The sequence below is a fragment of the Rhineura floridana genome, chromosome 3 (genome assembly GCF_030035675.1).
Source record: "Rhineura floridana isolate rRhiFlo1 chromosome 3, rRhiFlo1.hap2, whole genome shotgun sequence".
In the NCBI taxonomy this organism is placed as follows: Eukaryota; Metazoa; Chordata; class Lepidosauria; order Squamata; family Rhineuridae; genus Rhineura; species Rhineura floridana.
The window spans coordinates 189555065-189625661 of record NC_084482.1 but is presented as its reverse complement, the minus strand read 5'-3'; the positions used below and the strand labels follow the sequence as shown (position 1 = coordinate 189625661).

Here is a 70597-nt window from a genome sequence, read left to right as displayed (position 1 = left end):
TCGCAACCCCATATACTCATTCAAGGGACCGCATGTGGTTTGGTAGTACTCCTTGCCAACAAGAATTGTGAGATGCTGTACAAAACCACATTGTCTGACAACATGAGTCAATAGCAGATACCAAGTTTCCAAAAATATGACCTCCTTTATAACTCTACAAAGTATTCTGTTGGATGCTGTGAGTTTCTCTGCTAATGCTAACATCCAAACTTTGGACCACTAACCCTAGAATGTGAAGGGTGTGTCATAGTGTCAATAATGGGCAACCTCAAGATGAGCTGCTGCTAACCAGATGATAAAATCCTTGTGAATAAGGTTCTTGGAAGTATCTGGAAAGATAGGTGGGCCACTGGTTTCTAACCACTGCATTTTAAGCCTAGATAAACTATATAGGCTTGCTAATTTTGTTGTTAACAGGGAGTAATACCACTTTGTTGTATCTTCTGAATTTCCAGGTTTGCTGCCAATGGTCTTTCATATAAAACCCCCTTACCTCATGCCTCTGGCAACTCAGTTGCAACTCCTCTGGTCCTGTTTTGATAGAACACCCCACTGTTGCTGAAGAATTCCCAATCTACATAGCTCACCTTTCAGAGAGAGGGTTTTGTTTGTTCGCTGCAGTTGATCCCCCGCTGTGCACAAAACACAATTCTGGTAGTATATGTTCTTCCATATAATATTTTGGATAATGGAGGCATTATCCTTTTTTTTTTTTGGTAGAAGGATTATTTCTGTCTCATTCCCTTCTTACCCATGGGTGGTTTAGTGTGTGATCCTTTACAATGGGAGAATGGAACAGAAGCCTGGAATATGAAGTAGTTCTGCTGTCCTTTGATGTCACAGGTGAGACATCCTGAACATTCTGTGCCAGTCCCATGCAGGTGGTAATGCCATGCCATTTGCCCTCTCTTTCAAGGTAGGCCTCAATCTTAAGGGGCTTGTTTGCTTCTGAGCCACAAACCCTCCCGTTGTGCCCCATCTGGGCTTCACATACCTGTAACCAGAAGCAGGCTTTTGCCTACACGCGAATTGTTAACAGTTAAGGGTCCTCGTGGGCTGGTGTAGCTCTGCCAATCTTCAAGCACAAGGGCAAGCCATAAGTGTGAATGTGTCATCAGAGGTAGCAGGGAGACAGCATGGGCCACAACTAAGGTAAATGAGGCTAGTGTCCCCCTTTTGGATAGTGTCCATGTATATGTGCCCTTCAGGCAGGCTGTGGATACTTGTGCCTACCATGATCTCATTTGTGATGTTCACTACTCATCATTTTTGTCCTCGAACTCTGCTCCAAAAGCCCCACTCCCCCCCCCCCCGATTCTTAGTCTTGAGTCATGTTTCCCCATCTGCAGTGTGACTTCATAAGCCTCTCTTTCATCCTGTGACTGGCTTGTTCCTACTGCTGCTCACATCACTTTAGATCTTGAACGACAGCATCATTGCATCTTATCACTATCAGCCAGACAAGGGATCACCCTAAAGGAGCCTGCTGCTTTAAGTCAGAGTTGGGGAACCTGGGGCTCACCAGATGCTGTTGAACTCAGTTCCCATCAGCTCCAGCCATCATGGACAGCAACTCCCATCCTCCCCGACTATTGACGAACAACATTAGATGGCTGCAGGATAGCCATCAGTTCCTTGCAGGGATAGCCAAAGAAATGCCCTCCAGATGTTGCTACAGGTCCTATCATTCCTGACTATAGGCCATGTTGGCTGAGACTGAGGGGAGTTGGAGTCCAACAACAGCTGGAGGGCACCATGTTGGCTGCCTTTCCCTTAAGGCATACAATGAGGAAAGCTGTACAAAAGAGAAACAGAGAGAGAGCGTCTGGCCAGTTAAATGCGTCTTCTGATGATGCTTTATTAAATTTAATATTAAATTTCTATCTCGCCTTTACTCCAAGAAGGAGCCCAGGGTGACAAAGAACAAAACACTAAAAACACCTTAAACAAAATCTTAAAAAGAAAACATCTTAAAAACATATTTAAAAAAAAACTTTGAAAACGTATTGAAAAGCAATTCCAGCAAAGTTCATACAGATGCTGCTGGCAATAAGCAGTTTTTAAAAAAGAGGTGTATCGCTTTTGGGATGTCCTCACTAATCACGACAATATCTGATCCCCCCGTTTACCCACAGCACCCCCAATTTACTTTTTTAAAAAGACTTCTGCTGCTCCGGCGTAGAATACGTTCTGCTCAAAGATTGTGCAAACAACCTTCTTTACCCTTCCGAGTCTCGGGGTGGGGGGAGAGCAAGCCTCTCCAGGAGCACATGCCGCTCTCCCTGGTTTCCATAGAGACACCAAACAGCCGCGTGGGAGTTGTGAGGAGGTGTTGGGCCCGCGCAGGCGGGAACCGGGGCGTCAGCTGTCTCCCCAATTCCCTACCCCCGCTTCCCATCCCACCTCTTCTCCGGATACGAACGGGGCTGAGGTGTGTGTGTGTGTACTCAGAACCTGGAACCTGCCTGTAGGTGCTGGTGGTCGGGTGCTGGTTGTGGAAGTGGGGAAGTAGCTTGGTGGTGGTGGTGGGGAGTAGTCACTATGGAATAGTCATTATGGAGTAGTCACTATGGAAGAGGTCTGCTTGCCGCGGTCTAATGACTCCTTGGTGAGAAAAATGCCCTTTGCACATGCACAAAGGTGCTCTTGTCCTCATTATGATTCCATGTTTCACAGTTGAGCCTTGGCTCAAAGACCTGTTTCTGTGGGATTGTGTTTACATGGGAACTTTGTACTTGCTTGGGAATGGGTTTAGTGTTACGAGGTGAAAGAAAAGGAGCTGGGGTTATAGGAATTGTGGGTTTGGAGGGGGAAAGGTGCCCTACTGGCTTGAGTGTGTGGGTATTAATGTGATTAAGCAGTGCTTAAATTTCTGCAACAATGAGCTGTTACCTTGTCCCTCCCAGGTGACTGTGCAGTGCGCCATGACTGACATAACTGTCCACTGTGAGTTGCTCTACAGGCAGTGGAGCTGGCACCAAGAATATGCAGGTGAATGATCCTGAAGCTGCTTTTTGGACAGCCACAGTCTATGTTCTTTGTGAATGTAGTATTTTGCTCAAATGTATTGTTTCAACAATCCAGATTTTAAAAGGATTTGGAATTAATGTCATTGACTTGAGGAATTAAAAGAGGGCAGGATCTCAAGTTTTGGGAGGGGCAGTTGAACTTGTAGGGAGTTATAAGTAACGCCTCAAGCAGTAAAGCCTCACTTCTCTGTGTGGGTACTAGAGTCTGGTGAGGAACTGATCCCTGCTTACTTCCTCGCTACACATTTGTAAGATTTTCTGTAGAGATGGAAGGGCTAGCCACTTATGGTGGTTGTTTTTTTTTAAGGAAACTGAGCTTGGGTATTATATGTTCTGCTGGGCATCAAATTTCATGCTTCCATAGCAGCCACACAGGTTACATGGGATATGTGCTCAGAGCTGCCAGTACAGTTTTGAAGAGACTGTGGTTGCACCTGCCAGGCCTCTGCATTTGGCCCATTTCAGCCAAGCCATGCTCACCTGTTATGGAAATGGACTGCCTTCAAGTTGATTCCGATTTATGGCGACCCTATGAATAGGGTTTTCATGTTAAGAGGTATTCAGAGGTGGTTTACCATTGCCTTCCTCTGAGGCTGAGAGGCAGTGACTGGCCCAAGGTCACCCAGGGAGCTTCATGGCTGTGTGGGGATTCGAACCCTGGTCTCCCAGGTCATAGTCCAGCACTCTTAACCACAACACCACACTGGCTCTACTGCATCATATATGACATTAGGTGTGTGGCAGGTAAGGGTGAGGCTTTGCTAAAAGGGTGTTTGCAGACACTGCTAGCCTGCAAAGACCCCTTTAAAATGCAGGGCCAGATAGTGTTTTAAGAGGGGCTTCTGAGGATGCTGTTTCCCACAGTGCTTTGAACAAGCCTTCTGAATACCCAACAATCAGCTGATTGTCCTAGAAGAATTTTGGGAGTTTTAAATTGCTTGGGGTTGTATGCAGTATAACGCTAAAGATATTGTTCTGTCAGCACAAGCATTTCTGCTTGCCCAACAAAATGATCTCCCCTCTCTTCCCCCCCCCCACTGTTTTCGGTATTCTCCCTACCCAGGTGGGGGGAGGAGGGGAGTCCCATAGCACTAGTGGGAATCATTGTGCTGGCTTCCGCTAATGCAACAAGTTAGTTGAATATAGCTCCTACTGTTTGGCCTTTATTGGGTCACTTTTGTTGCAGTCGTCTTTAGGGTAAGGTAATCCATTCCCAGTGATTCCTTTTAGCATGAAAAGAGCTTGAAAAATTTATTATTATTGTATTTATTAGTCACTTTAAAAAAAACTCAAAGCAACTTACAACATTAAAAACAGATATAAAAATAAGATTAAAAACATCCTAAAATACCACAAAATGCATAAAACAAAATCCAACTCCTCTTCATGTGACTAAAAACAAACAGAAAATTTAAATCCAAAAGCCTAGGTGAATAAAAATGTTCTTACCTGGGGACTAAAAACAGGCAATGATGGCACCAGGTGTGCCTCCTTGGGGAGAGCATTCCACAAATGGTAAGCCACCACTGAGATAGCCCATTCTCACGTTGCTTCCCTCCACAGTTCCCTTAGAGAGGGTACATGGAGAAGGGCCTCAAATGATGATTGCAGGGTCCAGATTGGCTCATATGGAGAGAAGTGGTCCTTGAGGTCTTGGGAGTCTGAGCCGCCTAAGGCTTTATAGGTCAAAACCAGCACTTTAAATTTGGCCTGGAAACTAATTGTTAGCCAGTGCAGCCGTGCCATAATTGGTGTTATATATTACAACTGTGTCAGTATTTCTTTTGGTCTCTCGCAGGTGGGCCCAAACTGTAAAGCAGGAGGGGACAGTGGCACTGGAGGGGGCAGAAGGCCTGGAAGAGGAGGTAAAGTAGCAACCACTCCAAGAGGAGCATGTTTCCCAGGTCAGGGAGTTCCCTTAAGGGCAAGAGGCCTTATAGCAGCCTTCCCCAGTCTTATGCCTCCAGATTATCGTTGGACTGCAAATCCCATCAGTCCCAGACTGTGTTTCCAATGGTCAGGAATGATGGGAGTTGGAGTCCAAAAGATCCAGAGGGTATCAGATTGAAGAAGATTGCTCTGTGGACTTCTGGGTTGATTCCATGAGCCTCCTTCATTCTGCACTGAGACACAGCCCTTGGTGAAAAACAAGATTTTGTTGTGGTTGTGGCCCTTGGTTTGCATTCCTCTATAGCTCCCCAAAGGTGGTTTCTCTACATGAGCAGATTAAGTTTATCAGCCAGAATTCAGTATCCCGCCTCCATGCCATGCACCACTAGAAACTACTTCAGCTTTACGGGGTGCTTGGGACCTTTTGGTGGATATAGGGGACTGCCACTGGAAGTGGGAGCTGAGAAGCCCCAGTTCCCAAGTGGAACACTGCAGTGCTTTGAACCATGCTCATAGTCCTTGTTGTCTTTTATAGGCTATTAATAAAATCAGAGTATAAGGCCAAGGGATCTTTTGATCTTACCCACTGAGATTGTTCTGATGGGAAAATCTTGCAGTAAGGGTTTACTAAATCTCCATTTGAGTAAAGGGGGAGTAGGTTTCAGAAATGATTATCTGATGAAGAGTTCTGGGACACTCAAAAGTGTGTAGGCATCCACGCTGATAAAATGGTATCTTCGTTTAGAACAGTTTGCATCTACTTTACATTTCCTTCAATGGGCGGCTTCTTCAGTTGAGAGGCCCAGACTCCCCACTCCACCCCTGGAGCCAAGCTGTTGCAGGTCAGAGAGCATGCCCCCAAGTACTGATTACATCACGTTCCCCCAGATGCTTAGTGCAGCCTAGTGCAGTGAAAGTTTGGGGGCAGGAAAGCATACAACATTGAGATTGGGGCAAGATAGAGCTCTAAGGCTGATCAGCCCTGCCTTACACTGCGTAAAAACATTAATAAAATTTTGCATCTGGAACAGACCTGAAGGACATTTAGTTCAATCCTCTTGTAGGAAGCCAGTGGATGCCATACTTGGACATTCTTATATTTTGAGATGCATCCATGCTAGGCAACATCGCTAGGCTGGCTGCATTGGAGCTGTGCAACTGATCACTGTGGCTGCTGTGTCACCATCTGCAAAAGGTTGGGATTGTGGTCTGTAATCCTTTGCCACAGTTTCCTGGTTTTAGAAGTACAGTGTAGTTAATGACGCTTCCTTTTGCTTCCTGTCATCATATAGGAGTGGAGGAAGCAGACTCATAGCCAGTTATGTCACTTAATACTACACAGGATCAGGCAACCCATTTCAGGCAATGGATACTTGGATCCTATTAAAGAGGCAGCAAATTGCCAGTGATTTAGTTTATTATTGTGATGGGCATGGTCCATTTGTGTGTACAGGGGGGCGTTCTCTATAGAGCTCAATAAAGCCCTTGTACTCCTACTAAATGATTGGCCTGTGGCCAGGTACCCATAAGGCTGAGTGCACAGCTGGCTGTTACCTGGAACAGGAGGTCTATGTCTGCCTCACATTGAATGGTTCAGCCTACTCATAGCTCCACGGTGATGTGGGGGGGTTTCATTTGGATTATCCATTTCACAATCACAAATAATTAGGACTATCTCTCAAGCAGAGAGCCAGGAACAATAGGGCCATCCCTACCATTAGGAGAGTGGAGCAGCCACCTCAGGCAGCAGATGCTGAGGGGTGGGGAGCAGCAACCTGGTGTTGTAGGGCAGAGGCATATGTCACATAACCTTCACTATGACTGTTTTAAGCTAATCTGCTGCCCTCCAATGTGGTGGTGGACACTAGCCAATCACCAGTCTTGAAGTAAGATTCAACTGCCAGTCCAGTCAGCTTTTGTACATGGAAGTGGTAATTGTGGTGGTGGGGACACTATCTTGTCCTTTGCCACAGAGAGCAATATGTCTTAGGCCAGCCCTGAAGAGCAAACAACGTTTACCATGCTTACAAGTACATGTTGACAAATATTCTGCGTGAGAGAGCTTGCATGTTTGTTTCTTCTTGTTCTATAGCAGAGATTAGACCTGCTCCAGGTGTGCCTTTTTGTATGTCACTATATGTCTTAGATTAGCTCTGCACTCCACTGATGTGGATTGCTGCCGCTTGAACCCTCATCCTTTTAAATATTCTGTATCAAACTGGGCTCAGGTAACAGATTGAAGCCTGATGGAGATGCACCCTCCACTGTTGAACGGACATGCCTGCATCCTACTCGCCGCCATCCATCCACTGCTCCCAATACCAACAGATATAGGCCAGAAGGTGAGTGGCTAAGATGTTGACGGGGGACTCTGTGCTGTGGGATGGTGTTAATGCAAGTTGCTATCCCTGTTAGATATTAAATTGCTCATTTAGGGAAAGGCCCAGGACATCAGCAGTTGATGCCCACTGCACCATCTTAGAAGAAAATCTCTGAGATTCCACCCCACCCTGCCCATGGTAGCAACCAACTTCTTGTCAAGAACATAAGGAGAGCCCTGTTCGATCAGACCAAATGCATATCTGGTCCAGTACCCTGTTTCCCACAGTGGCTGACCAGATTCCTCTGGGAAGTCCACAGGAAAGACATGAGGTCAATCTCTCCCACTTGTACTCCTCAGCAAGTGATCCTAGCAACGAATAGCCTTATTCTCCATGAATTTGTCTAATCCCCTTTTAAAGCAGTCTTAAGCTGGGGACCATCCCATCATGTGGTAGCCAATGCCATAGTTTAACTAAAGAAGTACTTTCTGTCTGTCCTAAATCTCTCACTATTTACCTTAATTAGATGATCCTCCTAGTATTATGAGAGAGGGAGAAAAACTTCCTTTTCTTCCCCCCGTGCATAATTTTATAAGCCTCTGTCATATGTCCCCTTACTTCTCCTTTTTCTAAACTAAAAAGCCCCAAACATTGTACCTTTTCTTTTAGGGGAGTTGCTCCAGCCCCTTGATCATTTTGTTCCATCAGACTCCTACAGATTTATTATCACTGCCTGTGTAGGCTGGCTGTTATCCCTGCCTAACTGGACTTTCTTGCTGTTGGTTAGTAAAAAAGTGGTGGTAGTGAGGAGGGCTCAATTTTGCAGGGTCTCTGTGAAAAGAAACTGTGTCCCATTGCATGAGGCAGATGCTAGAGGTCATGAAGATGGAAAGCCTAGCGGATTTTTTTCCTTTCCTTTCTAGGAGATGCAGCCTCTCTGATAGATGGACACTCACAACGTAGCATCAGCTTCAACTTTTCCTTCAACCCAGAGCGCCTTAAGCAAGCCAGACAATACGTGGAGAGAGCCATCAAGGTGAGAGATGCTGGGTCATGTTTCCTTTACCTCTTAAGACTTGCCCTGGTTGTCTTGGAAGTATTGGTGCTCAGGAAGAGGGTCCCTGCCTTGCCTCCCTCCTGCAGGGAACAGTTGTTAAATTGTTCCCTTTTCTCTTTGGCCCCCAGCAAAGGAAGATCTTCATGGTGCATGGCCCTTACCCTGTGATCCGGAGACGACTGCTTGGCAGGGGTTGGGTGGAGAGGAAGTTTCCCAAGTTGGCTAAGGTTGTTAATAAGCGAGAACGTATGCCTGATGGGGAGCATGAAGAAGATGGAGATGACAGTGATGTGCCTGATGATGGTAAGACCACCAGCCTCTGCAGCTTTTATTTTTCTTTCTATCCCTCATAGCTTTCTGCCCTTCCTGGGGCTTTGCACATTCAACCACTTTTTGATAGAAGTCCAAAAGAAGTGCAACTGCCAGGGGGCTGAAAGACAATCACCTAATGCTATTCTCTGAAAACAACCCTGGAGTGCCTCCAATACCCATCTCACCAAGCTGGCTCAGAAGGATACTATGGTCAATAGTATCAAAAGCCACTGAGAGATCAAGTAAGAATAACAGGGTTGCACTCCTGCTGTCCTTCTCCCGATAATGGTCATCCATCAGGGTGACCAGGGCCAATTCAGTCCCATAATCAGGCCTGAACCCAGGTTGGAATGGGTCAAGAGATAATGGTTATTGTTATGCATGTATGTATCTATCTGCGGCTGGAGCTTCCAGAGGAATGAACGTGGGATAAGCCTGGCCCACCAAGAGGGTCCCTCCCGTTATGGGATATGTTCTGTGAAATCCCCTGTTATATCAGGAAATCTTTCCCCTATAAATTGGGATTCTGGGATGTAATCTAGCACAGAGATTCTCATACTGTGGTCTATGGACCACTGATGTTTTGTGAGCTCCATTCAGGTGATCCATGGAAACATTGCAGAACAGTCAAAAGCAATTAGCTCTGTAGCTGATTTGATTTTTTTGACAACTGAGTGGGAGACCGTTTTTGATCAGGGCAGTTTTTATTGAGTAGGCTAACAAAGCCTTGGCTGATCTGTGATTTTCATAATATATCACTGGTGCAGTCTCTTAATATTCCTGTAAAACTTTACCAGTTTTCCTTCTCAGTGGCTTGGCCTACGGCTATAATTTTCATAAGAAGGTGCTAGTTAAGAGGTCCATCACAACCCCTAATATTTTTCAAGTAGTCCATGGGGAAAAAGTTTGAGAACTGTTTAGCTTCTAAAACAACAGTTCTCAAACTTGAATTTGAAAAAATCACACATGTTTATGCAGAGGTACATTCATTGTTCACTGTTCCAAATAATTCCATAAACATTATAAAAACATATGCATAACTGCTTCATGGGTGGGGAGAGTTGTGTTTATGATGTCATGAGCACAAGCCAATAGGTGCTCATCACCTATCCAAGGTGGTTATTTCAAGGTGCTTTACAACAATCAAACCAGCAATACCAAAATAAACAAATATATGGATAAGCACCCATCCTTCTATGGACTTAACAACAATAAACCCTTTAAATACAGTTTTAATGTGTCCGAGAAACAGAATGCTCCATACTAACTTCTATTGGTGACACTTGTCTCAGTTGTTTTCCATTTCTTTTACAGATGATGAGGAGGAGGAGGAGGAAGATGAACAAGATGATGCCATTGATAGTACCTATAGCCTCATGGTTAGTTTGACATGATGGTGACCCACCCCCTGAATGCTTAATTTTATTAAACTTCTATCTCACCATTTCTCCAAGCAGCTAAGAGCATGTGCATGGTTCCTTTTCCTCCACAATTCTATTCTTATAAAAACCCATCAAGGTATCTTAGGATGAGAGCTAGTGACTGGCCCAAGGTCACCCAGTGAGCTTCATGGCTGTGTAAAAATGTGAAGCTGGGTCTCCCCAATCCTAGTTGGACTCTTTAATCATCACAACACATTGGCTTTCTATTTGATCTTCATAGATCCTCTCCCTGCATTCTTCAGTGTCACCTAGATTTATTCAAGATTTAGATTTATTCAATACATGCATTGCTTCCCCCTAAAAAAAGTCCTGAAGTGATTTACAGCCAAAGTAATAGATGCAATAACATCATATAAACAGTATTAGAAACAGATTAAAAGTACAATATCATGCCAATGGTGCTACCTAGAAAAGCAAAAGTCCTTGGGTTCAATGCAATGCTAATCCTATTTACATTAGACCCATTGAGGTTAATAGATAAGTCTAACTTAGGTTCATTAATTTCAGTGGGTCTACTCTAAGTAGAACTTAATTGGCTACAACTCTTTGTCTGGTGCTGAAATAATGATAAGGTCGACATCTGGCGGACCTCCGGGGAGAGCATTTCGTAAAAGGAGGTTGCTACAGAGAAGACCCATTTGGTTATCACCACCCTCCAGATTTCCCTTGGAGGTCGTATGCATAGGAGGGCCTGAGATAATCATCTCAGGGTCCAAGAAGGTACATATGGGGAAAAGCAGTTCTTTAGGTATAGTGGCCCTGAGCCATTTAAAAGTCAAAATCAGCACTCTGAATTGGATCTGGACAAAAATTGGCAGCCAGTACAGTTGGGCCATTATATGTTCATGCTGCCTTGTTCCAGTTAATAATCTAGCTGTCTACCCTTATTTCACCTCCCCTTACCAGCAGTTCTATCATCTGCACCCAGTTTTTTCACTTATCTGTTCCAATTTTTACCACCTTCTCTGCTATTACACTAGGCTATAACACTTAATGTTTGCCATTCCTCTTTCACTGGCAGTCAAGGCTGGTTCGCAACCAGATCCCTTATTTTATATGGACCAACCGGCGTGATGTCATTGACTGCCGCTTCCTGCGTAAAGATCAGATGATGAATCACTATGCCAGGGCAGGCACCTTCACCACCAAGGTGGGCAGAGTTCTGTACCTTAAATATCTGGGCCATACTAGTAGAGTATGCATGGCATTATGAGTTGGGGAAATGAATCTGGATCCAGTTGGCTGCAGGATCTGAGCAGCACAACTTGTTTATTTGTGCTGTAGTGACTTAGGAAATTCAACTGCTGCAAAGGTATCCCTTCTTTCTCAGGTAGGGCTGTGTCTTAACCTACGAAACCTGCCATGGTTTGACCAGGCTGATGCTGATACATTTTTTCCACGCTGTTACCGCCTTGGAGCTGCAGATGAAAAACATGCCTTTATTGGTGAGAACTACTCACAATTCTCTCATTTGGTGAGGCGGGGTAGGGTTGGGAGAAGGAAACTCCTTGACTCCAGAGCACGATGGGATCCTTGCTCTCCCTGCCCTCAAGGTGAGAAATGACATTTCAGAGTAAAGGACCACCATGTTTTTCATGTTGTCAAGGGTCTGTTAACATCAACTCCAGGAAATGAAGTTTTAGACCCTTCGGAGGCCCACTGAATTGTTTGCAAGGCACTGAGGGTAAAGTTGCTTGCCTCCATAGGAACTTTGATGCCCCATCTACATCTACTGTAGTCCCCAGTGAGGTATCCAGTGCAATGTCTGCTACATCTTCTTGGGATCAGTTTCAATTGATGCAGCCTGATGATGTGGACAAGTGCTTGTGACAATGCGGCCAGCAACTTGTGCTCTCGACCCTTGCACTTCTTGGGTTATTAAAGATTGCTGAGTGGATCTAGGGCATGGTCAACATGTCTTTGCGAGAGGGAGTGATCCTAGCTGCCCAGAGAGAGGTAGTGATCCGAACACTTCTGAAAAAGCCCACCCTGGACCCATTGGTTTGTGACAACTACCACCAGGATGCAAATACTCCCTTTTAGGGAAAGTGATCAAGAGGGTTGTCATGCAGCAGTTGCAAGTACTCTTGGATGAAACAGATTATCTTGAGCCATTCCAGTCTGGGTTCAGGCGTGGTTATGGGACTGAATTGACCTTGGTCACCCTGATGGATGACCTTTATCAAGAGGACAGGGGGAGTGCGACCCTGTTATTCTTACTTGATATTTTGGTGGCTTTTGATACCATTGACCATGGTATCCTTCTGGGCCAACTTGATGAGATGGTTATTGGCGGCACTGTTTTACAGTGGTTCCAATCCTATCTCCAGGGTTGTTTTCAGAGAATAGCATTGGGTGATTGTCTTTTTGCCCCCTGGCAGTTGTGCTGTAGGGTGCCGCCGGGTGCTATCTTATCCCCAATACTGTTTAACATTTATATGAAGCCCTTGGGAGTGGTCATCAGGAGATTTGGGGTGAGGTGTCAGCAGTATGCTGACACCCAGCTGTGTTTCCCTGTAACTTCTGAATCGGAAGAGGCCATGCAAGCCCTGGACCAGTGCCTGGACTCAGTGGTGGGGTCGATGAGAGCCAGTAAACTGAGTCTGAATCCTAGCAAGATGGAGGCACTGTGGGTTGGTGATCCCCGAGTCCAGATAATTGGTCAATTGCCTGCTTTGGATGGGGCTGTACTCTCTCTGAAAGAGTAGGTTCATAGTCTGAGGGTGCTCCTAGATCCATCTTTTTCGCTAGAGGCCCAGATGACCTCAGTGGCTAGGAGTGCCTTTTACTAGCTTTGGCTGGTAAGACAGCTACAGCCATTTCTGGACTGGGACAGCCTGACCACTGTTGTCCATGCACTGGTAACCTCCAGGCTGGATTACTGTAATGCACTCTATATGAGGCTACCCTTGAGGTTGGTCCAGAAGCTGCAACTGATGCAAAATGTGGTGGCGGGACTGCTCCCTGGGAAAGGGTATCACCAACATGTCACCCTGCTGCTGAAAGAATTGCACTAGCGGCCCATTAGCTACAGTGCCAAGTTCAAGGTTGTGGTTTTGGTGTACAAAGCCCTATGCAGCTTGGGACCAGGATACCCGAAAGATCGTCTTACCCCTTATATACCCAGTTGATCACTGTGCTGTGCAGGTGAGGGCCTCTTGCATATACCATCTTATCAGGAGGCCCGTTCTGCACAACATAGGAAGCAGATATTTGGTGTTGTGGCACCAAAATTCCCTTCCCTTAAATATTAGACAGGCGCCATCTCTGTTATCTTTTCAGTGCCTACTGAAGACCTTCCTCAAGAAGCCTTTTAAGTAGAGACCTTATCCCAGTCTGTGTCTGTGCTGGAATTACTTTTTAAGATGTTTTTAAAGATGTATTTAAGATGTTTTGTTTTAATATGTTTTAAAGTCCTTTGTTTTTAGGATGTTTTAAAGTGCTTTTAGTGTTTTGTTTGCCACTCTGCTCCTTCTGGAAGGGCTGGATATAAATTTAATTAATAAATAAAATAAATGTCCAGCGCATTGGGTTGTATTCAACCTGGGCTAAGCCAATAGTTCTGTCAGCACAAGGATATCACAAGGAACATTTACTCCAACTTCTTCCCCCTGCACACCCCCTAAATCTGTTCCAGGGTTTCCCCTAATCCTTAGCAGATTTGGGCACTGTGCAGGGTACATAGGCAGTGGGAGGAGTGAGGGAAATCTCTGTGTGCTTTGTTGTTATGTGCCTCCAAGTCGACTGTGACTTATGGCAACCCTATGAATCAGCGACCTCCAAGAGCATCTGTCTTGAACCACCCTGTTCAGATCTTGTAAGTTCAGGTCTGTGGCTTCCTTTATGGAATCAATCCATCTCTTGTTTGGCCTTCCTGTTTTTCTACTCCCTTCTGTTTTCCCCAGCACTATTCTCTTTTCTAATGAATCATGTCTTCTCATTATGGGTCCAGAGTATGATAACCTCAGTTTCATCATTTTAGCTTCTAGTGATAGTTCTGGTTTAATTTGTTCTAACTACCAATTATTTGTTTTTTTCGCAGTCCATGGTATGCGCAAAGCTCTTCTCCAACACCACATTTCAAATGAGTTGATTTTTCTCTTACCTGCTTTTTTCACTGTCCAACTTTCACATCCATACATAGAGATCGGGAATACCATGGTCTGAATGATCCTGACTTTGGCGTTCAGTGATATATCTTTGCATTTGAGGACCTTTTCTAGTTCTCTCACAGCTGCCCTTGCCAGTCCTAGCCTTCTTCTGATTTCTTGACTATTGTCTCCGTTTTGGTTAATGACTGTGCCGAGGTATTGATAATCCTTGACAAGTTCAGTGTCCTCATTGTCAACTGTAACATTACATAAATCTTCTGTTGTCATTACTTTAGTCTTTTTGACATTCAGCTGTAGTCCTGCTTTTGTGCTTTCCTCTTTAACTTTCATCACCATTCGTTTCAAATCATTACTGATTTCTGCTAGTAGTATGGTATCGTCTGCATATCTTAAATTATTTATATTTCTCCCTCCAATTTTCACACCTCCTTCATCTTGGTTCAATCCTGCTTTCCGTATGGTATGTTCTGCGTATAGATTAAATAAATAGGGTGAAAAAATACAACCCTGTATCATACCCTTTCCGATAGGGAACCAGTCAGCTTCTCCATATTCTGTCCTTACAGTAGCCCCTTTGTGCAGAGTATAGGTTGCGCATCAGGACAATCAGATGCTGTGGCACCCCCATTTCTTTTAAAGCATTCCATAGTTTTTTCATGATCTACACAGTCAAAGGCTTTGCTGTACTCTATAAAGCACAGGGTGATTTTCTTCTGAAATTCCTTGCTCCGTTCCATTATCCAACGTATCTTTGTGATGTGATCTCTGGTGCTTATTTGATCTTTATATGTTTCTGGGATGTTATTTAAATTGTATTTTGGGATTATGATTGCTTTGTTGGTCTTCTTTAGCTTTACTCTGATTTTTGATACGACCAGTTCATGATCTGTACCACAGTCTGTTCCTGGTCTTGTTTTCACAGAAAGTATGGAACTTTTCCATCTTCTGCTACCAATTATATAATCAATTTGATACCACCCATACTTGATGATTTGAACTACCAGTCTGTTCCTTGGGGAATGATTCTCTGCTTGATCTGATTTATCTAACTTGTTCTTTCAAGAGCCTAATAAAGTCAAGAAATGAAGTGTTTGATCCTCCTGTTGAGTTCTTTAGGCATTAATAACGAAAACATCAGAGGGACTAATTTTGGTTTCGTAAGCAGTAAGGAAATATTAGAGACTAATCAATATTACAGTTCTGCACAGGAGCCCTAAAGCAATGGAGTATCTCACCGCCAGAAGCAGAACTGGATGGATGATATTTCTTTCTAGCAAGAAATGGCTGAGATACCCTTTGTATAGTTACAGGCACAAATAAATCTTTTTCACATTGATTTCCCCCCCTAATTGCTTTCCTGTGTACTAGACCTCAGTTTCCATCCTATCTAGGGACTCAAGGCAGAGAGCAATAGTTTAAAATTGATGAAATTCCCAATTAAAATATTATATTCAAGTTAGCGTGCATTAAGTTGTTGTTGGCATATGGGGCACTTTTCAGAATGGCATAAGAAAAGAAAATCTTTCCCATGGGGTTTACCATCTAAATTTTGACAGGGCAGGAAACTAAGGGGAGAGGAAGGAAGTCTGGAAAGGAGAATACTTACTACCACAATGTGGAATATTGCCACGGGGAAACAGCAACCATGCCACTAGCAGAAACTGTGACTAGAGCTTGGATGGGCATTTCCCCAGAATATTGCCTTCTTGTTTGGCCTACTGTCTCATGGGTAAGATTATTCCTTGTGAGAGAGCCATCATTATTATGCAGCATAATCTTGTGAAAAAAGATGTGTGCTTCAGCATAGTGCTAATTATGTCCAATATAAAATAATTACCCACCCTGAGCCCTTGGGATGGGGTGAGACAGAAATTGAAACAAATGCAATGTATGTAAGTGCATGGATGTAAAGAGAAGATAATAGTCACAGACCAGAGAATTTTGCATTCTCCCTCACTTTCATGGTAGAGGATTTCCAGCTCACTGCAGCCAGAAGCCTTCTCAAAGTGGTGGTGAAACGATACTGGAACAAGCCCCCCACCATGACAACAATGGATGATGATCAGAATGACCTCCCAAATGGCCAGGAGTCTCCAGGTAAGTGGTGGGAGCTATGTGCTTAAAAAGAAAGCCCACTAGGATTTCACTACTGCTGTCTCCAGCTAGCATCTATAGAAGGGCTGGATGGCTGGATATGCAGGGAGAAGAAATCATGTTAAACTGCCTTTCTCTTTATGTTTTTGCTAATGTCATCAGCTGCTGAGAGACTTCTAATTGTCACTGGATGCCTGGAGCATAGACACAGTTTGAAGAGGATGAAATAAAGGAGTGGCTTCTATGCACTACTTCCAAAAGTGTAGTCAGTGGCTCTTTCTCCAAGATACTTTCCATAGCTGAGGCAGAGTGATTACCTTTGCCTCTATGGTTGAGCTAGCCTTGTTCATATGGAAGAGAGAACAGAGTAGAAACGTAATGAGGATTCTGTCTAATTATCATTGTACATGCATATTAGAAACGAACTGAAGCAACAGCTGCTTTGAGCCTTTCATGTGAAAATGCCATACGAAGAAGTGCTTGTGAGCCTCCTCTTTCTCTTGAAATGAACTCCTACCAGGGCTCACCAATCTTTTAAAGCCTATGGACACTTCTGATTTTTTGCGTGAGTGCTATGGGTGCTACCCCCTCACTGGTCAGTTCTCTCTCCCTTCCCCTGGATCACCCTTCTCAGAGAGAGATCGAGAGATCACATGTACACACAGGTCACTTTCCCAAGGAATCTGGGTAAAAGTCAGATCTAGTAGAATTAATCTAAGCCTTGAAACGCACATAGAGCTGAAAATGGAAGCAGGAAACAGCGCCACCCTTCCAGCTTCCTCCTTCAGCTCTATGTACTTTCAAGGGAGAAAAAGGTAAACTTATGACCAAGGGGGCAGTGAATGGGGGGACTGAAATGCTTTGCAGGTCAGGGGAAGACTTCAAGGGTGCCACATATGCAATCCCTAGTCCATAGATACTTGTACCACAACAGATGTGTTAGTCTCTTAAGGTTCCATGTGTCTTCGTGTTTTTTTTGCTATGTTAGACAAAAATGGCTACAGCTCTGGAATTCTTTTGCTTTTTGTGTTGTGTATAAATGCTGTTTTCCATAACAATAAATTATGTTTATGCAACAGAGAATTCAGAAGAGATATCTAATGTACATCCCAGCCCATGCAGCACTGGCAGTCCGTTTACGCTGTTTGAGGAAGCAACCTAGGTCTACATTTGTGACACATGTGTGTACACATGTTGCTTTGATTTAAAAGGTGGCACTGGTTATAGTGCCTCACGCAGTCCCTCTCCATGTGCCCAGAATCATTGGCTCAACAATCTTTCATTTTCAGAAGCTAAACAGTGCACCAGCCGGAAGAAAGGGGCCCAACTCTCATCCCAGATAATTGAGAACGCGATACATGCCTGCGAGGAGCACTTGAGCAGCTTAAGGCATCAGGACATTGACAGAGAATCCGGATCTCCTTTGCTAATGACAAAGGCACACTGGGAAGATTTTCTAAATGGCTACTACCAAGTAGCCCAGTAAGTATAGGAGTTCTTGGAATACCATGCAGCAAAACCATTTATTTTTGAAAACCAGAAGGCTCTAATTCCAAAATTGGAACATTATGCAAATTGGCCAAACTAGCATACATTTGCATAGGGTGGAATCAAGCTAGTCTTTTTGTCATGCAACGGAACTTCACTTTCCTCTCCTTCCCTCCTACAGCCCCCAAACTACCAAAACAGATTTTGAGGATGTGCAGAGGGCTGAGGGGGAAGGGAGAGAGAAAGAGGAAAGTGAAGTAATGCTGCACAAGTGGAAGTTCTGGTCACGCCTGGACAGCACTAGATGCCACCCATAGCATGTATGTACTTGTTTTAGTTTAGCAATATTTGTAGCAGAGTAATTTTAGGAAAGAAGGTTTGGTACTTATAGAAGAGTTGGGGTTAGGATACTGGTTTTGTAGCTTGTTCCTGACAAAGCACACCCGAGGCAGGACTGAACCACAAACTTTGTGTCATTATCTTCTCTGCAGCCCCTGCCCTTCTCCTTCCTCCATCTTCCTCCTTGCTCTCTTCCTGCCCTTTCCCCTTCTGAGCATCCTTGGGAATTGTGGTCATATGGTCATGAGGGCAGCCTACATAAACTCTGAAGGGACAATCTTCTCACACAAACAAGGGAATACACTGCACCTTTCAGGATTACAGCAACTGGGTATGTAGAGAAAGAGAAAGGACCGACTGGGGAACATGGGGGAATTATTGAGATTTGTACTGTGTGAAGAAATTCTGGTCCATGACTACTAGAAATCCTTACCAGATCAGATTTGATTTCATTTAGCAGAAATTTCCTGCACACTTTCAGCCTTCCATTTCCCTCACATTTTGGGAGCCAGAAACATTGCTCTGTTTTCAGTCACTTGTCAGGAATCAGGAGTTTGAGAAATGCCCATGCAAAAATCACTTGAAAAATGTAGGCTATGTGAATTAAGCAATTTTATGCTTTTATTACAGCTTGTCTTTTTTACTTCCTCTAAAAATTTGGAATATTGTTTTGATCTCTCAATCTCTCCCTCTCCCTCTCTGTGCTTTGTTTTCAATCATCATGATTTGGAGAAAAGAAGTCTTGGGATTATTTGTGAAAAATTGAGGGGAAATGAGTGTTGAACTATGAGGGCCCTAGCAATGGAAACCATGGAGAGAGGAAGAGACTGTGACTGGATATGAAAATCTTGTCCACCTGAAACTTTCTCTCAGATGCTCTTTAGTATCCAAGACTTTGTGGTTGAAATTGTTCACATATCCTAAGTCATAGTGGGAACCTATGATGGTACAATAGAACTTCCTCTCTTCCTTCATCCTTCCCCAAATCTTCTCCAGAGCATGGGGGGAATCCCCAGAACAGATTGGGGGGGGTGCAAAGAGAGGAGAGGAAGTTCCATTGTGCAGCCAGAAGTCCTTGCGCTGACAAGAACTACTTTGTTGGATACTGTCCATCATCTATGACCATTGGCCATACTGGCTGGGGCTGATGGGAGCTGGCATTCAACAACATCAGGAGGGCCACAATTTCCATATTCCAGACTTAAGTTTTTTTCCCCTCTGCAACTACAAGGGATGTAAATTTGTTCCTTGTGAATTCAAAATTCATTTGAGTTCCTATTCTGATATTTGCTGCCTGGTCATAATCATGCCAAATTCTAGGCAGCATTCTGCTCTTCCCTCCACCCAACTCCTCCCAAAAGCTGTGGTTGAGCCTGATGAACAGCTTGTGGCTGCAGTAGTATGATGATAGCAGAAGGATGGTGGGGCCATTGCTTTTAAGTGTTTGTGATTGCAGCGAGGGGACACAGATGGTGCAGACAGGTGCCCATGTCGAGCGGTGTGAAGATGTCCTGCACCGACTGGCAAAGGTTGTTCCCCAGCTGGACATGGAAGGTGACAGGAGCATATGGATTGTAAAGCCAGGAGCCAAGTCCCGGGGCAGAGGTAAGAGATGTGGCATTGCACACAGAGAGGGGTTGATTATCCAAAAGAGGGCTCAAGTTAAAGTCTGAACAATGGAGACAGCAGAGGGCTTGTTCATGTGAGGCTTCTTCCTGAGGCACCTGGTTGGCCACTGTGAGAACAGGATGCTGGACTAGATGGGCCACTGGCCTGATCCAGCAGGCTCTTCTTATGTTCTGAGCAGCAACATCCTAACCCCGTCCCTACTGTGCCTTTAATGGGCTTTAAAAATAAATAAATCCCTGCTTGGGTACTAAGGCACTGTACATAACTGGTACAGTCCTCACCCAGTGGGCTTAGAGAACATCTGAAGAGTGTATGTGCTGTTTTGGCATCCAGCAGGTGAAGTATGAGGAGGGCATCAGCCTGCACTGGTCCTCTCTGAGTTCACACAATCAATAGAGATGTTGAAGGCTTACTGAGCAGCCCACATGACTTGCTTACCCCCAAGTGAACACAGTGTCCTAGTGGGTAGGTGAGGGTTGCTCAGGATTAATCCACAACTATGAACGAGCCTTACAGGATGATAGTTGAGGGCTTTTTTCCCCTTCTTCCCTCCAAATCCTTTTCCTTTTGTGTCATGTCTTTTACATTGTGAGCCTAAGGGCAGAGAACATAAGATGAACTTGCTGAATCAGGCCAGTGGCTTGTCCAGTCCAGAATCCTGTTCTCACAGTGACCAACCATTATTATGAGAAACCCACAAGTAGCCTGCAAAGAATCATTTGTTAGCTACTCCAGGAGTCTTTTCCCCCCTGAAGAGTAGGATAAAAATGTGTTTATTATTATTATATTGTTATTATTATATTGTTATTGTTTTTATATCTTGCCTTTGCTCCAAGGAACTCAAGGTGGTGTACGTAGTTCTCTCCCTCTTCCATTTTATCTTTACAGCAATCCTGTGAGGTAGGTTAGGCTGAGAGGCAGTGATTGGCCCAAGGTCACCCAGTGAGCTTTATGGCCTAGTGGGGGTTTAAGCCCTGGTCTCCCAGGTCATAGTCCAACACTAACCACTTCACAGCTCCTGATGCTGATGTTATATGGCTGCCACTCTCATAAGCATAGCTATTGCATGGAGGAGGATGCTACACATCCTGTCCATTGAGTGGAGGCTAGAATAGAATCAGAATCATAGAATAGTAGAGTGGGAAGGGGCCTATAAGGCCATCAAGTCCAACCCCCTGCTCAATGCAGGCTGGTCACCAATGACTCTAAACGTGTACTCTGCTGCCCTTAAGAGGGGAATGTGTCTCTTGCCATCTGTGATGCATTGGTTCTGGAAAGGGATCTGTATCCAGTAGACTTTGCAGAAAGGATGTCTGAGCATTTAGCTTTGCTCTCAGTTGGTCTAATAACAAGAATGTGGGGATGGAAAAGTTGTGTGGCTGTCATGACCACAAGTGAGCCTTTCCTAACAGGCATCATGTGCATGGACCGCTTGGAGGAAATTGTGAAGCTAGTGGATTGCGATCCCATGATCGTCAAGGATGGCAAGTGGGTGGTACAGAAATACATTGAGACACCCCTGCTCATATTTGGCACCAAGTTTGATCTGCGCCAGTGGTTTCTGGTGACTGACTGGAACCCACTTACCATCTGGTTCTACCGGCATAGCTACATCCGCTTCTCTACACAGCCCTTTTCTCTACACAACCTGGACACGTGAGTTTTCCATTGCTTATCTCCCCTGCAGCTAGGTCCAGCTTTCTATTCCATGTGTGTGTGAGACAGACCAAAAAAGAAATGGGCTGCTTTGTGAAGACTTCATTCTGTTCAGTCCATTCCCTCTTGAATAGCCTTGTTGATATCCCATCAGGGCTGTAGCTCAGTGGTAAAGCACCTGCTTTGCATGCTGAAGGTCCAGGGTTCAGTCCTTAGAATCTTCAGGTAGGGCCGGGAGAGATGCCTGCTTGAAACCCTGGTGAGCCACTGCCAGCCAGTGTTGATAGTACTGAGCTAGGTAGACCAGTGATCTGACTCCGTATAAGGTAGCTGTCTATGTTCCTGTCATGACAGTTCCCTAGCAAGGGTGCTTGTGACTTTTCAGAGATCACCAGGCTGGCCTATGATGTCTTTTGGGAAGGACTGTAGCTCACTGATGGAGCACATGAAGGTTTGCATGCAGAAGGCCCCTGTAGGGCTGGAAGAGGTTGCTGTCTAACCCCAGAGAAACACTGCCAGCCATTGTGGACAAGCCTGTGCTAGACGGACCAATGGCCTGACTCAGTATAAGGCAGCTTCCTATGTTCACTTACATCATCATTACAATTATTATTCCAGAGTAAATAGTTTGTAAACGTCAGCTTTGACAATTTAAGCTAATTGTAAACCTGAAATTGAAAACTTTGGAAGTCTGCTGCCAGAATGGAAAAGTTTATATATTCCTATTCATTCTTTCTCTATTCTCTATTCAGTCTCTCTTTGTGAACCACTTTGTGAGGGCAGTGTGACCTAACAGGCAGTTTATTGCATTAAATTATATAAACCAGAGCCCTCATATAGACAAGCATTGCTCTATAACATTGCAAAGCAGCTTGACCCAGATAACATTTTGTCAGCTTTGTCACTGGGGAAGACATGTGGCAGCAGCAGAGCATAATAGATGAACAGAATATCTTGGAGAACCCTAAGAGAGGGTGGCTGGGGATGGAGAAGAGATGGGGGGAAATGAAAAAAGCAGTAGTGCGGGTGGGTGATGGACATCGGTTTAGCATGAGCACGAAAAAGGAGCTGGGAGCCTGGGTGTGGTTGCAGGGATAAGGAGAGGGACTGTGAGGAACTTTTAAGCATATTTTGGGGAGGAATGGAAATATGATTTGTTCAGAGAGCACTGAGGGTGCTGTGGGTCTGGAGTAGAGAGAAGTGATGTTTCTGGGGAAGGAAGGATGTAGAGCAACTCACAGCAATCATGTTTTGTCATTAGCTGGTGCCTGGCATGGGATAGGTGCCCAAGAGGTACCGTGGTTACCTCATTGGTAAGCCAACTGGGGGTGTCTTGGGCTGCTGTGGGCCTCAACTGTTCTTTGCATTGCCATATGCAGGGAAGAAATGCCCTTGATCACCATGGATGGGGAGAATTTTAGAATGGGGAGCAGCTCAATGGTAGAGCATTTGCTTTGCATGCAGAAGGTACCAGGTTCAGTTCTCAGCATCTCCCGGTAGGGCTGGGAAAGCCTCCTGTCTGAAATCTTCAACAACTGCTGCACTATTTTCTGTGTAGACCCCACTGAGCTAGATGGTCTGACTCTGTATAAGGCAGCTTCCTCACTTCCTCTTGTGGCTTAGCAGGGATGAACCTGTATCTCCCATGTCCAAATCCTGTATTGTTATCCACTGCATCTGACCATCTCTTGCATACTGATCCCATCCTCTTCTCCAACCCAGCTCCATCCACCTCTGCAATAACTCCATCCAGAAGCACTATGAGAACTCACTGAATCGCCACTCTGAGCTTCCCCCTGACAACATGTGGTCATCTGAGCAGTTCCAGATCCACCTGCGGCAGATGGGGGCACCTGAGGCGTGGTCAAAGGTGATTGTGCCTGGCATGAAGGCAGCGATCATTCACGCCATGCAAACCTCACAAGACTTGGTGGAGTTCCGCAAAAACAGCTTTGAGCTCTACGGCGCAGACTTTCTCTTTGGAGAAAACTACCAGCCGTGGTTGATTGAGATCAATGCTAGCCCCACTATGGCAGCCTCCACTGCCGTCACCACCCGACTTTGTGCCAGCGTACAAGAAGACACCCTACGTGTGGTCATTGACCGCAAGTATGATCGCAACTGCAACACAGGAAACTTTGAGCTCATCTACAAGCAGGTTAGTTAGTGCACAGGTCCCGTGTGTCTTTGTCTTAACCTCACAGATTGGGATTAGCTGCCCTTGTGGAGCTGCTTGGATGAGGCGTCTTCCCAGTCTGCCTTATTTGCCTTGTGCTCGCTCTGCCTCCCTTACTTTGGGTTCTTGCTTTGCAACTCTTGGGTAGCCTTGGATATAGATGGCTCATCCTTTCTGCACTGAATGTTGCAGACCAATTAGATGTCTGAGCAGCCAAGCAACAAGAGCATTGGATGGTCATCAGAAGGCTGAGAAAGCTCAGTTAGAGCTATCTTCAATGCTTCAGGGACTGGGACAGGACCTCAGTAAAGCAGGTAGAAGTGCCTCCTCTGCAGGGTGTACCTTGATTGGTTTGGGAGGCAGCACCATATGCAGACTTTTTATTTTTATTAAGATACATTTTGATGACTGAATTCATTAATGTAACAAATATAAAATTTTACATTTCCCCACATTCAAAGTGTTATTCAAAAGCACGGATACCTGGGGTATTTTTACACTAAGTGTTTGTTGTGAAATTACCACTCTTTGTTCACTCACCTTTTACCGGGTATCTACATAACATCCTCATCATATCATGGTGTTTCCATGCTCTTTCCACCTTTTTCAAATTGCTGATCTGACATACTTTTTAAAAAGTGCAAATTGACAGCCTATACTGTTTTTAAAATACTTAATGTAATCACACACTAAAAAGCATTCTAGCACAAATCTATGAACTTATTTTAAAGAACTGATTGGATTTCCACACCCACTAGTGTTGACAGAACATAGCAGGATGCACACACACTCACAAAAGTGCTATGCTCCCGCTCCTCCAAGTATGGGAAGTGACATGCAGTTTACAGTGTAAGAGCAACAAATGTGTAGTTCAAGTCTGGATGCTGCCTTGCAGTTTGATCCGCATAGGCCTAGCTTGGTCAGTCAAAAGCTGAGGCCTATGAGAGCTGAGGCTGTTCGTCACCATCCTTTTTACTTTCTTTCTTGTATTTTTACTAGGGTGACACACATGAAGCAAGCTATAGCCTCTCAACATTCTCACTTCCCCAGAATGTCTCTAGGCCCCACCATTTCCTCAGCATTTTGGGGAAAAGAAAACAGTGGATAGCTACACCTGCCATCCTTGTAAAAATGTAATACAAAAGAGAGGAAGGGACCCCTGAGCGTTGCCTGGCTGGTGGAGGGAGGTTGCATACTACATAGTGGGGGGCGGGGGGTAGAAGGCAGCTTGCCCAGGCTCCCCTCAAGCTTGGTGCTGGAACTCAATCTTCAATGTGTCCTTGGAAGTCTCTTGATTAGGAGATGTTGCTCTGGACGCATCTCATAGAGAACTGCAATGGATGACCTCCTCTGGTCCATTCCAGCATGGTTCTGCATCAGGTGGGATATCATTCTATCCCTCTGATGCAGAGACATTCCAGAATTATCTGCTCTCAGAGGAGGCTGATGGGGAGAAGGATGTGAGTCATGCAGTATTGGAGGACTCTGAATGATTCAGTTTTTTGCAAGCACCCTAGCAATTATCTCAAAATATGCTGCAGTGTGTAAGTGCACACGGTTTCAGAACAGCTTCTCAAAACCACCTCTGCATCAGAGGTTGATGCATCTGGGGGCCATTTTTACTTGATGAAACTGTATCCTTGAAGCCTGGTCTCAGGGAGCAGCAACCTTGTGGCAGCTTTGCGAGCCAAGAGTCATGGGAATCTACTGCCCTGTCCCAATGACCTGAGGTGCACTTGGCAGTTCTCATCTTGCTTCCATTTCCCCCCACAGGCAGCTGTGGAAATCCCACAGTATGTTGGCACTAGCCTTGTAGTAGAAGGGTCCACTGTCAAGAAGCCTCGGCCTGCATTCCAAAGAAGCCCTGTTCCTGGTGATAACAGGAACAGCTGTAGCCAGCAGCAGCCCAAGGCCTTGAAGCTGACCTACCGACGCAGTAACCATGATACCCCTCGACCACCTACCCCATGCTGGGCATCCGCATACAGCAAGGCAACAGAGCCAGCAGCTCCTGGAAAGGAGAACAAAGCCAGGGAGAAGACTCCCTCCAGCAAGATCCTTTCTTCAATGTCTGTGAGGTTCAAGCTGCCCAGCAAGCTCAAACCGGACCCTCGTAACAGGAGGATCCTGATGGCACACAGCATGGCTACCACCACTGTTATCCCAGGGGACAAGTTGTCACACCCGGCTCAGCTCTGTGGCAAATCCAGCTCTCAGAATCTGGACCCTGGCCCACAGGAGTCCACCCTGCATCATGCCAAGGTCTCCAAGCCTACCAGTGTGATGGTTCAGGTGCCCAGCAAAGCAACCCCAGTGGCAGGTAGGGAGCTGTGTCTGAAGGTGCAAATGCAGGAAGTGCTTTCTTTCTCTCTCTCTCATGACCTGCCAGTCTCCTGCACTCACCTTTCTTCCTCTTACCCTGTGAGACCCAGGGTGCAACAGCGCTTGCGGAGCTTAGGGCAGTCCTTCATGCGTAGCATGCCTGTGCCCCCAACTCCTCCATCCCCTCCGGGCATGGATTTAGCTTCAGCTGCAGAGCTCAATGCCATTAGAGCATCTATGATCAGAAGGCGGCGGCAGAGGGACAGGAACTGCCGGTGACCCAGGCGCAGCCCTGGCTTTGGGCTTGTTGCTGCAGGCAGGAATCATGCTATAGGGTCTGGGCAACACTTAATATGGGGCTATGTGGAGGGGGAATCATGTTGCTGGGAGCTGGACACTCCATCCCAATAAAGGACTTTGAAGGAAAGCTGGCCACAGTGCGTGATGGCAGAGGGAGCAGCAGGTCAGGGTGGATGGGGCAGGATATAGGATGACCGATTGTGTGTGTGTGTGTGTATTTACATAATAACAAAGTTAGAAAAAACTAAATGAAAAATAGAATATCCTGTTCTTCCCTCTCCCTAATGACCAATGGTCTTTGATGTTTGTGTGAGGGCAGAATGAAGACTCAGTTTGTGGGTCATTAGGGAGGTGGGTGGAGCCCAGGGATTTAAGGGAGGTAGAAACCACAGAGAGAGAGAGAATAAAGACCATGGTATGAAGAGCTTTGATCCTAAGGACACATGGGGGGCAGGGGAGGTTCTGAACTGGAATGCAAACAGATCTTCACAAGTAAAATTCATTTAGGCTAATTTGCCTTCTGTGAAATTGATGTTTTGTGGCTGGCCACACCCATCATGGCAGCCATTTTGTGAATGGACATGCTCCCCCGGCAGCCATTTTGTGAATGGACATGTTCCCCCGGCAGCCATTTTATGACTTTCTCAATATTCCACATGTGCCCATTTGTGGTGATGTAGTGATTGCAAGCAGGAATACTTCCAATATCACTGGAACCAGAGGGCTGAATCTCAGGCAGAGTAAATTACACGACTCAAAAGGTCAGAAGCTATAAGCTGATGAAGCAGGAATAGATTTCATATTGAAGAGAGAAAGCTACAAGCATGGTGAATTCAGGCAGGAGGGTCAAAAGTCAAGGCTAGTATATTGGTCCCTAGGTAGGTTGCCTAAGCGATGGCTAAACAAGCAAGGTCCAATAGCCATGTTTTATATAGAGAGAAGGAACACACCAAAGTTAAGTTTAGCCCATTACAATTGGATTATAGATCTCTGATATCGAGGCTCAGTCAGAAAACCATTGAGACTGTGGTGAGACAAGCAAGTGAGAGAGAGCACTCAGCATTGCTGTGTCTGCAATCAGATAGTTCAAGACCATGAACAGGTGGCTGGTCCTAGACTAAGGTAGGGAGAGAGCTTTATTCAGCGGAATGGTATAATGATCTGCAAGAAAAGCTTAGTAGTATGACGAGGAGGGATGAACCTGGGTAGATTTTTATACTGGGGATGGTTTGGGGAAATCTTTCACTGCATAAGGCTGAAGTTAGATGACATTGAGGTGGGGGGTCTTATTATTTGTGGACAAGAGTGTTGCCAGGTACTTAAAAGTAGGGTCGCAGGGCCCTGATGCATATTTTAAAGTGTTATGGAGTGGGTGAAAAAAACAGAGACTAACAGATATACTTAACAGTAAAAAATTAAACATGGGTTCCTTATTGTATGTTGGCAATTAAAAAGTGGTCTCCATTTCTGAAAAAAATAATGTTCTAACCAAAGAGCCAGGAGAAGGGGATTCTCCTCAGCTCATTTAGGAAGGCGAGGTGCATGCTAGCTATGCTGGGCCCTGTGTTTGGGGCTTGATGGTACTTTGCTCGGTATTCATCGAGATCCACCACGGGCCATCTGCGATGCAGCAGGCTGCAAGATGTCCAGGTGCCATTTCTTCTTGTTTCTGTTTGGTGGCTCTGAGTTTTGCTTCTTTAGCCTTTTAAGAGCCTTTCTATGTACAATGAGCAGGGAGCCTGTGGCCCTTCGTATGCTGCAAGACCAGAACTTCCACAATCTTTTGTTATGCTGGCTGAGGCTGACAGGAGTTGGAGCCCAACAACATCTAGAGGTCTGCAAGATCCTCATCCTTGCTGTATGGCCCACACCACATACCACCATCCTCTTGAATCAGAACCTGGTTATCCATCTTCCCTGCTTTAACTTACTTGTTTTGTCTGCTGCTATGATTTTTTTCATCACAGTAGCATGGACCAAACCAGGTGAATAACTGGCATGGAGTTGACTCAAGGTCTTTTGCCAGGGCTGTGTGCTTGTGTACAAGATTTTATTCTGCCCCTTAAATAAATTGACATTCTGCACCAGAATAACCCAACTTGCACCATCTGCTTATTTTTTAAAATTGTTATTCTGCTCCTGCTAGTCATGCAGAGGGTCAAAGTCCTTTGCCACTGGGCATCCTCCTTGGTGCCTACTCCACTTTTTATATTCTGTCAGGTACTGCTCCCACACAATTTCAGACTACTTTTGCAGGCTTGAGGTCTAGAAAGTTGAGTTCCCTCCCTCCCCTCCAAAAAGAAAATCCAAATATGCTGAATTCTGCACCCAGTAATAAATACCTTATGTTCCCCTTTTCTGTATGAAAACAATGAGCAATGAAATTGCATAAGAACATGAACCTGCTGGATCAGGCCAATGGCCCAACTAGTCCAGCATCTTGTTCTCACTGTGGCCAATCAGATCCCAAGGATCAGCCTACAAGCAGTACCGGAGCAGAAGAGCACTTTCCCCTCCTGTGGTTTCCAGTAACTTGTATTCAGATACCTACTGCTTCTGGCCATGGAAGGACAGCATAGCCATCAGGGCTAGTAGCCTCTGATAGCCTTATCCTCCATGTATTTGGTTAATCCTCTTTTAAAGCCATCCAAGTTGGTGGCCATCACTGCCTCCTGTGGAAGCAAATTCCATAGTTTAACTACACCGCATGAAGCGCTACTTTTGTCTGTCCTGAATCTGCCAACATTCGGCTTCATTGGATGTCCATGAGTTCTAGTGTTATGAGGGAGAAAAACTTTCTTCTATCCACTTTTTCCATGCCTTGCATAATTATCATGTCACCTCTTGTCTTCTCTAAACTAAAAAGCCCCAAATGCTGCCATCTTTCCTCACATGAGAGTTGCTCCATCTCCTTGGTCATTTTGGTTGCCCTGTCCTGAACCTTTTACAATGCTACAATAATCTTTTTTGAGGTGAGGCAACCAGAACTACACAGTGTTCCAAATGTGGCCCCACCATAGATTTGTATAATGGCATTATGATATCAGCAGTTTTATTTTCAGTTCCTTTCCTAATGTTCCCTAGACAGTCTCCTGCTACTAATGTATTTAAAGATTTTTTGTTGGTGGTGGTCTTTTTGTTTTTAGCAATGTGCTCCTCAAATTCTTTTGTAGCACCCTTTATTGTCTGCTTGCCTCTTTTGCCGAAGTTTGTGTTCCTTTTTGTTCTTCTTATTTGGACAAGACTTCCATTTTTTCGAAGGAGGTTTTCTTGTTGCCAATAGAGTTTTTGACTCTGCGTGTTAACCACACTGGCATCCTTTTGGTCTTGGTGGTACCTTTCCTGATCTGCAGTATACATGCCAGTTGAGCTTCTAATATTGTGTTTTTACACAACTCCCAAGCTTTTTGGAGTGATTTGAGCCTCTTAACTTTGCCTTTCAACTTCCTTTTTACTAATCTCATTTTTGGAAAGTTTGACTTTTAAAGTCAAATGTGACTGTCTTGGATATTGGGGGGGGGATTTGGTCATTTACATGTATGTTTAATTTAATGGCACTAGGTCTATGCTTCCAGTGGGTTCAACAGCTGCCACTTAATATTAAGCTGCCACTTAATATTAAGTCTAAGGTCGCTACACCTCTGGTTGGTTCCAAGATGAAAATGTCGACCCAGTGTGCGGCAGCTGTGAAAAAGGCAAATTCCATGCTAGCGATAATTAGGAAAGGTATTGAAAATAAAACAGCCGATATCATAATGCCGTTGTATAAATCTATGGTGCGGCCGCATTTGGAATACTGTGTACAGTTCTGGTCGCCTCATCTCAAAAAGGATATTATAGAGTTGGAAAAGGTTCAGAAGAGGGCAACCAGAATGATCAAGGGGATGGAGCGACTCCCTTACGAGGAAAGGTTGCAGCATTTGGGGCTTTTTAGTTTAGAGAAAAGGCGGGTCAGAGGAGACATGATAGAAATGTATAAAATTATGCATGGCATTGAGAAAGTGGATAGAGAAAAGTTCTTCTCCCTCTCTCATAATACTAGAACTCGTGGACATTCAAAGAAGCTGAATGTTGGAAGATTCAGGACAGACAAAAGGAAGGACTTCTTTACTCAGCGCATAGTTAAACTATGGAATTTGCTCCCACAAGATGCAGTAATGGCCACCAGCTTGGATGGCTTTAAAAGAAGATTAGACAAATTCATGGAGGACAGGGCTATCAATGGCTACTAGCCATGATGGCTGTGCTCTGCCACCCTAGTCAGAGGCAGCATGCTTCTGAAAACCAGTTGCTGGAAGCCTCAGGAGGGGAGAGTGTTCTTGCACTCAGGTCCTGCTTGCGGGCTTCCCCCAGGCACCTGGTTGGCCACTGTGAGAACAGGATGCTGGACTAGATGGGCCACTGGCCTGATCCAGCAGGCTCTTCTTATGTTCTTAAGACCAACTGTTCTAAGGTACAATCATTTAGGGTTTCTAGAAATTTTCCCTCTTTTTCATGACTGGAACACATATGTAGTCAGTCTGTGTGAGTTGAAGTTAGCCATTACATTCCTCTTTTGGATGCTTCCATGATTTGTCTTTATCTCAAGATTGTAAGGATAGCAGGAATAGAGCTACCAGTACTTTGTGATTTGGGGCAGTGAGAGGTGATGAGCTAGGGAAAGGAAAGAAAGCCCTGCATCTTCCCAGTAGAGAGATGATGGGTGCACAGATGTCCATTTAGCTCCATTTACTTGAGGTGTTCCTAGGCCCAGTTGGAAGTTGGAGAGCTGTGGCCAGGAACTTCAGCTGTTTGCAGGGCCACAGAGCAGGGATGGGGAACCTGTGGCCCACCAGATGTTGTTGGACTCCAACTCTCATCAGCCCCACCCACCATAACTAATAATCAGAGATGGGTACTATGGGCCAACAATATTAGGAGGGCCACAGGTTCCCCATTCCTGTCATAAAGCATGCAGTTGTGCCTCAAATATAGACTTCTAAAAGCCACAAAAAGTTTCTAGGCAGTATGGTGACACAGGAAAGTCTAAAAAATACATGGACAGCAGCTGTTAAAACCTCACATTTGGGTGGCATTGGGCAATAATAATGGAGTGGTGGTACTTCACAGATCCTCACTCTGGTCTTTGGTCCTAATGCATCAGCACACCAACTGCCCTTCTCCAAAACTTTATGGGTGCAGAACCACCCATTTGCATGAACAAGTTCCACAGTATATACCAAATATTTCTTTAAAGACAGAAGCAGAATGTAGGAATAAACCACTCGCTAGCAAATTCAGGTGAGCAAGCTAAGTGGGACTATAAGGCATTTCATTAACATAGTGTTCCTCATGGTTATGGATGCTTTTTAATGTGAAAACTAGTTTTTAAAGCTGCCCCTTTTAAGTTGCTTATCACAATATCCTGCTAAATTTTCCCATCAGTGTAGCCCTACTGAGCATTCATCATCCTTCTGTATTTACAGTCATGGGGGGGCATACTGGCAAGCCCACCCCCACCTTTATAGGCCCTTCAGCAATCCATGGAGGGCTATAAATACAGGGACTGTGGTACACTGGAAAAGGTGTGGCTTACCACTGGGCCTTTGCCCTTTCTTAAATAACACATTATTTAAAGAATACATTAGGCTTGTGCCTCAGGACACAATTGTAGGTATGCCACTTTTCTTTAAAATATTCTTTGCCTTTAACACTTGTGCAAAAGGCTGAATTCAACAGGTGAAACTTGTCCTGTCACTGAATCTTCATTCCAAGGGGATCACCTATGTCTTTAACAGTTTCATGACAGCTAGAATCCAACAATGTGTGCTTGAAGAACTACTTACATAGCACTAGAGCAATCAAAGTGCTTCCCGTACTTTCATCCTATATGCTAACAGCAAATTCATTCTTCATATGCACAAGAGAGAGGTATTGACAGGCTCAGGGGACATTAAGGTTTGCTGATATAGAAAAAAATACTTTAGAGTGAAAAATCCTAACAGGGAGGGGCAGAACAGCTCAATGAGGACTGAACATACTCAGTGGCCAAACAATGCTGACTTTTGCAGGGAGGGATGGAAAACTAGGGCCAAGGAAAATTTAATAGAGTATCCTGGAAAAGGACAATGGCATGCTAGCTGGAATCCTGAATAGAAGCACTCCACGCTGCAACATTTTGTTTCAGGTCCCACTTGTTACCTCAATAAGCTTTACAACAGCCCTGTAAGGTCAGACTGCAGATGTGGAGCTGAGGCTTGGAGAACAGCAGCTTTCCTAAGATGCCTGGGAATGGTGATTTTGTGGCTGAGATGAGGCCGCAACTCAGGGCCGCTCAGCTCATCCTCCTAAGTCATTACATTACACCACCTCTGAGATACAATGACGGAAAAGCTGCAGTTGAGTTTCAACTGCTAAAAAAGTGCCCACGTTATATCACTGTGGGGCCTCTCAACCCAACCCTACCCTACAGTAAGCTTTGCTCAGCTGTTTTCACCTTCCACTCTTGTCCTATAGGAAGCAGACTCGTCTCCTCCACAGCTCTTTACAAAATGATTGCTTCCTTTCATTGTTTATATATTAACACTATTTCTCATAGCAGCCTTAAGGTATTTTATCCTGCCATTTTACTTGGGGGATTCCTGCTCCCTTGACCATAGAACCCATGGGCTGAGATGAGTGTGTCTTTCAGTCTACAGGTTTTCAGTCAGGCGTTTGTCTGCTGTGGTGGGCCTTTCCAGTGGTGGTGTGTATGGTATGTTGCACTGTTTCCCCCCACCCCTCGCTGAAGGGACTGTTGCTTCTTGAACTTTGGCTTTGTAGCCTGTGAGTAGCTGTGGGTTATGGTGCAGTGAGTTTTGGATGGGAGTGACAGCCTACCATCATCTCATTTCCCCCTTCCCCTTGCAAACTGGTGCTGACCCACGGCTTTTCTCGTTTTGGAGACTGCTGTGTCTTTTTGTTTTTGCTTTCTGCAAATGGCTAAAGCAGCTGGCCCTGTGTCTAAGGGGCATTTTGCTTTTTTAGAACTTTGCAGGGTCTCATCATTAAGCCCATGTGCTGTATTATTGGTTCCTCCCCAGGCCCGGCTGCATTCCACAAGCTCCCCTGCCTCTTCTGCAAAGATGAAAAGGCTGTGGCAAGTTGGCAAGTGCTGCGCTGCTGTTCCAGAGCTGGGCCTTTACTTCCTAGAGCTCCCAAATTCTACTACAGCAAGGCAGTCATCTCATGCCAGGCTCAGGTATTCACCAAGTTCCTCTCTGCTCGTGGGACAGCACTCCTGCCCCAAGAAGCTTTAATGACCAACCCTGCATGTAGAATTGCCCCTCTCTGCCTGCCTCCTTCTGCATCTCCACCTATGGGGACTGTCTAAAGCTGCTTTCTACTATTAACACATCTTGCAGCTTCAAGCAGGAGCTGAGATGTCACCATGCTCCCTTTGGACATGCTGCCTTCTCCCAGTCCAGTAACCATTGATCCTTCCCTCACTCATATGTCTAGGATGAGCAGCAGCAGCAGCTGCCACCTCTGGTACCAGCTTTTGAAAACCAGAAGCCTGTATTGCCTCGCGTAGGGGGAAAAGACTATGAAACCACCTGGAATAATTCCACCATGGTAGAGGACTCTGTGTCTTCAGTCTGATAAAAATGGAAGAGGAGCTCCAGTGGAGTTGCACTTAGAAATACACTCTAGTTTTGAGCTCTTAGAAGACTTCTAGTGGATCACATGATGCCTGAATCAGTTGCCTAAATTCTGAAGATGACTGGGGCTCTTCAACTTCCCTGCACCTGCCTGTGGAAGTAGATTTCTGCTATGGTATTCCCATCATGTGGTTAGATAAACTTTAGGAAGATTTCAAACCCTCAGCATGAAAAACCAAGCACCCTTTGAGACACCTTCCTCCACACCCAAGAAGAGAAGAGACTAAAAGCCATGGAAAAAGAAGACCAAAGCTGCTGAGAGTGAGAGACCTGTTGCTCATAGAGAGCACCCTGGTCAAAGCAGGGGAGGAGGGCATTGACAGTTTTTTATCTAGCAGGGGCAATACAAATTGCTCTCTTGCTGTAAACATACAAACATGCAGACCCACACACACACACCCTTCCAGGAAGATAACATATGGTTCCATTGTTCTATCTCACATGCTAAAACAAAGAACCATGATTGTGACCCTCTGCCTTTGTCAATCCTTAACCCAGGGATCAGCAACTGGTGTGTTCAGAGCTCAGTTGGGCTCCCTTAATCAAGACCAGTTACCAGCACCCACTGCTGCCAACTCACAAGCAAGAGTATATGAGCAGAGGGATTGGCGGGTCTGGCTATGGGGCATGCTGGCAATCCATTTTGGGGAAGTGGGGACAGTCTGGTACTTTTTATTGCCTCAAAATAGCTTTCCAGTAAAAAACTAATTGCTAGCCAGGGACTTAAACATGAATTGCAACCTGGCCAGTTTATAACTAACCAGCCTGTAAATCTAGTATAATTGCTCTGACAGTGAGAAATAGTGTTAAAATAAGTGGAGGAAAAATAAGAGAAATCTTAGTTTTAATACCATTGTAGAAGTTTGCTAAGAACAGATGCCTGGTCATTTTTTTAAAATGTAAAGATATGTATGTATGGGGAAATAGTGATCTAGGGCAGCCTTTCCCAACCTTTGGGCCCCCAGAAGTTGTTGGACTATAACAGCCATCAGGCCCAGCCAGCATGGCCAATGGTCAGGGATGATGGGAATTGTAGTCCAGCAAATTCTGGAGACCAGCAGGTTGAGAAAGGCTGACTAGAGGACAGAATTCTACAGACCCCATTCTTTAAAGAAGTATTATTCTTGAAGTAGGTTTCAGGTAGGATTGCCACTCTTTTCCCCCTTGCAGTGCTCCTGTGACCTTAACAGCTGGCAGGCAATCAGATTCAGCAGATGATACATTTTTCATCACTAGGGGTGGTATCTAGATACATCCAATAGCACAAGCATTTCCACTTGCACAATGGAGTTTCCCCGCCCTCTCCTCTCCCCTCCAAATCTGCTTCAGAGGGTTGGGGGTAACCCCCAGAAAAAACTGAGAGGGGCATGAGAGGGTGGGTAAGTTCAGTTGCACAACCAAAATCCTTGTGCTAGCAGATCTATTTAGTTGGATACCACTCAGTATTTTTAAGAACATAAGACCTCTGCTGGATCAGACCAAAGGCCCATCTTGTCCAGCGTTCTGCTCTCACGGTGGCAAACCAAATGCCTGTGTGAAGCCCCAAACAGAACATGAGAGCAACAGCACTCTACTCTCCCCACTTGCGATTCTTAACAACTGGTATTCAGAGATGCACTGCTTCTGAGACTGGAAGTAATACATAACCACTGATATCTTCATTAATTTGTCTGATCCCATTAATCCAGAGAAACTTTCCCCTCTTAAAACTTTGCTAGTGAAGGAGCTGTTAAAAGCACAGGAGACAGGTAAGAAGAAAACATGGCAAACCAAGCTCTGGCTAAAAGATATTATGCTTACAAATCAGGATTCAGAAAGCCCACACACACACACACCAATACAGGAGGATGAAACAATAGGGAGTGGGTGCGGATGTTCATAATTTGAGTGCCAAGTCCACTGTATAAGCAAGCTCACTACATTTCAGAATAGGGTAGGGCCTGGCCTCCAAGAGGTCTTCTGTATCTTTAAAAGTTGTGCAGGGGGAAAGGAGAATTCCACCTTGTGGTTTTTCCCATTATAGTGTTGCAAGAACACCTGCACTTAGCTGACTTTCTCTTCTCCTAAAGATACCGGATCAGTCTCAGGCCCTGAGCCTGGCAACCCTAATATGAACCCATAATTTTCTTAAAACAAACTCCCTCTGTTTTTATCTTCCATTATTTTAACCTATGCCTATGAAATTTTACATGCAAGAAAGGTCTTATTAACCCAGGGATAGGGAACCTGTAGCCCTCCCAGAATTTGTTGGATTATTATTATTACATTTATTACCCACTCCACTCTTATGAAGCTATTTGGTGGATCTCTGTGCCTCACTCCCTGAAAGTCAGTTCCCCAAGTGATATTTTTAGGTTACACTAGAGCATAACAATGCTTGGGTATGAGAAAAGAGGCAAAACTCAGGGCTGTATATACAGAATATAAAAATTATGACTAGCATACTGCTGGTGAGATTTCAGGTGCAGAGTTGGGACTGGGGGGGGCAGTCATTTTCCTTCCTTTAGTTCCACCCTTCCCCTTATTTGTAGCCCCTCCTACCTACCCCCCCTTACTCCTATATTACTATTGCTGCCTCCACCACTTTTTTACTCTGCTAGCAGGTGAAGAGCATACAAGAAGGTGCCAGGTAGCTACACTGGTTTCTCTAAAGAAATAAAATTGCTGGTGCCTTCTTGACTCTTAAATCCTGGAAAAAGGGAGGTGACAGTACGTATTGTGGGGAAAGAGGGCAAAACATGCCTTCCTTCTACCCCTGGTGATCTCAGTGTCTGTTTTTCCCCTTTAACAATGTTTCAGATTGCAACCCACTTACATTGTCTCATAGAACTAAGTGGGAGCCACTGAAAATCAAAGCCTATCCCTATCTACATAGGACCACCCTGAGTTCTGTTAAATGTACTGTGACAGAATACTGGAAACTGGGCTCCTACCGGAAGGGCGGGATATAAATCTAATTTTTTTTTTAAAAAAAAGGCAGGAGTGCTCCAGCCTATCACTTAAATGGCCAACACAAAACATTAATTAACCACTGTATAGTAGCAATGTGGGGTTGTTAAATGCCTGCCTATGAGAAAGTAATTGCTATGTTAGATGGGTGATAGATTCTGGGTATACGTGCTTATAGTGCAATAGGAGACATTAATAACCACATGGTGTGGTTTTATGGATGCAATAGCCTTCCAGCATGTCTCCCATCGTTTCAGCTCAAGAAATAACACCAGAAATGAAGACATTAGATCCTTGTTCTAGGAATACATGTAGCTGTTGTACTCCATCAACTCAGACCATCACTGCCATGTTGGGTGAAGTTGATACGGTCTGGAGTCCCACAAATCCCACACCTCTATGCCAACATGTGGATTGGCTTTCTAGTATCTTTCCTTCACACTTCAAGGCACCGTCTGAGATTTCATCCACCTATATGAAGGCCTAAATGGCAGTGCACCTCCACCCAAACCCATTGTGATCTCTGTAAGTAGGCTTAGAGTAGCCACTTGATAGCACTTTTCTTGAATTAAAAGGAGATGCAAAGGAAAGGGGGTGCATAGCTTAGTGGTCTCATGTTCACTCTCCAGTTAAAAGATCTCAAGTAGGAGGGCAGGGATAGGCTTTCACTTGAACAGCCATTGACAATCACAGTAATCAGTATTGGGCTAGATGGATAAATTAAGTCTGACTTGGAATAGCGATTCTGGGTGGCTGCTCTGGAATTTCCTTGGAGATCTATATGAATCTGGGCACCTTCTGGAAGGAATGTCTTTTATGACTATTATTCCAGATATATTCAGACTGTGAATATTATATGGTTATGCCATATCTTTTTGTTAGTTTGCAAATTCTAGCATGTTTTGTATTATTTTATCTTTCTTGTTCTTACTTAAGTTTAGGGTTGCCACTTTCTCCTCTCCCCCAGCCCTGCTCCTATGCTTAACAGCATCCTAACACAGAGTTAATTTAGCAGGTAAAACTTTTCCTGGTAGAGAAAGATGGGCAGGAAAGCTTCACCTGCTGAATTTGTGTATTAGGCTGCCACTAAAGCAGCAAGAGAGAAACTGTGGCTCTCCAAGATGCTGTTATAGTCCAAGTCCCATCAGCCCCAGCCACCATGGCAAATGATTAGGGATTATGAGAGTTGGAGTCTAGCAATATTCAGAGCCACAGGTTCCTACTTCCCACCCCCGCCAGCATTGAAGGCATAGGAGCAATGCCAGTAAAAAGACGAGTGACAATTCTAGCCATTCTCCAAACACAATGATTACAGGTTAGGAGGAAAGAAGCTTTTCTGTATCTCTTCTATAATTCCTTGGTCCTCAAACCATTGAAGAGAACCAAGAATACACGTTTTGTGCACATACATTTAACATCTGTATAGCTTTCGTCAATGAGTCTATTTTTTATTCTTTATATCATCATCTTGTTGGTGGAGTGGTTTGTGAATTTAATTTGTAAAAGAGAAATAAGCTTTTACTTTTGTAATCTATTAAACTAAAAACAGAATTCTACAAAGATCAATGCTTTGATCAAAGGGGCTGGTTTGATTTCTTGAATGCCATCAAAACAGAGGAAATTGAGAAGTCTGTCATTTATACTTACCGGCAAAATCGGAAACCTAACTGTTACAAAGAAACAGCCGAATGTTTTGCTTTGTGTGTCTGAGATTTTAGCAGTCTGGCATATGGCTTCTTTACAACACCAGTATCACTTGGCCATCAATTCAGGAGCAGAGCACATGCTATTGCATGCAAAAGTTCCCTGGTTCAGCCTCTGACATCGCCAGGTTGAGCCCAGAAACACTCCTGTCTGAAACGCTATAGAGCCACTGCTTGTCATTGTGGGCAGTACTGAGCTAGATGGACCAATGATCTCTCTGACTTGGTATAAAGCAGCTTCCTATGTTTATATCTCTCTGGCCTTCACAGAGCTGTTCTTGCCACTAGCACTATTCTCTTCCTCAAAAAGGAATGCACTTCACTAATTTGTAAAATGTGAAGCTCTTTAAAAATGATCCAAGGAACAACTGGGCACTAATGCAAATTGTGGATTGTAAAATTATAACAGCCCAAGGCCCACACCCTCTTGGAAACCCTACAACCAGAGCATGGAGGTAACAGTTGTTACCTGCTGTTACTCTCCAGCAAAATTGTTTTTAGAGGGAATCTACGGGTTCCATATAGCCATAATTTAAAAAAGTCTTCGATAGCTTTACACTCCATGAATTTGTCCAATAACCTTCAAAAGTGTCTCAGTTGGTGGCCATCAGTACTAGTGGCACTGAATCCCATACATTATGCATTGTGTGAAGTACTTTATTTTGTCTGTGCTGGCCTACTGCCAATCAGTTTCACTGGACGACCCTAAGTTATGGAGAAAGGAGAAAAAGATCGCTCTCTCCACAACCTGCATCTTTCTAAGAATCTCAGATATGTACAGGCAAGCTACTTCAACTTCATGATCATCTAGGGCAAGAGTGGCCAACCTTTTTGGACCAGGAAGCACACTGTGAATTTTGAGGGTGCCAGTCACAAAATGGCTGCCATGAGGGTTGTCCCAAAACACATGGTTGCCGGGGGGGGGGATGGCACAACACATAATTAGTGAGAGTACAGTCATTGCTGCTTCTCCCATCCCTAGACAACTTCATGTTTACCATGGGAAGTTAGCTATGTCCTGCGGGTCCCGATTGTGGCGATACGGCTACTAAAGGCACAAAACCCCTTGTTTCCCCGATGCAAATCTTACACCAAAGCTTAGACTGCTATCCTGCACTCACTTACCGGGGAGTAAGCCCCATTAAACACAAAAAGACTTCTGAAGTAGACATGTATACTGTAAGTTAACTAAGTAATGAATGCCTGGACACCAGCTCTTGCATGCCTAAGCCTCTTTGCAAAGTTTTTACATTCTGCATTTGCCATTTGGGGAGGGGATTCTTTAACATCCATCTATACTTACTGTGTAGTAGTATTTACAGAGAACAACTTCCAGGGAATACCTAATCTTAGACAAACCCACTTTAGACAAAGATGCATCCTGGTTGCTAGGAAAAAATGAAGAGTAAACAAAGCTTCCAAGGACTACTAGAAAACAGAACAGAAGCAGCAAGAGTGCACAAAATAGGTGGGGAAAACAGAAGCTCTTTAGGGCCCAATGGACTCCTATTGCCTGGCATCCAAAAATTTCACTTACCACACTCTGATTTCACTTCATTGGCTAAAAACTGACAGGTGGGAGCAACCAGGTTGGTTCATTTCGCAGAAATCGCTCAGAAGGGTACCTGCACATTTAGCTTTATAACTTCTTTCTAGGAGGGCTAGGGGCTTACTTTTTTAAAAAAATGAAAGTTCAGAGTCGGGCCCTTTGCTGGGGGCAACAATGAAGATCTCTGCAGATGTCATGGCACCCATGGTGCTGGATTGGCAGCCTCCAATCTAGGGTGCCTTTTTCTGCACCGTTCCCAGCTCTACAATATATTTAGAGAGGGTATTCCAGATGTGTTCACACCATAGATTTATATAACATTAGAATACTGTCAATTCTATTTTTTCCCATTTACTTGCCAAATAATATCTAGCACAGAATTCACCTCTCTCACAGCTCCCTATCCTCTTCTACCACACCTTTCATTCATCTCCTTGTCATCTAATGGTCCAACTGCTTCCACAGATGCTACAAAGGACACTGCAAATGTACAAATATAAATGAGAAAGGATAATTAGTACAAAATTTAATTAAAAGTTAAATGTTTTTTGTACTTTATGTACTCCGAAAATGTAAAATATAATACATCTATATCAAACTAACAAATCCAAGTTAAAAACAAACCCTGAAGTTATTTAACATTAGTTTATGAGAAAATACTTCACCTTTATTTTGCACTAATTATCCTTTTTCTTATTTGTACATTTACAGAGCCCTTGATAAAGGAATTCCCCCAAAACATGTTGGGCTCATAATAAACACTATTTTGTAGCACCTGAAGCTTTCCTGCACCCACCCCTTTTTTTTCTCAGAGCCCTTTTGTCTCATTTCAAAATATTCCTTGGTGCTTTAACATATCTAAATGCCTCCCACTTTTTCATCCATGCATTGACCCTTTCATTCTGCTTCTCTAGCTAACCCAAGACAGGTAACCTTATTCTAGTGGTAGGATTTGTTTTACAGCTACATATTTCTGGAGATTATCGCATGCTACAACCTCCATCTGCAGTTCTCCAGCAAGAGCCATAATGATGCCCACAAGTAAGAAGTCTCTTTCCACTTCACGTGTACATGGTATGGTGATGCTCTTCTACAGCTTGGCTCCAGATGCTGGCAAGCCAAAAAGCAAGGAAGGCTGTGCACCCATATTTCAGTCCCTATTCTTTGTTCTTTCCAAAATAGCCTAACTAGAGACAGCATTTTGACATTTTCAAGTTGCGCAGACCTCTTGCCAAAGCAAACTCTAAGCTGCCTGTTTATAACATGTGGCTGGTGAGGCAGGTAGGAGAGATAGGGAGAAGAGGGAACAATGGTACCATTCTTGCTTTTGTTAGGCTTTGGGCCAAAATAAGCTAGCTCTCCAATCTTTAACGAAGAACAAACCTTAGCTTTTAAACAGCAATTCTCATTTTGCAGAGCAGGAAATAAACACTTGTTTCCTATTATCAGTATGCATGTATGTTTGCCAATAAGAACCCCGATTCTGTCCCTCTTAATGTTCATTTGGATATGCTGCTCCCATTAGTAAGCAGGATTTTCTGGCCCTCAGCTCTTTCAGGAGACTGCTCCAAACCCCTCCCAGCCACCTTCTTTAGAAGAGAAGGGAAAGGTGGCTAAATAATATGGTTGCACCCAGGCCCACAATCTCTCTCAAACAGCCTAGATCTATGTGTGTAACATACAACCAGATTTCCCCCACAGACATTCCTTGAGTCTGAACTTAACTTGCACCTCCTCATCATAATACAGCCTTAAAAGAGAACAGGGAGAACTTGATACCTACAGTCTTGTGTTATCTCACTTTGAAAGTCTGTTCACATTCTAGTTGCTCAACAAGGCTCTCAGGTTACTGTTGGCAGAAAGACATTGGAACGATAACCATCTGCCACTACTAAAAGCCCTTGTTCAAAATCCATGTCTCTTACCATGTTAAATTATCCCAGTCCCATATTTATCAAATCTGCCTTACTACTTAATTACTAGGAACAAAAATGATGAAGGTAAACTTTTGTTGGCTCAATTCAGGTCAATAGAAGAGTAGGCAAGCTTTCAAATTACAGAGCAGCTTCAGCAAAGAATGGAGAAGTAGCTAACTGCCAGGTGTAGACAACATTTTTAAACAGCTATTCAACTATTCCCCACTTATGAGACCGATGAAACTTAAAAGCTTGCACACTCCTAACTCCACAGGAGCCTCCTTATATGCTGGGATCAGGGATGACACAGCTGGTGACTGAAGCAGGGGGTCTCTCAGTGGTGGTATCTCATTTATGGAATTATCTCTTCTATCTTTTCATCACCTGGGGAAAGACCTTTTTATTTTACTTAAACTCCAATTTTTCTAAATTGCTGCCAGTTTTTACTGCTGTTTTAAGTTTAATTATTATAATTTCTTATATTTGTTTTGTTTATCTTTATCATGTAAGTCACCCTAAGAATATTTATACGGAAGGGTGGCCTAGACAATTTTAAAAATAAATAGTCTCAGTTCAATAGGATATACAGGGGAAGGGATGTTATCTGAAGCCCATTCAGCAACAACTCTTTATGCCAGAATTTATTTTTTTTAAGTGGTACTGAAAAACCAAAGCCTCTCCCCTGCACATTTTTCAATACAAACAATTGCATTTAGAAGTTGAACGTATCAAATGAGAGAGGCTTGTCTCTCATTACCCCACTAGGACAGTGCCATTATCTTGAGTGTAGAGGCCTCTAGCACTATCTCGCTGGCAAGCAATCCAACGAGCAGGCACTACTTCTTCTAGCAGGATAAATGTTGAGTGCATTGTTTTTGTGCTGCAGTGAGTGTAATCTACACAACATGACAAATGCATAAATCCAATTGACATTAATGAGAGCGAAGCATTCCCACTGATTTCAGTAGGAGTTGGGTGTATCTAGCTTTCTCTGGCTGGACCTAAAGCCAGCTGTTGACTTATGTTGCCATGGCACCGCTGTGCGCACACAGTTAAAACTGCTGGCTAAAACTGCTGGCTAAAACTGAGATTGCATTGCTCAGGGCAAACAAAAACTCTAGAACTGACACTTCCCTTGGAGCTACCTTCATTTGGGCATTATACAAAAGCCCTGAAACAGCTTCCATTACCATGTTAGATCAGCAGAGGCAATATAAGCCTTTTTACATTCTTCAGCAGCAGCTCTGTGAGCATCTTGCCAGCAGGGGGCAAAATGGTTCTTCCTTTCTGTAGCAAAGGCTGCCTTCTCGCCCCAGAGACCTGCTACTAGCTGTTAAGGCCAACACTTCCACTTTATTGGGAAGACGGTGCCTACTGAGTTGGAACAAATGCTCTGAATGCCTTGTCACTGCTTGTTCTTGTCCTGGGGTAAGACAAGACCCAGGAGAGAAAGTGTCTGCAGGAAAAAAGGTGGTGGAGGAGCCGTGAGCACAGTGCTGGAGGAAGATGAGCCGGCAGCTGGGAGGAGGAGCTGGTGGAGGTGGAGATGAAGCAGCAAGCGATGCACCTGTTGTTGTTGCAGGTGGAGCTTCTTCAGCAAAGAATCTTCTAGGACCTACCAATGGGGGGGGGTTGGTTGAGAAATTATTATTACTTTCTATAATAAAGAGCTTACAGACCTTATTTTACTTTTATGCTTAGCAAACTTGGAAGGTTCATTAGGCTAAAGAACAGTGACTTGCCCAAGGTGAGAGAGTTTATTCATAGAGCAGGACTTTGAACTTGGGCACAAGGGCTTCCCTTGAATCTTGAGCAACTTAAATCTAAATTAGATAGGGTTGGTAAATCTTATGACTGGGATCTCCTTTTGGGTTCTTAGAAGTTGCTTTTATAAAAGAATTTATATATCACCCTCTCACAAAATATCAGGATAGTGCGCAGCAATATAAAAACATTTTAAAAAACATTAAAAACAGTACAGATCATTAAAATGACTGGCTACTCAAGAAAAGTTTAAACATCTGTATAGCTCTGTCAGCAGAAAAAAGTGTTCAAAAGACAGCTGAAAGTCAAAAGCAAGAATGCTTTTGACTAATCAGCAGTCCTGCTATTGCTTTGAAAATCAGAGAAGTGACCTGTATGGCACCTGTTTTTTCCCCTTCCCATAAGTTAGTCGCAGCTGGAGGAGAGCGTTAGATTGTGCTTAGTAAAACAGTGTGGAGAGTTCCAACATTCCACTCCCAGTGCCACTTCACTTAAACAGCCTGGGTCAGGGTACTTGAAGGACTGTCTTCTCTGTAGGAACTTGGCTATTTGCTGAGATCATCAGCAGAGACCCTGCTCCAGGTGTCCCCACCACCAGAGGATAAGAGACAGCCAGCATGACACAGTAGCTAGTATGTCTGACTAAGATTGCAGAGATCCAGGTTCATACTGAGCCCTATTTACTATAGAAGATTTTTCCAGGCCCATGTAACACAATTAGAAATTGAAAGGCTGCTGCCAGAAACTTCAGCCATTTGTATGGCCATAGAGCAAGGATGAAGAACCTGTTGCCCTCCAAATGATGCTGGACTTAGAACTCCCATCTGTTCTTAGAAAAATGGCTGTGATGGGAGTTGTACGTATGGAGGGTACTAAATTCCCCAAATGATACAAAGCTTAACTGCTGCCACTTATCTACCAAGTGATAGTCTAAGACTACTAGACCTGACTATATCCTGACATTACATCGACCTCTTAGATTCTTTCCTCCTACCTTGCCAAGTTGCTCTATAGATCCCTAAAACCAAGACAAGAGATAGCATCAGTTCCACAGTTTGGTACCTGTATCCGTGGCAGGGTAGTCTCAGCAGGCAAGAGGAAGGGCTCCCCCAGGACAGTCCCCACACGGGAGGAATACACATGATCCCCGAGTGCAGGGCTCAGTAACAGCGTCAGGTGGACCAGGAGTTGGTTGCGGAAGACTACCACAAGGAGAAACAAGAAATGAGAAGAGAACGCAGAGTATTCTACTCCCACAAGAGCATTAGGTGAAAAATGTTTATAGCATAACCCTCATTCCAAGATCTCTTTTTGAGAAGAACAGATGGACAATGTCAAGAAAAAGGTAAAATAAGAATTTACAAGAGCCTGATCTTATACCTAAGAAACCCAGATTCTGACTTGGAATTAGAGAGGTAAACGTTTTAGCTACATAATTTTGCAAAACAATACAATATAAATGTACAAAATAATGAATGTGCAAGAAGTAGTAAAATGGCAGAGGACAAGTTTAAAAAGGGAAAGCATAAATTAAAATCGACACTTCTGGGAGATAAGGCTAAGATAATAAGAGGAAAGGAATAGAAATAATATTAAAAATAAGGAGACCCAGTAAGGCAGTGTGGGAAATTTGATCCAGCTGATGGGCAAAATTCTTATCTCCCCAACTGTGCAGGCCAACTATGACAGATGGGCAGGACCACTCACCCATCAAAGTTCAAGGAGCTCACTGTAACCGTTGATCAGCAGTCATGCAACCTCATTTGAACATGTCGTTTCAGAGACAATCAGCTGATTGGTGCTGGAAGTGTGCAGTCAAAGAGGCTTGGCTGTAACTGCCAATCAGTTGAGCAGCAGTTACAGGGAGCCTATTTAAAGTCTCTGCCCAAGGGAAAATGCTCCTAAAAATGTAACATTTTCCTCTCTGCAGAGAAAGTGGTTTAGATTCAAAGCACTTCCCCTGGAAAGGAAAAAAATGCTCTATGGCTTGGCCAAAATGACATGGCAGGCCTAATATGACCTTTGGACTGGAAGTTCCCTACCTCTGAAGCAAGGGGAGGCAGAGAAGGGGCAGGGAAATAAACTGGCCATACAAGCCCCGTCTCCTAATCATAAAAGGATCTAGCCTGGCCTCATTTAGTTTCTGGCTATTCATATTCCAGATTTTTCTCTACAGCCATGTGGGCTACAGTCTTGATCAGTTCTGGGGGGGGGGAGGAGTAGGCTAGGGCTGTCTCGGGTTCCAAACTGTATGCTGCATGGCTTTAAGCTTAGCGGAGTAGCTATAATTGAGCTTATGAAGGAACTGTTGTTGGCTTCTCCACTTCCTTTCCACATCACAAAGCTCCTTCTAGTTATTCCTTTGGGGATCTCTGCTCCACAGGCCTCTGTAACGCACCTGTCAGTGGCTGTAGCTGCAATAAGGCACAGCCTTCATGGGAGTCCAGCACCTTATAGCGTGTCAGTGTTTTTTTCACCTCCTTCCTCTGGAGGCTGCCACGAGAAGGGGAAGCCACCGGCATCACCTGCAACCCACACAGAGGCCACAAGTCAGTGCATTCCCTGCTGCCCTTGGTAACTGCAGCAGCCCAGTCCAGGCAACTGGATCCCAGTGGAGGCAAGACCAGGTTTGTCAGGACTCATTTTTGGCCCTGCAGGGACTCCACTGTACACTTACTAGAGCACCTGCTGCCTTTAGCAGCAGCAGGCAAGTTTTTTAAAGCCACAATATAAAATCATCTCCTCCTCCCTGTTAAAAGTTTCCTCACCAGATCAAAATCTTCAACTCGGATCTCCTTGAGACATGTACGAATTTCCCCCTCCGAGGCTACCGGGATCCTGGTAGTGATAGCACTGCAAAGAGAACGTCTCCTATCAGGTCACCCATTAGAGCCTACAATGCTTTGAGAGAAATGGGGAAGGCAGAATGGGCACTCATAGGCCTCTCCCCTTTACTTTTAGGGATTCCCACCCCATCCCATTTGGTGGAAACGGGAAGAAATTACCAATAGGTAGCAGGTGGACATTTTGTTCTCCGACATCGGGCATAGAAGTCTTGGAGACGCTGTGTGGTGCTTGGGCAACCTGAGAGTAGAACAAGTCCAGAACTCTCCCTAGGAAGATACAAAGTCCTTTATGCCCTTTAATTCTCTGACATAAGCCATTAATAAGTAATTCCATGGACAGAATACTGAGGCTGAAGAATAGTGACTTGCCTAAAGCCACTCAATTAATCCATAAAAGAGATGGGATCAATGGCTCCAAGTCATGATGGCTATACATGCCCTCCAGTATCCCTCTGAATACTAGTTGCTGGGGGAATACAAGCAGGAGAGGGCTATTGCTTGTGGGCTTCCAATAGGCATTTGGTTAGCCACTGAGAGAACAGAACGCTGCACTAGATAGGCCTTTGGTCTGATCCAGCAGGGCTCTTCTGATCTTATTACTTGAGTTCAGGACATTTTCCACTCTATCAGACAAAGAATTGACAGCCACTGTGCAGTTCCCCATCAGTTCTATGACTGCAGCTCCACTCCTTCCCAAATTTATACCCCACCGTACCCATGGTCTATGAGCAGCTTACACCAATTTTTGAGATCCTTTGAGACCATCCTTTTGCAAGGGGTGGGAAATGAGCCACTAACCCTGGCATTGCAGAAAGGAGGTATGTGCATAAAATACTTAGTACAAAAGATGAACTCATCCTCAAGCAAGAATTCATGTATAGCTGGGATGGTACACACTAGGCACTATAGATTATTCAATGCAAAAGCATAGACATCACAGGGGCATCAGTTCACTGCAGTCAACATGCGTTGACCATTATATGCGAAAGAGATCGTGCAAGGGGGTGATGCTAAGACCCAGGCCCTGCAGGAGAAAGAAAGCATCGCTCCAAGGGAAGGAGAGGCTGCTGCTGCTGTGCTGCTGCTGCTGCGGGACCACCACCTCCACCACCCTTCCCAGAGGGACTTCTGCCTGGCAGGACCAGGCCCCAGGTACCCAGCCAGCCAGGACTGATTCTTACCACCTGTCCCTCTTTGGAGGGATACATAAGCCGGCTGGCTGAGGTGGCCTGGGAGACCCAGGCCCTGCAGGAGAAAGAAAGCATCGCCCAAGGGAAGGAGAGGCTGCTGCTGCTGTGCTGCTGCTGGACCACCACCTCCACCACCCTTCCCAGAGGGACTTCTGCCTGGCAGGACCAGGCCCCAGGTACCCAGCCAGCCAGGACTGATTCTTACCACCTGTCCCTCTTTGGAGGGATACATAAGCCGGCTGGCTGAGGTGGCCTGGGAGACCCAGGCCCTGCAGGAGAAAGAAAGCATCGCCCCAAGGGAAGGAGAGGCTGCTGCTGCTGTGCTGCTGCTGCTGCGGGACCACCACCTCCACCACCCTTCCCAGAGGGACTTCTGCCTGGCAGGACCAGGCCCCAGGTACCCAGCCAGCCAGGACTGATTCTTACCACCTGTCCCTCTTTGGAGGGATACATAAGCCGGCTGGCTGAGGTGGCCTGGGAGAACCAGGCCCTGCAGGAGAAAGAAAGCATCGCCCCAAGGGAAGGAGAGGCTGCTGCTGCTGTGCTGCTGCTGCTGCGGGACCTCCACCACCCTTCCCAGAGGGACTTCTGCCTGGCAGGACCAGGCCCCAGGTACCCAGCCAGCCAGGACTGATTCTTACCACCTGTCCCTCTTTGGAGGGATACATAAGCCGGCTGGCTGAGTTAGCCTGGGAGACCCAGGCCCTGCAGGAGGAAGAAAGCATCGCCCCAAGGGAAGGAGAGGCTGCTGCTCTTGCTGCTGTGCTGCTCCTTTCTTTTTCTTTTTCTTTACTTTTTGTTGGTGTGTTGATGCAATTTGAGATGAATGGGTGCCTGATTATATGAATGTATGTTTGTTTATATGCTGTATATATGGCTGTATATATAGCTGTTTTTATACGTTTAATTGTTGTATATTTTAGTTGTATTATGTGCTTCAGAGAGAGTTTTATCCATCAGGCGGGGAGACTTGAGGGGGCCCCAATTGCCGTAGTGACGGGCAAAGGAAGGTATGGCGCTGTGAGAAGGACGTGCCAGGTAAGGGGAACGCGGTCCAGACATGTTGTGGCTGTGCCTTGTTCCGGTCCTTCCCACACCCGCAAGGTCGTTGGTAGTCCTATCAGCCAACTCTCAGATCTCCAGTTGCTGTTATTAAATGCCAGATCGGTATATAATAAAACCTCCCTCGTCCACGATTTGATTGTGGATGAGGCAGCCGATCTGGCATGTATAACCGAGACCTGGGTGGGTGAGCAGGGAGGAGTTGGTCTCTCTCAGCTCTGCCCACCGGGGTACCTGGTCCAGCATCATGGTAGATCTGAGGGTCGGGGAGGTGGGGTTGCTGTCGTCTATAAGAGTTCCATCTCACTCACCAAGCACCATGTTCATTCAGTTACTGGCCTGGAGTGTTTGCACCTTGTGTTGGGCCAGAGGGACAGGCTGGGAATCCTTTTGGTGTACCGCCCACCTTGCTGCCCAATGGCTTCCCTAACTGAGCTGGCGGAAGTGGTCTCGGATATATTGTTGAGGTCCCCCAGACTAATAGTACTGGGGGATTTCAACATTCATGCCGAGACCACTTTGTCTGGCGCGGCTCAGGACTTCATGGCTTCCATGACAGCCATGGGGCTGTCTCAATATGTTAGTGGTCCAACACATGTATCGGGGCACACTCTAGACCTTGTTTTTGCTACTGAGCATGGGGAAAGTGATCTGGATGTGGGGAGTTTTACAACACTCCCTTTGTCATGGACAGACCACTGCTTGCTGAAGTTTAGACTTTCAGTAACCTCTTCCCTCTGCAAGGGTGGGGGACTTATTAAAATGGTCCGCCCCCGGAGACTAATGGATCCTGAAGGTTTTCAAAGGGCTCTGGGGGATTTTCCGGCTGATAGGACTGGCGCTCCTGCTGAAGCCCTGGTCGCTCTGTGGAATACGGAGATGACCCGGGCTGTAAACACGATCGCTCCTGCACGCCCTCTCCTGTGTAGAGCTCATACAGCTCCATGGTATACTCCGGAGCTGAGAGCGATGAAGCAAGATAGGAGGAGGCTTGAGCGGAAATGGAGACGAACTCCCGACGGATACAATTATGCGCTGGTTAGTGCTTCGACTAAGCTCTATGTAGGAGCAGTGAAGGCAGCTAAAAAACATCATTTTGCTGCCACTATTAAATCATCTCTTTGCCGCCCAGCGGAGCTCTTTCGAGTTGTCCGGGGGCTTCTCCATTCAAACCCTCCGGACACGGTGGAATCATCGGAGGCCCGCTGTAATCAGTTTGCCGATCACTTCCAGAATAAGATCTCATGTATCCGCCGGGACCTAGACTCTCAAGTTATAGCAGTAGATCCTAGTGAGGTGTCCGGAGCACAGTCTTGTCCTGTTTTGTTGGATGAGCTTCAGTTGGTTCAACTCGAGGACGTGGACAAGGTGCTTGGACAGGTGCGTGCAACCACTTCGGTACTGGATCCTTGCCCCTCCTGGCTGATAAAAACTAGCAGGAATGGAACAGGTAGCTGGGCCAAGGAAGTGATAAATGCCTCTTTACGAGAGGGAGTGGTCCCGGGCTGTCTGAAAGAGGCAGTGGTGAGACCACTCCTGAAAAAGCCTTCCTTGGACCCAGACAATTTTAACAGCTACAGGCCAGTGGCGAATGTTCCATTCCTGGGCAAGGTCTTGGAACGGGTGGTTGCTGGCCAGCTCCAGGCGCTATTGGATGAAACTGATTATCTAGATCCATTTCAATCGGGTTTTAGGCCCGGTTTTGGCACTGAGACAGCCTTGGTCGCCCTGTACGATGACCTATGTCGGGAAAGAGACAGAGGGAGTGTAACTCTGTTGATTCTCCTTGATCTCTCAGCGGCTTTTGATACCATCGACCATGGTATCCTTCTGGAGAGGCTCGCGGAGTTGGGAGTTGGAGGTACTGCTTGGCAGTGGTTCCGCTCCTACTTGGCGGGTCGTCTCCAGAAGGTAGTGCTTGGGGAACATTGCTCGACACCGCGGGCTCTCCAATATGGGGTCCCGCAGGGGTCAGTTTTGTCCCCCCTGCTTTTTAATATCTACATGAAGCCGTTGGGAGAGGTCATCAGGAGTTTTGGAGTGCGTTGTCATCAGTATGCTGATGACACGCAGCTCTACTTCTCCTTTTCATCTTCTTCAGGTGAGGCTGTCGATTTGCTGAACCGTTGCCTGGCCTCGACAATGGACTGGATGAGAGTTAACAAACTGAAGCTCAATCCAGACAAGACTGAGATGCTGTTGGTGGACGGGTTCTCTGATCGGATGGTGGATATATACCCTGTCCTGGACGGGGTTACACTCCCCCTAAAGGACCGGGTTCGTAGTCTGGGAGTCTTTTTAGACTCTTCCCTCTCACTTGAGGCTCAAGTAGCCTCGGTGGTTAGGAATGCGTTTTACCAACTTCGGTTGGTAGCCCAGCTACGTCCCTATTTGAGTAAAGAGGACCTTACATCAGTGGTACATGCTCTGGTAACCTCACGTTTGGATTACTGTAATGCGCTTTACGTAGGGCTACCTTTGAAGACAGTTCGGAAGCTACAACTAGTGCAAAATGCGGCGGCCAGATTGCTGACAAGGACCAAGCGGTCCGAGCATATAACACCTGTTCTGGCCAGCTTGCACTGGTTGCCAATATGTTTCCGGGCTAGATTCAAAGTGTTGGTATTAACCTATAAAGCCTTATACGGTGCGGGACCACGATACCTTGCGGAACGCCTCTTCCGATATGAACCGGCCCGTGCACTACGTTCTGCTACGAAGGCCCTCCTCCGGGTTCCAACTCACAGGGAGGCCCGGAGGGTGATGACAAGATCTAGGGCCTTCTCAGTGGTGGCCCCCGAACTATGGAACAGTCTCCCTGAGGAAGTACGCCTGGCGCCGACTCTGCTTTCCTTCCGGCGCCAGGTCAAAACCTTCCTATTCTCTGAAGCATTTTAAGTTACATTGATCTAATTTTAAAAATGTTTATTGTATTGTTGATTGTATTTTAATATTATTTTGTTATTCATTGTATTTTTATACTATTTTATGTTCACCGCCCAGAGAGCTATCGCTAGTCGGGCGGTATATAAATTTAATAAATAAATAAATAAATAAATAAATATAGTCGCTTCAGGGAACTACTTTCCTAACATAAGAAGAGCCATACTGGATCAGACAGGAAGCTAATCTAGTCCAGCATTCTGTTTTCACAGTGGCCAAACTGATGTCTAAGAGAAGCCCACAAGCAGGACCTGAAGGCAATAGCCTTCTCCACTGTTGTTTCAAAGTGACTGGGATTCAGACACATATTGCCTCCAATACTGGAGGAAATATATAGCTCCCAAGACTAGTAGTCATTGATAGCTTTAACCTCCATGAATGGTCTAATCCTCTATTAAAACTGTCCACATTAGCGGTTGTCACCACATCTTGCGACAGCAAATTTCATGGTTTAACTGTGCTGTGTGAAGATAGGCTAAAAACAATTGGCCATCACAAAAATATAGACATAATCAAGTTTATTTTGATATATTTGCCATAGGTGATCCCCAGCACACTGGACCCCATTTTCTGTAATAATTTTTTGTCTGATCTGTTGGGCTGCTAGAGCAAACACAGGAACTTTACATGTAATATATTTATCCCTATGAAGTAACAAATTTTCTCCATACTATTAAAAAAAGCAATTGTCTGAAGACTCTCTTTCGAAAACTTATTACTAGGAGGAATTGTACAGGGAACAATACCTAGTGAACAATATCTTCCACATCTCCCTGGCCACAAATATATAAACAACAATTTACAGGGATTCCAGTACATCTCCCCTCTAAATGTGCTGCCGGCAGAGTTAGGAATCTCAAAGCAGTAAATGCTTTCCTCATCACACCAACAGTTAACTTGAAAAAGTAATTGGGGACGATCATAGTCAGATTTAACAGAATAATAAAATGGAGAAAATTACAGTTTGTGGATAACATCCAGTTAAGAAAAGGCCCATTGCACATGTAGGCTGCCACAACCGGATCTTATCCTTTCTCTAAATTTATTTATAACCCACTGTTTTGCAGCTATAGCAGTGAATAGCCTGCAGGATATCAGGAATAAGTCCATACTTAATTATGGGGGCTTCACATTTGTTAGTCCAATTTTGTATAGATCTATTAGAAATTTTCCCCTTCTAGGATGCACACCTTAACATGGTGAGGGGGGTTGAGAGTGTTGAAGAAGCTGAGAGCAATGCCATCAGGAGTGTAATTTCAACTAGCACAAAAGCAAGACATTATGAATTCTGGACAATACTGAAGACAATCCAATCCTAAATTCCATTGTGACACTAGGAGTACCACATGAAAGATTCAAGGGCAACCTCAACTGGGGTGAGGGGCTAGTTTAGAGTTTGACTACATTTGCTTCTGCATCATACACTACTTGTAGGATAGCTTTCCCAAAAAAGATCTTAAATGCAGGAGATACTAAATGCAGGGGATCCTTCTAGAAGGAAGAGATATAAATTTATTAAAATAAAACCTCTATGAAAGCAAAGTTTAATAAGACCTTAGTTACAAGTGCTCTTGTCTATCTTTAATCTCCCACCATTCAGCTTCATTTGATAACCACAAGTTTCTAGTGTTATGAGAGTGAAAAAACCTCTGTATTTACTTTGTCCACAGCGTGAAGAATTTTATACACCTCTACCGTGTCTCCCCATCTCTTTTGTCTCTTTTTCTAACCTAATTAAATGACCTCAAACCATCTGTCGTGTGAATGCACTGGACTGAGGGTTCCTGCATACTCCCCTTAGTCCGTATCTACACAGATAGCTTATATCACAAACGTTGTGGACACCTGGGCTCCCATAGTTTCTGCCAGCAGTTAAGTCTGTCTAGATGAACTATGGTTGGAGGTCTCACCAAAGAACATACTAATGTTTAGGGATATCTCAGGAAAAATGGGAGTTCAACAGTGGATTATCTTTTTAAATTTTACAATATTTATTCTTTACACATTAGACATCTTTACTAGTAATGCATACAGTGGTCTTAACCATTGAGTCAGAATTAAATCGAAGTATGCTACAAAATGTGTAGATATATGACTTCCATATGAATACATCTTCAGTATAGGCCTGAGCCAAATACAGTCAGTTATGTTTAGAAGTCAAATATCAGGCTTATAGCTCAGAATTACATGTCAGGCTAATACATCAGTATAAACTGCAGTATACAATTAACATATGTTAAAGTATAATATGCTATCAGTTCAGACATACACATTATACAAGTTACATTGTAATAACTGTGAAGTTATGCTGCAAGGAATCAACATCAAACAGTTAAATTTCCCTTTTAGTGTATTTGTGTTTCTTATCCATAACGAAATGGAACCATCTCATTCTTGTTGGAGGCAGACCTCTGGTTATCGGCAGCATATCATGGCAGCAGTGTGTCTTCAGCCAAGTCTCCAGGAAGACTGGCAAAATGCCACTCCTGACCTCCTTTATTTAGAGGAGTGTCTCAAGGCTGTGACTTTGCTCAACAGCCTTAAAAGTTGTAACCTTTCTCCATAAGAAATTGCTCCAGCCCCATTGTACTAAACCATAATCTTCAAAGATTTTATCCAATGTTGTCCTTTTCACGCACGGACTTCCTCTCTCTCTCTCTCTCTCTCTCTCTCTCTCTCTCTCCTTGTCTGTCCTCTGTGTCCCCGCCCCCCCCAACTGCTCCACGGAGGGAGAGGAAATTCTGTTGTGCAGGCAGATGTCCTTATGCTAACAGGACAACTTTGTTGTATACAAGGCCAACACTCAGGCTGTTAGGCTCACAAGAGCCCATCATGAGCCTTTCCACTACTCCTTGGCAACCATTCTTTGCTTAATAACATTCTGAAGCAAATTAAGACTAATGGCAATAGACCTACCCTAGGGCACCTCACTCTCAAAGTTAAACAATAGCCATTCTTGCTCTCCATTGCATTATTCCGAGCCTCAGTCCTGGAACACACAATCACATCTAGCAAACTGGAGCTGTGCTACAGCTCATTTGTCTAACTTCTGTATCATGGACTGTCCAGCAATACACCAGTTTTAGTCAGCTTTCAGTGAATGCCCTCTTGCCAATTATCCCAGGGCATGGTCTGAATGCTCATAATGCTGCCACCTTGATGAAGCAAAGCAAGTCTGAATCTGGCCTGGTCAGTGCCTGGATGGGAGACTGTCTGGGAACCCCATATATGCTGCTTGAATTCCATGATGGAAGAAAGGTAGGATATAAATGTGCTAAACAAATAAAATCCATCCTGCACACAGCCTATTTTCATTCTTCCACCAAACTTTGCTTCGATTTACTTACTTTCCTGAAGCTTTGATCACCTGGATATCCTGTGGGAGGCCAAGCTTCTGGGTTAGATCTGGTAAAACAGACTGCAAAGTCAGCTCCCCTGGTTTGCCTGGTTGTTAAAATGGACGAAGAAGAAAAAAGGTTGATGCTACACAGAAGCTAGCCATTACTGCCATATGGCAGACCAGACCCCCGTTCTGGGAGAGGTTCAAAATGGAGACAATAGTCAAGAAATCAGAAGGCGGCTAGGACTGGGGAGGGCAGCTTCGAGAGAACTAGAAAAGGTCCTCAAATGGAAAGATGGATCACTGATCACTAAAGTCAGGATCATTCAGACCGTGGTATTTCCGATCTCTCTGTATGGATGTGAAGGTTGGACAGTGAAAAAAGCGGATAAGAGAAAAATCAACTCATTTGAAATGTGGTATTGGAGGAGAGCTTTGTGGATACCATGGACTGCGAAATAGACAAATAATTGGGTGTTAGAACAAATTAAACCAGAACTATCACTAGAAGCTAAAATGATGAAACTGAGGTTATCACACTTTGGACACATCATGAGAAGACATGATTCACTAGAAAAGATAATAATGCTCGGGAAAACCGAAGGGAGTAGAAAAAGAGGAAGGCCAAACAAGAGATGGATTGACTCCATAAAGGAAGCCACAGAACTTACAAGATCTGAACAGGGAGGTTCATGACAGATGCTCTTGGAGGTCGCCGATTCATAGGGTCGCCGTAAGTCATAGTCGACTTGGAGGCACATAACAACAACAAACCCTACAACTGGTCTGGCTTGGCCCATTTTCTCTTTGGGAGCTCACCTTGCTCCTCATATTTACCCTATATAATTTGTAGGGCACTGGGAGGAAAATATGAAGCTGCCTTATTCTGAGTTAGATCTTTGTTCTCTCTCGTTTAGTATTGTCTGCACTGTCTGGCAATGGCTCTCCAGGGTTTCAGATTAGGGTCTCTCCCAGCCCTACCAGGAACTGAGCCTGGGACCGTGCACATGTAAAGCAGATACCACAGTTGCCCAGGCCAAAAGGCATACATTTGTATTAATCTGTGTATGAAAGCATTTATATAATCCTGCCTCTCAATTTAAAACAAAATGTCCAAGGTGAAGACCACCACACGATTCAAAGACATCAAAATATAGCACTACATACCCGCCACAGGGAAGCCAGGGGGTTTGCTGATGGCCACCAGTGCACCTGAAATACAAAAGAGCCAATATCTTCAGGGACAAGCAGTGCGTATCAGAATGTTCAAAGCAAGCCTTTGTAGGTGTCACAGAAAAACTCCAAAGCATGTTGACAACATCTGCCACAATTCAGAACCACAGGATGGCTCTGGGTGGAATTTTCCATACCAGTGGAACGGGGCTTCTTGGCTAAGCAGAGCTCCTTTCCACATTTTCATTCTCTTTCAAATGTATTATTTTCTCTTAATATCTTTTGACAGCCAGCTTTCTAAAGAGAAGATACCAAATTCACACGGACTGGAGAAGGGAAAGAGGGGGGGGGGGAGAGAAAATCCATAAACATAGAGAAGTAAGCCATACAATTATGCCAGTTATGCAAAGTGTGCAGGCTGCGTTCTGTACTGTGACTACACTTGCAGAACAGCATTCCTTTGCAAACTTCACAACTCTCCAATACAGAATCCCAGGCATATACATTCTACACTAGTCTTTACATTTTTTCCATTAGCTTATACCAGGCCTATACAATTTGTGACCAACCCACTAACCAGAATGTACTCACCACCATGTACGACAGCCCAGCGGAGGATTCATAAGCCTCCTGTTTTTGCTGCCTGCGCCTTGCTTGGCCTGAAAACACAGCTGGAGCTGTCAAGTACTTGGCAGGCCATCATACATGGCTAATGAGCTGTATTCAGCTTGGTGGGCACAAGTTGTGCAGGCCTGGTTTACAGCATTCTGAACCTTTGTGAAATTGTGCTCTCCCCACTCCTTCCAAAGTCACTAGAACTTCCCGATGTGTGATCCTCATATGGTTTACCTACATTCTTGATTGTCTCTCTCTCAGGAATCCCAGGGGGTATCATATCTCACACTAGATTAAACCAAGTGTATGGTGGTTCCTGTATTATATGAGGCGTGTAGTGCAGAGATCTATAGATCTGTGGGACAGCCTTGTCAGTGGTGGCTCCGCATCTAGAAGGACCTCCCCACTGAGGTATATCTTAACCACTGACAAGGCTATGGTCTGAAGGCACATAAGGCCAGCTCCCTGCTGAAGCTAAGCAGGGTCAGGTCTGGTCAGTGCCTGGATGGGAGATGGCCTGGGAACCATAGGTAAGCCGCCCTGGGTATCAATCATGAAAAGAAAGGCAGGGTATAAATGTAATAAATAAATAAATAAATAAAATATCTTACATCAACTTTGCATTTTGTCAGATGCCAGATTAAAAACCCATCTTTCTCACTGGGCTTTTAGCAGCTCATGGGGTTAAGACATTTTTGTGGTGTTTTTCATTATGCTATTGATGTAATTTATAAGAATTATTTTGTTTGTGATATATTCTATTATTATGATGTATTCCATTATATCACCTGCTTTTTTGTAAACCACTCCTTAACCAGTTTTAGTGAAGGGTAGTATAGAAGTGTTATAATAAGATAATCATTTTAAGTGCTAGAGTTTCACCCATAAGCTACATTAAGCACAAATGGTTCTAGTCTAGAGAGTCATAGAATATCAGTTAGAAGGGACGTCATCCCCAATCTCCTGCCAATGCAGGAATTCTTTTCCTACAGCATCCCCAAGGGGTGCCCATCCAGCCTCTCCTTAAAAACCTTTACTGAAGGAGAGTCCACTACCTTTCAAGGCAGTCTGTTCTTCTCACACCATCAGGAACAACCCACAGTATCAGGAAGAACTTCCTAATGTTTAGTCAACATTCTTTTCTTATACTTTGAACCTGCTAGTTCTTATCCTATTTTCTGAAGCATCAGTAAACAAATTTGCTCCATCATCTAAGCGAGATCTGTATTTGAAGGTGGTCACATTATCTCTTAATAATTTCTTCTCCAGGCTAAACATACACAACCCCCCATCTTCCCTCATAGGACTTTCTAGGTCACCGAAATCCACTACAGAACCCTTGCAGATTTGACTATAATTTCACCTGATTGTACAAACTAGCGCAGGGTAACCAAGTGGAATATTCTAAAAACATTGTTGAGGGAGCAACCTAAACATAATTAATTCTGCAAAAGACTGCAAATACTGTTCTTAAGAGCCCAATTCCTAGACAGATTCATGGGTCTCTCCCACAGGACCTCCTTCCCAAGAAAAATGGCTGCATCAGGCCAGGAAGTAGTGTAAAATCAAAGATAGTTAACTATCAGTTATGCACATTTACACTTGTGGGCAGAGAGCGCTGGTAACACCATGGCAATCACAAATGATGGCACTGGTCCTCCACCATCATGCCTTCTCATATGCCAGGACAACACCATAGCTGGTCCATCTAGTTCATATGCCGTTTCCCAAAGAGGCCATCGGGATGCCTCTGGAAAACCTACAAGCAGAGCATGAAATCTAAAGCCCTCTCTTGCTTTTGACCTTTAGCAACTGGTATTCAATGGCCTTTGGTCTCTGAACAGGGAGGTTATATACAGCCATCATAACAAGTATGCAACAATAGACCTGTTGTCCATGAATTTGTCCAATTTCTTTCTAAAGCCTCCTAAGGTAGTAGGGGTTATCATCTCCTCTGACGGCAGCAAATTCCATAAATGAACTATGCATTGTATGAATAAGTATTCTCTTTTGCCTGTCCTGAATCTTCTGCCATTCAGTTTCATTGGATTACTCCAAGTTCATAAAATCTGATGGGGGGTTCTAGGCCCTGATCTAGAGCTTCCCAACACATAACTGCCCAAACTCTGCCTAAAGCCCTCCAGTGCAGGAGAGCTCATCACCCCCTGACTAGTGCAGATTGAAGTGAACTTATTTATTTCCAGTGACTTAGAAATTATGGTTCTGTTAAAGCAACCTCTAACCTTACTAGCTTTATTTGCAGCTACATCACATTATTGACTCATGCCAGCTTGTGACAAGACTACAATCCCGAGATCCTTCTCACATGTAGTTCTAGTGTAATGAGAAATGACAGACATACCATCTGCATGCACCACTGATGCTTCCAGCAGCCTCACCATTTCCTCATGGCCCAGTGATCTTTTGGGCCTCAAGAGGCTTAGTTCACTGGAACTGTCTGCTATTGGCTTCCCAGAGCCTCTTGGCTTCAGCAGCATCTGATACCTACAAGAAGAGAAATTGTAAAGAGTCACCAGTCAACCTTGAGCACCCTCCTTTTTTTCTTCCATCCTATCACTGGTTCCTTCTACGCACAGCTTGCCCACCACTCCTAACCTCCTCTAACAATAGATACATTTTGATCTGCTTCTACCAGAGGAGCTGCTAACACCACCTTTGGATGATATAATGGCTCCATGCTGATTAAGGGGCTCTGAATATACCGAGATCAAATAAGTGAGCGGACAAGGAAGGAGGAAACCAACATTTTAATCATATGTATATAGAAAACTGGCCTTCTGAATATGGGCAATGGCCAGAAAAAGACAATTCCCAGGCAGCCACTTTCAAAGCAGATGTAAAGATGGTGTCCTTTCTCTGCCTCCATCTCCATATCTTTCACAGGGCAGTTGGTGTAACACTGACCAATGTGAAGAGACAGGAGGTTCTCTCTAAATCTCAATGTAATCAATAGGACTTATGAATAAGCGTGTTTAGGACTGAGCAGCAATATACACATACAGAAGGATTGTGTACCTCCCCCCTCCAAACTTCAAAGCAGGTGACTAGATGACCAGGTAGCACCAGCGGCCAGGAGTTCCTTTGCTCAGCTTAGGTTGGTGTTCCAGCTGTGCCCGTTCCTGAGGAAGTCAGATGTAACTATAGTAACACGTTATTACTTACCACCCAATGCTTTCCACTAATTTGAGTCCTATCCAACCAAGTCCCAAATGTTTTCAGAACCCCTGCCCATACACCTCAGATATCTCAGTTCACTCACACCATGCGACACCACCACCCTCTCAACAAACAGCCCCCCCCTTAGTCCCCATCTCACTATATCCAAGCATCCCAAGGGATTTGTAAAGGGGGTAAAGAGTGGCTCAATCTTGCCTAAAAATCATACCTGCTTAAGAAATCCTACCTTCTAATGTCAGATAGGGCTTACTGATAAAAGAGAAAGGCACTCTGTATGTGTTTGGAGGCATTTTTCTTTACCATTACTTCTCAGAATTGAGCTTTGGCACTACAATCAAGTTCCAAAGCTAAGCCCCTAGGGAATGAGCCATAATTCCTACACACCCTCTTTATCCATTCACTAGGATGTTGGTGAGATGCGTTAAGTGCGTGGAGGGAAAGAGACAAGAACTCCCCTCCAGTAACTTAAACCAGGAGCAATGTCTTGGGCTTATGCTCATTGTTGCCACCTTTGTTTCTACATCTGTTTCGAGACAGACGTTAAATAGGTGATGCCTCCTCCCATCACTACATCTCCATGCCGGGTAGAGCCACGCCTGTTGAATTTCTACCTGTCACACAACACAGTAAGAGAAGACTTGCCAAAAAGAGAGGGATAGAAAGTGACAACCCAGCTTCCTGCCGAGAACTTGCTCTTCCATCCTGTTTCCTCAGCAACCTCTTACCAATGTGAACTAAACGACGCCCGCAGTCTCCCACATCTGTAAAGCAGGCGCCAACGGTTTGAGTGGAACATCACGAGGCGCCAGGAAAAAACCCAGCTGGTTTCATCCACGCAGGCGCGTGCGTAGAGCAACCCCGTAGAGGTGTGGGAACTTAAAATAGCGCTATGATGGCTGGGAGTTATAGTTCCACAGGAGGTGGTGGCTACGGTTTAGTTCCACCCCGTCCTTCCGTTCAACAGGGATTGGGTAGAGTTACCCAAAAGGAAAACTAGAGAGGCCGGGTAAGCTTCCGATAAGGGCAGTACGAGCCAAGAATCCCTTCCTTGCACTGACCATAGAGTGTAGCCTCCAAAGGCGTAGAATAGCCGCTGTTTCAAAACGCAAAGGCGGAGCGAACAGGGCTGCAGCGAGAAAGCCTCAATGAATCAGTTTTCACGCATGCGTACTTTGGTTTTCCACTTGCCCTATCGTTGGCTTTCTACTCCGCGTGAAAGATGGCTTCCCGCGCGGGACCTCGGGCCACTGGAACCGACGGCAGCGACTTCCGGCACCGGGAGCGCGTGGCTGAACACTACCAAATGAGGTAGGGGGCAGTAACCTGTGTAGCCAGCCGGAAAAGCCAAACTTCGTCCCAGCCTCCGCAACATGCAGGACCACCTCTCTGTCATTTCCCTGCGAATGTCCTGTCTCAGTCATTCTCCTTTGTGGGGTCCTGGATCCATTTACCTGATTGCTTTGAGACTGGGTTGTTACGTTTTTCCACCGCCCCCCTTCTGTTGGTTTCCTTTTTCAAAGGAGCGGGTGGGGAAAAGCTTGCTGCTCCTTCACATAATTTATGTAATGTTATTATACAATTGGCCTTGTTAATCATTATCAATCTGTAGTGAGACAAAAAAGAGAAGGGGTTGTAGGAGGGGAGAAGTTGATTAGCTGGCCACCTAGTAATAATAATAATAATAATAATAAAATTTTATTTCTAGGCCGCCTATCTGGCCGAATTAACGGCCACTCTAGGCGGCGTACATAGACTAAAATATAACATAGAGTAAAATATAACGTATAATACAAAACAACAATAAGTATAGTCAATCCAAACCTACCCCCATCATACAAAAATTTAAACTAAATTAGACAGAGGTCTCGAATGCCTGCCTAAAAAACCATGTTTTCAGTTCTCGTTGGAAGCCTGTCAGGGAGGGGGCATGGCGGAGATCATAAGGCAGAGAGTTCCAGAGGGCGGGGGCCACAATTGAAAATGCCCTCTCTCTGGTCCGCACCAGCTTAGCTGTTTTGACTGGTGGGACCGAGAGAAGGTCTTGGGAGGCTGATCTCGTTCGGCGGCTTATCTGGTGATGCTGAAGGCGTTCCTTTAGATAAACTGGACCAAAACCGTGTAGGGCTTTAAAGGTTAAAACCAACACCTTGAATTGGGCCCGGTAAACAACTTGTAGCCAGTGCAGATCTTTAAGTACTGGAGTGATATGGTCTCAGCGGCGGCTGTTCTTGATCAGACGTGCCGCCGCGTTCTGTACCAGCTGTAATTTCCGGACCGTCTTCAAGGGTAGCCCCACGTAGAGCGCATTACAATAGTCTAAGCGAGAGGAGACCAGGGCATGTACCACCCGTGGGAGCAGATGGACAGGGAGGTAGGGTCGCAGCCTTTGTATCAAATGTAATTGATACCAAGCTGCCCGGCTCACCGCCACGACCTGAGCCTCCATGGACAGCTGGGAATCAAGAACAACACCGAGGCTGCGAACCTGGTCCTTCAGGGGCAATCTTACCCCATTCAACACCAGGTCAAAATCACCCAACTTCCTCCTATCTCCCGCAAGCAGTACCTCGGTCTTGTCGGGGTTCAGCTTCAGCCTGTTTCCTCCCATCCATTCACTTACGGCCTCCAGGCACTTGGAAATGGTAACCACAGCCATCTCTGGTGAGGACTTAAATGAGAGATAGAGCTGAGTGTCATCCGCATATTGGTGGCACTGCAGCCCAAATCTCCTGATGATGCCCCCCAGCGGCTTTATATAGATGTTGAATAGCATGGGAGAGAGGATAGAACCCTGTGGCACACCACAATTGAGAGGCCAAGGGTCTGAAGCCTCATCTCCCAATGCCAATGCCACCCGCTGGTGCCTGTCAGAGAGATAGGAACGGAACCACTGTAAAACAGTGCCTCCTATTCCCATTCCCCTCAGGCGATCCAGGAGGATACCGTGGTCAACGGTATCAAAAGCTACTGAGAGGTCCAGGAGGACGAGGAATGTGTGTTCACCTCTGTCCAACGCCCTCCTCAAATCATCCACCAGAGCGACCAAGGCTGTTTCAGTTCCATGTCCAGTCCTGAAGCCCGACTGGAATGGATCCAAATAATCCACTTCATCCAAGTGTGTCTGTAACTGAGTAGCCACCACTCGCTCATTCACCTTGCCCAAGAATGGTAAATTGGAAATTGGGTGAAAGTTGTTCAACTCTTGGGGATCCAAGGAGGACTTTTTCAGAATGGGCTTTATTATTGCCTCCTTGAGGGCTAATGGCATTGCACCCTTTTCCAAGGAAGCATTCACCACTGCCTTGATCCCTTCGCTCAATTTCTCTTTACAGCTCACAATGAGCCATGTAGGGCAAGGGTCAAGCAAGCACGTGGTTGGCCTCACATTAGAGAGCACCTTGTCCACTTCCTCAGAGGGAAGGGGCTGAAACTGATCCCACCAGACCGGAATGCAATTGGCCAGCTCTGGCCCACTACCTGTGTCCACGGCGTACGGAATCGTGCTCTTCAGGCACTCGATTTTATCAGCAAAGTGCTTGGCAAATTTGTCACAGGAGGCTTTAGAATGTTCCAAGGGTTCCTGTGCAACTGGACCGACCAGGCTTCGGACCACTTGGAACAACCTCCTGGGACAGCGCTCTGCAGACGCAATGGAGGCAGCAAAGAATTCTCTCTTCGTTGCCTTCGTTGCCACTTGATAGGCAGCTATTGCTGCTCTAACAAGTGTCCGATCACCGTCAGAACGAGATTTCCGCCACCGGCGCTCTAGTCGTCTCACCTCCTGCCTCAGGCCCCGTAAGCGTGGTGTATACCAGGGTGCAATCTGAGTTCTATTCAGTGGGAGAGGACGTTTTGGAGCCACCCAGTCTATTGCCCTGGTGATCTCCCTATTCCACTCCGTCACCAGGGTTTCGACTGGGCGACTTTCTGACGGCTCCACATCTCCCAGCGCATTCAGGAATCCTTTTGGCTCCATCAGGCGTCTGGGGCGGACCATCTTAATGGGTCCCTTACCCTTGCGGAGGGTATGTGGCAGTGAGAAGTCCATGTTCACCAGATAGTGATCTGACCATGACACGGGGTTCAAAGAAACAGCCCCCATTTTCACAGCACTTCCTTCCCCTCCCGAGACAAACACAAGGTCGAGAGCATAACCGGCTACATGGGTGGGTCCAAAATTACAAAGGTGCAGTTCCCAGGAAGTCATGGTTTCCAGGAAATCCCGAGGAGCTCCTATGAGAGCAGCCTTGGCATGCAGGTTAAAATCCCCCAAGACTAAGAGGTCAGCGGAGAGAACCCGCACGCTCGAGACGACCTCGAGCACCTCGGTCAGGGAGTCATTTGTGTAGCGGGGTGGGCGGTACACAAGAAGAATCCCTAAACTGCCCTTAGGGCCCAACCTCCAGTACATGCAGTCAACAAACTTGGTCTCGTGGAGAGGGAGTCTGGCAAAACTCAAGGACTCCCGATAAATGACTGCCACCCCCTCTCCCCGCCTACCAATCCTTGGCTGCTGTGCATATCGGAAACCCGCTGGACACATGGCCTCAAGCACAGGCACTGCCGCTGCATCCAGCCAGGTGTCCGTAATGCACACCAGGTCTGCATGCTCATCCATGATCATGTCATGGATGAGCGACGTTTTTTGCACCACAGACCTGGCGTTACACAACAGCAGTCAAAGATTGGGTGGAGTCGTACATCTCCCAGTTGTCTTCTGGTGGTGCGCAGGCCCGGAACAGGGGATGGATATTATGCATCTATCCCTTGTTCCCCTAAGCTGGCATGGCCTGCGCCTCGTACCCCTCCAGCATCTGCCGCCTAGCCTCTCGATAACGTGGCCATCCGCCCTCCCCACAAACCTTCTCTGCCAAGCACATGCCTCCCTCCTGCCGGGACTCAAGTAAAGTCCCCCCACTTCCAGACAGGACCACCTAAAGTACCAAAATATCCCGTTATCCCCCCACCCAGCCACTGTGAGAACCAGCAATGGAGAGTGCCAGCAGCCACTGAAGGCGTGGGTCTGAGCACCCACCAGGCCAGTACTCCCCAACCCCCCCGACCATCCAAGCTGTGTCCAAGTTACTCGCCGAGGCGAGGGGGGAGATCGTATCCAGTCTCTGGCCGCCTTCTATGATGCTCCCCAGTCGTTTCGAACCGCGCCCACACTCCAGCTATTCCACTGCAGCGTTCTCTCACTGCCGCCGGACCAACGCTCTTCACGGCCCTCCACACCTGGCTGCTCTCTCTCGCGCTCCTCCACTGTTCTCCACCGCGTCTATCCGCCGCCGCCAAGCCGCACTCTTAACGCTCAGCTGCTTCTCCACCACCGGGCTACGCCCCACGCCTGGCTTCCCTAATAGGGTTGCCAACTATTTTTCTTGCAGTAGTACTCCTATGCCTTTTATAGTTTCCAGACAGTGGAAATTCAGCTGGTCAGGCCTTCTCCACTGCATCTGCAGCCCGGGAAAAGCTTTCTCTAATGAATTTTGGCTTGCTGTGCACCTGTTACAAGTGCAGGAGCCTCCCCCCCCCCCAAAAAAATTGGCAGCTTGATTGCCACTGCACCTTTTTTTAACAACGTGTGCATATTATAACTCAGTTAACACACACCCAGTTCTCAAAGTCTCCATTCTTTAAAATACTATCATCCCAATCACTTCCAAACTTCAAAGCAGGTGACTAGATGACCAGGTGGCACCAGCGGCCAGGAGTTCCTTTGCTCAGCTTAGGTTGGTGTTCCAGCTGTGCCCGTTCCTGAGGAAGTCAGATGTAACTATAGTAACACGTTATTACTTACCACCCAATGCTTTCCACTAATTTGAGTCCTATCCAACCAAGTCCCAAATGTTTTCAGATCCCCTGCCCATACACCTCAGATATCTCAGTTCACTCACACCATGCGACACCACCACCCTCTCAACAACCCCCCCACTTAGCCCCCATCTCACCATATCCAAGCATCCCAAGGGATTTGTTTAGGGGGTAAAGAGTGGCTCAATCTTGCCTAAAAATCATACCTACTTAAGAAATCCTACCTTCTAAGTCAGATAGGGCTTACTGATGAAAGAGAAAGGCACTCTGTATGTGTTTGGAGGCATTTTTCTTTACCATTACTTCTCAGAATTGAGCTTTGGCACTACAATCAAGTTCCAAAGCTAAGCCCCTAGGGAATGAGCCCTAATTCCTACACACCCTCTTTATCCATTCACTAGGATGTTGGTGAGATGCGTTAAGTGCGTGGAGGGAAAGAGACAAGAACTCCCCTCCAGTAACTTAAACCAGGAGCAATGTCTTGGGCTTATGCTCATTGTTGCCACCTTTGTTTCTACATCTGTTTTGAGACAGACGTTAAATAGGTGATTCCTCCTCCCATCACTACATCTCCATGCTGGGTAGAGCCATGCCTGTTGAATTTCTACCTGTCACACAACACAGTAAGAGAAGACTTGCCAAAAAGAGAGGGATAGAAAGTGACAACCCAGCTTCCTGCCGAGAACTTGCTCTTCCATCCTGTTTCCTCAGCAACCTCTTACCAATGTGAACTAAACGACGCCCGCAGTCTCCCACATCTGTAAAGCAGGCGCCAACGGTTTGAGTGGAACATCACGAGGCGCCAGGAAAAAACCCAGCTGGTTTCATCCACGCAGGCGCGTGCGTAGAGCAACCCCGTAGAGGTGTGGGAACTTAAAATAGCGCTATGATGGCTGGGAGTTATAGTTCCACAGGAGGTGGTGGCTACGGTTTAGTTCCACCCCGTCCTTCCGTTCAACAGGGATTGGGTAGAGTTACCCAAAAGGAAAACTAGAGAGGCCGGGTAAGCTTCCGATAAGGGCAGTACGAGCCAAGAATCCCTTCCTTGCACTGACCATAGAGTGTAGCCTCCAAAGGCGTAGAATAGCCGCTGTTTCAAAACGCAAAGGCGGAGCGAACAGGGCTGCAGCGAGAAAGCCTCAATGAATCAGTTTTCACGCATGCGTACTTTGGTTTTCCACTTGCCCTATCGTTGGCTTTCTACTCCGCGTGAAAGATGGCTTCCCGCGCGGGACCTCGGGCCACTGGAACCGATGGCAGCAACTTCCGGCACCGGGAGCGCGTGGCTGAACACTACCAAATGAGGTAGGGGGCAGTAACCTGTGTAGCCAGCCGGAAAAGCCAAACTTCGTCCCAGCCTCCGCAACATGCAGGACCACCTCTCTGTCATTTCCCTGCGAATGTCCTGTCTCAGTCATTCTCCTTTGTGGGGTCCTGGATCCATTTACCTGATTGCTTTGAGACTGGGTTGTTACGTTTTTCCACCGCCCCCCTTCTGTTGGTTTCCTTTTTCAAAGGGCGGGTGGGGAAAAGCTTGCTGCTCCTTCACATAATTTATGTAATGTTATTATACAATTGGCCTTGTTAATCATTATCAATCTGTAGTGAGACAAAAAAGAGAAGGGGTTGTAGGAGGGGAGAAGTTGATTAGCTGGCCACCTAGTAATAGGGTTGCCAACTATTTTTCTTGCAGTACTCCTATGCCTTTTATAGTTTCCAGACAATGGAAATTCAGCTGGTCAGGCCTTCTCCACTGCATCTACAGCCCGGGAAAAGCTTTCTCTACTGAATTTTGGCTTGCTGTGCACCTGTTACAAGTGCAGGAGCCTCCCCCCCCCAAAAACAAATTGGCAGCTTGATTGCCACTGCACCTTTTTTTAATGTGTGCATATTATAACTCAGTTAACACACACCCAGTTCTCAAAGTCTCCATTCTTTAAAATACTATCATCCCAATCACCATAGCTGACTACAGTCAGGGTTTTGTTGATCCAGAGCAGCCATTCCCAACTTCAGGACCATTTATGTTGAACTCCAAGTCCCATAAGCCTGAGCCGTCATGGCCAATCGTCTGATGAGAGCTGTAATCCAAGAACACCTGGGAACCCAAGGTCGAGGAAGGCTGAGAATAAGAGTCATAATATACCTTCTGTTACATTGGACTATCAATAATGCCAAAAAATGTGGTCAATAAGAATCTCACAAACTTTTCCATAGTAGTTGTATTAGGCAATGTCAATAATAATAATATTTTGCATTAAGCAGTATTTACAATAATAATAATAATAATAATAATAAATGGTAATAAGATATGAGAGTCTATGATCTGAAGCCTGTTATCAAGATAGGGGCTTAATGGCAGCTGAAATGTCAACTCCCTGCTTCGGGTTTTTTTTAACTTCTGTCCTGTGTCTTTCAGCTTAGTTCCTTACCAGCTTCGCTTGTTGTTGAGTATCTTACCTCCATGTTTGCAGCTACCTTTTAGAATGGACTTGTGCTCACCATTGTCACCTTCTGTCTTTCCTTCCCACAGTGTGTCCCTCAAGTCCGAGATTAAGAAGTTGATCTACATGCAGGTAGCGCTGTGGCTTCTGGTGGCAGCACAGATGTGTGTTGCCCACTTCAAGCTACTGCCCCACGACCAGGTGGCTATGCCTTACCAGTGGGAGTACCCATATCTGCTCAGCATCATCCCTTCGCTCTTTGGCCTCTTCTCCTTCCCCCGAAACAACATTAGCTACCTGGTCATCTCCATGATCAGCACTGGCCTTTTCTCAGTGGCACCTCTCCTCTATGGCAGCATGGAGATGTTCCCTATGGCTCAGCAGCTCTACCGACATGGCAAGGCCTACCGTTTCATCTTTGGCTTCTCTGCTGTCTCTGTCATGTACCTGCTGGTGGTGGTGGCTGTGCAAGTTCACGGCTGGCAGCTTTATTACAGTAAGAAGCTACTGGACTCCTGGTTTACCAGCACACAGGAGAAAAAGAAGAAATGAACAAGTGGTTGGGAGTTCATATGCATGCAACACTGTCTTGGGGCCAGGGGTGGGAGCTCAGGGGTGCCCTACTGAAGGAGAGGCAGATGGTACTATTGGGGTTCTCTGTCATCCCCACCGTGCCCAGCTGATGGGAGATGCCAGAGGTTCCATTTGAGCAGGGTGAAATATGAGCCTCTGTGGGTTTCCAAATTGCTCTGGCAAAGACAGGGACTGGGAGTTGCAGTCTTGGGCAACCATCTTTATGGGAGGGATTTATGGGTTCTTCTGGGCAAAAGGGACGTAGTTAGTGCCATGCCCTTGAAAAAAGATGTCATCCTCATCCAGTTTGGGCAGATGAAGCTGGAGGCTCCTGATGATTTCAATGAACACTGAATCATGCCCAGGCAGCTATGCATTTCAGAAGACTGACACTTTCTGTGCTCTTGAGTTGATTGGATTCTAGTTGGGTTGGAGAACTGACCATGGTGAGGCCAGGGGTCCCCTTGCATTCACCCATCTCGGAGCTCCCAGTTGAGAATGCTACAGGTACCAGCCCTATTGAGAGATGTATGTTATATGCAGTTATTTTCCTATGGGTGGCCACTTTCCTTGCTCTGGTGGAAGGAAGGCCTCTTGCTTTGATGACCTTCCAGGCAGAGAAGAAAGCAGCTATCACTCAGATGTTGTCAAGCTTTGCTTTTGTTCCCTTGCCTGACAACAGTGGACTGGTGTATGCCAAACACTGAACTCTGGCCCGTGGGACTGATACTGCCTCTCAGAGCCCAGCCTGCTTTCTGTACTCATGTAGATGGGTTTCCATCTTTGCTCAGATGTCCCCTTGCCTTTTCCTCAAGCTGCCTGGGTGCCCCAGAGACTGTTGCTGCTGCCTCATTCCCAGCTAATGGGTTTTAGTGCACACACCCCACATGCTTGTGTACCAAATAAAGAATTAACTTGCCAAATCCTGCACCCTGGTCTTCTGTCAGCTGGGGATGGGTGGGATGATAGCTGCTGGCTGTAGCTGCTGTAGTTTGAGCCACCCTCACTCTCGCATCTGCTGTGTCTTGGAAAAGCACTGCAGGCCCTTGTGCCTAAGGCAGGAATTGCCAACATGATACCCATGGGCAGCAGTTCCTTCTATGGTATCTGTTTAAGGTCTCAGTAAATATCCCTTCAAATATCCACAGCTTTGCTCTTCCTGCTCAGTTCCTCTTTGCACTGGCTCAGCCTCTCCTACATTGAACTTAAACTTGGCCATGTTTCATTGGATGCTAGGACTGGACACCACCCTCCTACCCATTCTGAACAGAGGAGATATGCAAAGAGCGTCTCTATGAGTGAGTGAGTATGGCGATAGCTGATGTAAGAGCCCTTTTCACATACATAGGCATGTCTATTTTTCTGGTTTTGGAGATGTGGCAGCCATTTTGTTTTACACCATGCCCCTACAGCAGCCATTTTCTGTTATTTCCGTGGCAACCATTTTGTGATTGGTGCCCATGCCTCTTTCTCAAAATCCAACTGTGCCCACTGGCCTGTAAAAGTTGGCGTTTCTTTCCAAAAGAATGCCATTGTCAACGGGAAAGAAAGTGGAGATCTATGGGTTAGAACTGTAGTCTGACATAGGTCTCTATATAGACCAGAACTATCACTAGAAGCAAAAATGATGAAACTGAGGTTATCATACTTTGGACACGTAATGAGAAGACAT

General features: G+C 45.4%; 3 protein-coding genes across 8 annotated transcripts in view; 2 read left to right on the top strand and 1 right to left on the bottom strand.

Moving 5' to 3' along the window:
* Positions 1 to 35124, top strand: part of TTLL3 (tubulin tyrosine ligase like 3) — a 53611-nt gene extending 18487 nt beyond the window's left edge. Inside the window, exons 6-19 of the mRNA XM_061613435.1 lie at positions 2907 to 2991; positions 8164 to 8276; positions 8426 to 8600; positions 9924 to 9988; positions 11073 to 11201; positions 11382 to 11496; positions 16132 to 16260; positions 17547 to 17739; positions 19541 to 19689; positions 21126 to 21369; positions 23092 to 23527; positions 25319 to 25865; positions 33229 to 33386; positions 33647 to 35124. Of these exons, the coding sequence (XP_061469419.1) occupies positions 2907 to 2991; positions 8164 to 8276; positions 8426 to 8600; positions 9924 to 9988; positions 11073 to 11201; positions 11382 to 11496; positions 16132 to 16260; positions 17547 to 17739; positions 19541 to 19689; positions 21126 to 21369; positions 23092 to 23527; positions 25319 to 25865; positions 33229 to 33386; positions 33647 to 33787 (2679 nt within the window). The 3' untranslated portion in view covers positions 33788 to 35124. The remainder of the gene's footprint in view (positions 1 to 2906; positions 2992 to 8163; positions 8277 to 8425; positions 8601 to 9923; positions 9989 to 11072; positions 11202 to 11381; positions 11497 to 16131; positions 16261 to 17546; positions 17740 to 19540; positions 19690 to 21125; positions 21370 to 23091; positions 23528 to 25318; positions 25866 to 33228; positions 33387 to 33646) is intronic.
* Positions 35125 to 42586: 7462 nt separating this feature from the next.
* Positions 42587 to 61287, bottom strand: RPUSD3 (RNA pseudouridine synthase D3). Of its 4 annotated transcripts, none has more exons than XM_061618886.1 (9): positions 61153 to 61287; positions 59259 to 59401; positions 56276 to 56320; positions 55116 to 55212; positions 46733 to 46840; positions 46496 to 46580; positions 46126 to 46252; positions 44790 to 44929; positions 42587 to 43578 (listed from the first exon to the last, which is right to left on the bottom strand). In XM_061618886.1, exons 2-9 carry the CDS (start codon positions 59392 to 59394, stop codon positions 43369 to 43371), a joined length of 948 nt encoding a protein of 315 aa, XP_061474870.1. In that variant the 5' UTR covers positions 59395 to 59401; positions 61153 to 61287; the 3' UTR covers positions 42587 to 43368. The 4 variants fall into 4 exon arrangements, with proteins under 4 accessions (XP_061474870.1, XP_061474868.1, XP_061474869.1 ...); XM_061618884.1 differs by lacking the exon at positions 61153 to 61287 and adding an exon at positions 60820 to 61146; XM_061618885.1 differs by lacking the exon at positions 61153 to 61287 and adding an exon at positions 60737 to 60825.
* On the top strand, positions 60763 to 69848 carry JAGN1 (jagunal homolog 1). Of its 3 annotated transcripts, XM_061618889.1 has the most exons (3): positions 61355 to 61402; positions 67125 to 67213; positions 68442 to 69848. In XM_061618889.1, the coding sequence occupies exons 2-3, from the start codon at positions 67125 to 67127 to the stop codon at positions 68902 to 68904; spliced, it is 552 nt and encodes a 183-aa protein (XP_061474873.1). In that variant the 5' UTR covers positions 61355 to 61402; the 3' UTR covers positions 68905 to 69848. The 3 variants fall into 3 exon arrangements, with proteins under 3 accessions (XP_061474874.1, XP_061474873.1, XP_061474872.1); XM_061618890.1 differs by lacking the exon at positions 67125 to 67213 and having other exon boundaries at positions 60763 to 61402; XM_061618888.1 differs by lacking the exon at positions 61355 to 61402 and having other exon boundaries at positions 66579 to 67213.
* The last annotated feature ends 749 nt before the right edge of the window (positions 69849 to 70597 follow it).

Excerpts from the sequence above, each read along its gene's own strand:
- RPUSD3 (XM_061618884.1), bottom strand. The coding sequence starts at position 60,890 with ATGTTCCACTCAAACCGTTGGCGCCTGCTTTACAGATGTGGGAGACTG. Across the intron at positions 55,213-56,275 it reads CCCTGGCTTCCCTGTGGCGG|GCAAACCAGGGGAGCTGACT; the intron begins GTATGTAGTGCT and ends TTTAACAACCAG. Across the intron at positions 43,579-44,789 it reads CTACCCTGCCACGGATACAG|GTCCTAGAAGATTCTTTGCT; the intron begins GTACCAAACTGT and ends CCCCATTGGTAG.
- JAGN1 (XM_061618890.1), top strand. The coding sequence starts at position 61,314 with ATGGCTTCCCGCGCGGGACCTCGGGCCACTGGAACCGACGGCAGCGAC. Across the intron at positions 61,403-68,441 it reads GCTGAACACTACCAAATGAG|TGTGTCCCTCAAGTCCGAGA; the intron begins GTAGGGGGCAGT and ends TCCTTCCCACAG.